General features: G+C 38.9%; 1 protein-coding gene across 1 annotated transcript; it reads left to right on the top strand.

Annotated features, from left to right (window-relative positions):
* Window positions 1–5439: 5439 nt before the first annotated feature.
* Window positions 5440–49945, top strand: Mttp (microsomal triglyceride transfer protein). Its single transcript, XM_013023768.1, has 18 exons — window positions 5440–5531; window positions 12530–12717; window positions 14600–14743; window positions 20931–21038; window positions 23334–23450; window positions 23883–24022; window positions 25676–25826; window positions 27615–27772; window positions 28368–28536; window positions 29389–29496; window positions 31468–31680; window positions 33662–33873; window positions 35523–35620; window positions 35712–35833; window positions 37534–37761; window positions 44000–44124; window positions 47518–47688; window positions 49557–49945. The coding sequence occupies exons 1-18, from the start codon at window positions 5471–5473 to the stop codon at window positions 49726–49728; spliced, it is 2685 nt and encodes an 894-aa protein (XP_012879222.1). The 5' UTR covers window positions 5440–5470; the 3' UTR covers window positions 49729–49945.
* The last annotated feature ends 15989 nt before the right edge of the window (window positions 49946–65934 follow it).

Genomic DNA, 65934 nt, shown 5'->3' with positions numbered 1-65934 from the left:
TTGCCCATGTAATTTTAACCCCTCTGTACAGTATTTTCACAATAAAAAAAGAGAAAAAAAACAAAAAAAATACACCAAGACAAAAAAAATACAGTTAAAAGGGCTGGGATGTAGCTCAGTGGCAAAGTGCTTGCCTAGCAAGCGCAACGTCCTGGGTTCGATCCCCAGTACCAAAAAAGAAAAGACAAAAAAAAATACACCACAGAATATGGTCAAAGAACATAAAATGTATGCATGGAAGTATCACTGAGCCCCTCATTTTGTACAATTAATATATTCTTAATAAAAATGCACTTCAGGAAAGGATTACTGGATGATTGAAATTCATTTAAGCTTGCTAAAAAAGGTTGAAGCTGGAAAAAGTAGGTTAAACTATCACCTACTATTTCAACACAAATTTGGAAACATTTTTTAATGATAGAAAATATGAAAATAAAATAGCACTCAGAAATAGCATGATTCAAGAAAAGAAAAATTTTAAAGGTATAACAAACATATACACTCACACACATAGATAATACTGAAAGTCCTATTTTGTATAACATGAATAAAGGAAAGAAAAAAAGTAACAACACTTGGCAGAGCACATGACAATCTAGGTAATCCCCCAAATCTTCATGAAACTAGAAAGCAAGTATTGCAAATTTAATAGATACAAATTAACATGCACCAGTCAATTTGCTTCTTAATACCATCCATGTTCAAGCAGGACTTGAAAAGTAACATTTAAAATGAAAGATTAAAAGAATTGCTATATTTAAGGAAACCTGAGGAAAATCTTAAATCGGCAAGACCTAAGTAAATTAAGTGGTACACTTTGTTCATGGATTTAAAATGTGATGAGAACAGCATGGATACATACCTAGAGCACAAATAGTACCCAGACCTTGGTTTCGAATGCCATTTTTACTAGTGGACTCCAAAATCCGTGGAGAAATGACTGAATTTAGGATTGGAGTACACAAGAAAAATTGGTAGTACAGGAATACTAGGGGGGAAAAAAGAAATAAAAATCTAAACCCAAACTACTACAAACTCACTGATAATGGGATATGTCAAAGCAACACAAGAGCCACACTGAAAGAATTCTCAATGTGTTTTTTTTTTAAAGTATGTACCCTGCCAATTTGTGAGACAATTGACTTCTGAGTGCCCTGACATTTTTTCTAAATAATTTAATTGTTATTATTAAGCTGTTGTTTAGATGGGTTACCATTTCATAAATCACTGACTTCTTTTAAAACAAGTAATGTTTTTAGTACGTTGTTATGACAACTGCAGAGTAGTTGAGCCACACCCCTAATCTTTTGCTTTGATGATTTTTCAGGGAAGGCCTGCACTGTTTATTCTCAGTGGGCCTGGACTACTATCCTCCTACTTAGACCTACTTTATACGGAATGACAGGCTCAAAGCATCATGTCTACCTTTTTTAAAGATAGGGTCTTGCTAGCTTTTTACTTGAGCTGGCCTCCAACATGATTCTCCTCACCTTTGGTTATAATTTCAGTCTCTCATTTCAAATGTGAGCCACTGGTCTCTGCTTTTGGAGAAATTCTTCAAAGAGTCTCCTCAAATATTAACTTTTGCTCACTTATACCCTAACCATCAAATCTTTTGATATCTCTTAAATATCTTATGTTTTCTTATTTGGCTTATGATTCTATTTCTATTTGAACTCTATGTTCATATCTGAACCCATATTTCAGTAATTAGTCTGTAAGTGTAATTAGGTTACATTTAAAATAAAATTTTAATACTCAGTATTTTACATTAAGCTCTGATTTTAATAACCTCAAACTTATTTTGATAAAAATTTTACTTTATTTCCTTTGGAGTAATCAACTGAATGGTCTAGCAATTCTCTTGTTTAAATACTACTCAGTTTTGAGTGGCCAAAGATAATATTAGGTTAGAATCCTCTTAGGTTGACTAGATGTCTAAGGATGTTTTGGTTGTTTCTGTGAGGGGGTAAAGTTTTCCTAATTCTATTTTGAAAAAATGGCTGTCTTTTATCTTTGATTCTAAATGTCTCAGACCTAAGTCTCAAATTTACTTTTGTTAAGAGAAGGATTTTAGAGTGTCTTTACTTTCTCAGAGAAATTCTTAATACCTGTTTAAAGGTCATCAAGTTATAAGGTTTATTTTTTTATTTTTTTTATTTTTATTTTTGGTCCGGTCATGGGGCCTGAACTCTGGGCCTGGGCACTGTCCCTCAGCTCTTCAGCTCAAGGCTAGCGCTCTACCACTTGAGCCACAGCACCACTTCCGGCTTTTTTTGCTTATGTGGTGCTGAGGAATCGAACCCAGGGCCTCACGCATGCAAGGCAAGCACTCTACCACTGAGCCACCTTCCCAGCCCAAAGTTATAAGGTTTATTAACCAAACAAAAAATATTTTTCAGAGTTCCTTCAAAATGTGAAGCCCATTATTAAATTGAAAATACCATTAGACTGATCTTTCAGGGATAACTTGAAATGTGCTAGAATTTAAAAAAAACAATTTCACACTTCTTTGTAAAAACAGACAAATGTCTTTGATGTTACAAATTGACTTTTTTCTTCTCATATAGCTATCATACATCTCACTTAATGTATCTATATCTAAGAGGGTAATACATTTCCTTTCGACCTTTAGTGGGGTAAAGTTCATTTATCTTCTAATCTCAGAAAATAAGTTAACTGCTAACAACCTATGATACTCAACAGAAACACAAAGTACTTTGGAATTAGTCATCTACCCTTGTTTCAGAGTGTCTTAAGACAAAGTGATAGTAAAAAATAATATTTCATTATCGTGACCACTAAAAGAGCACCCTGGCCATAGTATTGTTTGGAAATATACCATTTAATTTTGTCCTGATTATAGCACAAATCAATTTCCCCTCTGTATTTTCATCCTGGAATATCTACTATAAAAACCAAACGCTTTACTAGCTTCCATATCCAATTGGAATGCCATTACTAAAAATAGACACTCCCAACTATTAACAGTTTTGTGTCATGTATAAGAATCAGTTTTTTCCCATTTCTCACCTTTAATATTCTTAAACAGAGAGGCATAATGAATATAAGCTTTATACATACCTTAAAGCAGTTTGCAAAGTTAATCTGAACCTAGTTTTTCTAATATATAAAATGATCATTGTGATGATATACTTCAAAAAATGTTAGTCACTTACCGCAGAACGCTGCGCGTAATGTTTCATCTGTGGGAGCCCTTGACATATGTTGCATATGCCATGTGAAGCATCTGGTGAGTTTAGGAGGAATCTCCCACACATGTAGTCTTTGCTGTGTTTGGTCAAAAGAGCAACAAAGGAGAATACTTCTGTACTACATGGAGTTCTGTGAATATGGAGAATGTCATTCTTACTTCATCTCAGTGAAACAATCCTAATAAGTCTTTCCTCAAATGCTAAAAGAAAACGTCAAGTGCAAAATATAAAAGAATGTTATTTATAACTACTCCAAACAGCCTTCCTTGAACATTCTATGTTGAAATGACTACGTAGTACAGTGACTCATAAGAGCTTTCTAGGGGAAATCAAATGTTCAAATAAAACAGCACTTTATTAGGCAATAGTGATATGCCTTTTATTGGTTGGACTCTGGAAAACACCTGACAACGAACAGTACTTTACCCAAAGAGACACGTATCATGTACCACATAGCCTACACCACAAACTTGAAAATCTATGGAACTGTGAGTCTCAAATGAAAATTCAAGGCAGTTCTTATACACTCAAATAAGATGCAAACCAGTTCCCTTAAGTAAGAATCCATGTAAAGTTTAAGTGACTCCAATGGCCTCTTAACCCTAGGTATGTAGTATTGAATGGAATAGAAGCTCATTCAAATGGAAAGGCAAGAGCACTTTCATGTAGCTTTGCCTGTAGTTATAATCTGCATTACTCATAAATCTTCAAAAAAATTTAAAGTTAATTTTCCTAAGAGTGGTCTTTTTTTGTTTACTCCAGGAAAACTAATGAAGTTCTACTTTGAATAAGAATGCAGTCATAATATTCAATGCACATCCTGTGAAACTGGGAGAATTGAGGGGATGGGTGTAGTTAGGAGGGAAAGTGGAGAATGATGAAAGGAACAATATTGATCAAGACAACTGTACAACTGCTTAAAGATAATGAAAAGGACAAGAAAGAAAAAGGAAACCATTTTCATCTTTCAATTGTTGATATGAAAATATACTTCAAGAGAAAACAAACTTGATACTGGAGATTTTTTTTCCATGTTGTATTTCATTTTGTGACCGTAGTCTGTTGCCTTTTTACTTGAGTTGTCTACAAGATAAAAGCTCAATGTTAGGGATGTAAACAGGTTTTGAGAGGAACCGGGGCAAAGTTAAATACACATTTTATACTAAAGTATGGTCTATGTCAAGTACATTCCAATAAATCCTCACCAGCACTTTTCCTCTGCTTGACAAAACTTTTCTGCCATTCACCTCCCCACCCCACCCCCACCAGGGCCACCCCATTTGTGTAGGCTTTTTTCCAAGGTTCTTGGACAAGGGTTCACTCAGCATGGTATTAGCTATACTAAGTTGTTCCCTTATGTCTAGAGAAGTTTCCTAATTAATATTTGTACCAAAAGTGGTGAGAACTGAAATGGACTCTCTGACTCTTCCTAGAAATGGAACTCAGAAAGCACAGGACTCCAGCTAGCCCATCTGAGAACTCAGACTGCTTCCTGTCACAGACACAAATACAGCTCTACTGTGATCTGCTCAATTGGCCTTCTCTACACTACTAGCACATTAATTAATGATGGACCAGGCTGGTTTACTTCAGCTCACTATAGTTTCACACCCAGAAAGAGTCATCCACATTTCAGGAATTAAAGTTCTAAGTAATATTATTGTGAAGTAGTAAGTTAGTGGTAGGGATTGAGATGTATATTCTGAAATGCAGAGTGATTGTTGCAATTCCATATGAAAATGCAAAAAAGAGATTATAGAAGACATAAAATTCAACCAGATTTAGCAGAATTTGACAGGCCTGCCCACCTGTCACGTAAAGTGGTGCAATGCAAAGAAACATTGGCATGGTGAGAACTATGGGCATGGTGAATATTACATATTGAGCAGAGAAGGATCATTTCCAACTTCCTTAGAATCTTCCTCCATTCACCTATATTGAAAGAAAGGAAGGCAAGATGGATTTGGTTTAGCTGTCCAAAGTGAAACCTTTCTTGATTTTTCTTTCTTACAGAGTGAAGAAATATTAAAAAGAATAGGAAACTGAAAACTAGAGCCCACCGATGTTTAATCATTAATAATGAGCCCTTTGGTGAACTTAGGTCCTGATTTTGGAGTTTGGAATCTGACCTCTTCCCCAGAGATAAACATTATTGTCGCAGGTTCTGAGGAGGGTCACTTCCTAGCTGGCTGCCATCAGAAGAGTCCACATCTCAGAGGCTCGGAGCTGGATGCAGCAGAGGGCAGCTAGTCAGGATGATTCTTCTTGCTGTGCTTTTTCTCTGTTTCATTTCCTCGTATTCTGCTTCTGTTAGAGGTAAGTGTTGTCCTTTCTGAGTGACAGAGAGAGAAATGGAGAAGCTCTTAACTAAACCATCTTCAAAACTGTGCAACTTTGGAATGTTTGTGAAAGTATCAGTAGGTGGAAATGAAAACCTAAATTTTAATCTCTATCTCATGAAAATAGAAAACCCTCTTTAGTTCAGCCCTTCAGATCAATGTTTTTTTTTTTTTGCTTCAATTTCTCATTCAGGGTGGATTTTCAAAGGGAAGGAAGGTGCAGCTAGTGTTACCTGCTGCTGTTGGCCGTGCTGAATGCAACGCCTTCCCTTGCATTATAAAAAAATAAAACAAAATGAGAAATCCCAGTTCTTCAATTTCTTTCTAGTTGCTAGCAATGTGATATCAAGAAGGATTACACCCAATGAAAAAAGGCATTTGATTTGTCACAGAATTAGGAGTGAAATGGTAAAGTACATACATTATTCAATTACCACTCAAAAGTGGTAGAATCTGTGCTAAATTAAAGAAAATATAAAAATGATGTAGATTAAAAATAAGAATTTATTATCATTGGAAAACTAGCATCGATACACTAGCATCGATACAACTACTTAAAATAATTTTAAAAATTAAAAAATATCGTTGGTAGTTTCTATTTTAAGAGAAAATAGATTTTTTTAACAAACATACAAATTGATATCTTCAGAAAAAGACAAAAGAAAAATGTGTTCCATAAAGAATAGTATGGGCTATATGTAATGTATTAATATAGAATCTAATTTTAAATTAGCTAGATATGAACTCCCTGTGTTTCATAAAATCCAGATTTGTAAGACTGTAGATCTAATAAACAACTTCACCTGATTGGGGTTGATCTTTAGAACTATATACTTTTCTTAATATATGATGACTCATTCATAAACTTTCAAGACCTATTTGGGATAAACATGATTTTTTATCATAAAGTAGAAAATTTTCAAGAATTTTTGCATTGAAAATTCCCACATAAAGAAAAAGGGCAAACTTTTAAAAAATCAGAGCAATAAGTAGAGGGCTAAATTTAAATTATTTCACCTAAGCCAATCACACTTTAGGTTCTTGAATTAAGGATCATTATTTCACTAGTTTTTAAAAATGGTTAGTATTTAAGGATATAGACATTAGTTAGTTGGAAAACAAATAATGAGAAAGAAGTCCGGATTTATATAACTCATGTCTACCAGAGAATTGTTATACTATGATATACTATTTTGTAACTGTCAAATAGATTGTGGAATATTTGAAATCTTGGCGATGTACATACCATAATATCAAATCTAATACCATGATTATTTTTCCAAAAATAGCTGAGACACAGAAGTCCCTCTCCCCCCTCCCCCGCATTTGATCAACCAGAAAATTACCAATGTACTTATGAAGTATTTCAATGCACACACCCACTTGGGCACTAATACAAGCAATTGCACATAGGAGAAATGTGGCTGAGAACATGACAGGGCTGTGTACAAGGTCAGTGGCAAATTCAGATTTTAGAACCTGAAGCTTATGCAATTTAGAGGCTGTCTTTGAGAAAAGATTACAGAAATATCTTACACTTACAAAGGTTACTGGGAAAAGATAAGGTATGTGTCCACATTGCTAGGAGCCCCTTCCAAGGTCTTAGAAGGAACCCAGTCAAGTAAGACAGCTTGAAGCTGAAGCTTCTTTAGCTTCACAGGATTAATTTCTTCTGCCAAATATTATAAATAAAAGACTTAGCTTTCCCCCTCCAGAGGGGGTAGCCTTCAATATTAAGCACAAGGATTGGATGATAGATTCTTTGCCGTCCTAATGATTAACATTAAAACATCAAAAGCCACATGTAGGAACTATCCAGTGTCAGTCGCTTCTAAATCTTGGGACCCGTACATCATCTCAAACTCAACTCTAATTTAAATTACTGATGCAACTGTGTAGTGAATTCTAAGAACTGCTGGATAGCTAGAGAAGGGAAAATTGGATGGGAGTAAGATTAGGACAGACTAGGGTCTCTGATTTTCTGAGTGTAAGCTTTCTGAAGTCTCAAATTTCCCAACTTTTTCTTAGCTTTGATATAATAGTGGGGCTATTTTTAGTGCTGAAGAGTTTTCTTTATATAGTGCTTTTGCTCTCTAATTTGTCAACTCTAATGGTCTCTTCACTTCTAATCTTCTTAATTATCATTCTCTTCTGTTCTCTTCTCTTCCTTTTGATTCCTTCCCTCCTCTTCCTTCCCTTCCCTCTCCTCTCCACCCCTCTCCTGTCCTTCCTTCCCCTCCCCTCCCATCTCTTTCCTTCCTTCCTTCCTTCCTTCCTTCCTTCCTTCCTTCCTTCCTTCCTTCCTTCTTTCCTTCCTTCCTTCCTTCCTCCTCTCTCTCTTTCTCTGTACCTGCTAACTGTGTAGCTCTCTCTTGGATTGTTACACTCCCTTATCATTACTGTACATTTTCAGGCTTTACTTTGACTTCCCTCTGGCTTGTCTCCCTGACATTTAGCAGGTTCACTACGCTCAACTGATATTTTGTAAATGAGTACAGTATTTAAAACTTAAATAATTTCAGTTACTTAGACATTCTAGATATACTTGAAGGAAGAAAATGAAGTAGTGTGTGTGTGTGTGTGTGAAGGAAGAAAATGAAGTAGTGTGTGTGTGTGTGTGTGTGTGTGTGTTTATGCTGGTCCTGGGGTTTGAAATCAGGGCCTAGGTGCTGCCCTGAGCTTTTGTATTCACATCTAGTGCTCTCACTTGAGCCACAACTCAATTTCTGGCCTTCTGGTGGTTAATTGGAGATAAGAGTCTTATGGACTTCCCTTCCTGGGCTGGCTTTGACTTGCGATCCTCAGATCTCAGCCTTCTGAGTAGCTAGGATTACAGGTGTGAGCCACTGGTACCCAGATGACTCTTTTTTTCCAACTAAAGTTAATTTTTCTTTCTTATTTCTTAATATGTGTAAATATATATCCCAAAACATAAATACTATTATGTACACTTTGAAGAGCAATAGCCTAAAATAGAAATAACGTGAGGAATATAAATATGACTCCTGTTGCCCAGGCGCTGTGTTTGCCAGATCTCTGGATAACAAATAGAAACATGCTTATTGAACAGGAAAAAGGGTAGTAAGTAGCATAGTAGTAAATGTAGGATAGTCTATTTATTTGAACCATTTTAGACTCTTACAGCATTGGTTAAAAGAGCAGCTATTTTAGGTCTATTGAGCAAGGTAGGAAAGCTTTAGGAGAACAAAACCCTTTCTTTCCTGATCTTCATTCTCTCTAAGTTATCGTCAAAACTCATCTACGGTATTTCTTTTTCACGTTCTCTTTGCCAATAAAGTAAAAGTAAGATCAAAGGAAAAGTAACAGCTTGGTAATATTGAAAACTTTGGACATTAAAAAATAGGATACCTGCCTACAAAATCATTATAGCTATTTTAATCAGAATACTTCTTTAGCTGGGTATCATAGTAAACAGCTATAATCCAAGCATTCAGGAAAATAGAGCTACAAAGTGAGACTGTGTTCTGAAAAGGCAAAAACAAATAACAATCAAATTGTGCATCCCACCTGGGCACTGGTGGCTCACACCTGTAATCTTAGCTACTCAGGAGGCTGAGATCTGAGAATCCAGGTTCAAAGCGTGCCCCAGGCAGGGGGTTAATCTCCAATTAACCACCAGAAAAATGGCGGTGGGGCTCAAGGACTAGAGTGCTCGCCTTGAGCTGATGAGCTCAGGGACAGCAACCAGGCCCAGAGTTCAAGCCCAAGACTTTATGTAGTCCACAAACTTGGATTCCAATCGACTTAAATATCAAATTCTGTATTGTACCAATTCTGTTGAGTTGAACCTGGAGTTGGCTTATGTCAGCTCTCCTATCATGCTTATCTTTCAGAATTGCTATGAGGATTAAATAAGACAACATGGATCTCTTTGGGGACCTATGTGGAATTGAATAGAGGTCGTAAAAAAGGCCTTCCTGAACAAAATACTTTTCCTGGCAGAATGCCCCATCAGAACAAAGGATGCCTGGGTATGGAGGAGGCTGGAGAGAGTCAGGGCCTTCATCTCCACGTAGGGCTCTCTGGATTCCACCTCCTGCACCTTCCACCCCGCCCAGCTCTACCTAACTTCATGTCTGGACAGTCACTTGCACTAAGAACCTGATCCTGGCACTTCCTTCAACTGCCTCTTGTCCATTCCTAAGTAAATTCCTTTCCTTTCCATTTGAAGCTTGTTAGAGCATGGAACAGCAACACACCTAAAACTAGGTCACACCCTGAGCTCTCTAGCAGTATCTATCTGTCTTTGAGTCAAACTCCAAAGTCTCTAAGTGTCACCCCAAACACCTAGACCCTCAGAGGCATGCATTAGATTTACTCTTTCTGCCATGTCTTTTACTTACTGTTTCAACCCCTTTGGCCTCCCTACTTATACGTGCATGAGCCCTTCACAGGGCCTTTCTACTTACTACATCATCTATGAGGAGTAAGGGGAGTAGGGACCGCGGGTGTAGGAGAGTACCAATTCTACATGGCTTGCCTAAAGCCTTCACATTTTCTCAGGGGTCTTTCCCTCTGTGTCCCTATTTCCTTTCTTGTTTTCATTTTCCTTTCCTTTCTTTTTTTTTGCGGGGGGGAGGCAGGGTTGGCTGGGCCCTGAGATTGAACTGAGGGCCTAGCCACTGCCCCTGAGCTTTTTTTGCACAAGGTTAACACTCTACCACTTGAGCCACAGCTCCATTTCTGGCTTTTTGGTGGTTAATTGGAGGTAGGAATCTCATGGACTTTCCTGCCTGGGTTGGCTTTGAGCCATAATCCTCAGATCTCGGCCTCCTGGATAGCCAAGCTTATAGGTGTGAGCCACCAGTGCCCAGCCTTGTTTGTTTGTTTGTTTTCCCTTAGCAGTTCTACCATGTTACATGATTTGCGTGTATGTTTTTATTTCTATTACTCATCTACCCTCAGTTAAATATAAACTCCATTTGGACAAAGCATCAGTGTCTGAAGAGTGCCGACCACACAACAGTAGTTCAATATATCCTTGTCGAACAAATAAATCAATTCCTAGATCACTCCCTGGGAATGTTAAAGAATTTAACATTTTAAGGTATATAGCATAAGGAAGTATATGGTCCCTAGGACTACAGGATCTGGGTTCAAAGTACAGCTCCAACATTAATTACCTGAATGCCCTAGGGTAAATTGTACACTCTCTATGTCTCTCCATTTCTTTATCAACTTTAAATAGGTGTGTCTACCTCAGAGCTGAATATGGTGGTGCATGCTTGTAATCTCAGCACTCAGGAGGCTGAGGTAGGAGGATCATTTTTCAGGCTGGCCTTGAGTCACTTTAGGCTAGCCTTAGCTACATAGAAAGACCATGGAAAGACCGGTGAAGACTAGGGAAGACCAGGGAAACAAAATGTCACACCCATAATAGATTTTTGTGAATAACAGCACACATGAACTAATGTAATATATTTTGACACTTGTTTCCTTTGGAAAGCAGATGTTAAGGTTGACATAGCCAGTGGAGCAGTTTGTTACTGAGGAGATAGTAACAATTTTTCAAAGGATTACTAAGGTTTTTTTGTTTTTTGTTTTGTCAGTCATGGGATTTGAACTCAGGGCCTGGGTGCTGTCTCTGAGCTTTCTTGCTCAAGGCTAGTGAGCTACTACTTTGAGCCACAGCTCTACTTTCAGTTTTCTGGTGGCTAATTGCAGATAAGAGTCTCATGTGACTTTCCTACCCAGGCTGGTTTTGAACCTCAATGCTCAGATCTCAGCCTCCTGAGTAACTAGGATTACAGGTGTGAGCTACTAGCGCCGAGGCAGGAGGTTGTTTTGTAAAGGTAGTTTTGTTTCCTGTTTCAGTTGCTCGACTTCTGGTATAAGCTCTCCCTTTTCTATGTCTCTCCAAGAACACACTTCTTGATGGAAAAATGTTATGATTGCCTATTGCAGTGAACGAGGCAGTTAGTGGCATTATATCTGAGGAAAAACATACACAATGAATTTTTCTTGCGTATCTCCTGAGAGCCATTCAGAGAACATCTATAAAAAGACTTTATGTAATAAAAAAATACCAAGTTCTCACTATGAAAGTCTTGATCCTACCTATTTATGTTGAGGGAAAATATGCTAAGTTGAATTGGAAATTGTATGAATTTTCTTAGTGCACAATATTGAGTTGAATAATATTTACTGTTAAACTAACCCTGGCCAAATGTAACCTATGTTAATATTTTATGTATTTAACACATCATTTTACTCACTGAGCTTCTTTTGCTCAAAGTAAAACTCTACCACTTGAACCACTACCCCACTTCTGGTTTTCTGGTAGTTAACTGGAGATAAGAGACTCATGGAGTTTCTTGCCTGGGCTAGCTTTGAATCATGATCCTCAGATCTCAGCCTCCTGAGTAGCTAAGATTGCAGATGTGAACCACCAGTGCTTGGCTGAAATGTTCTTTCGTACTAAACATTTACTAATTAAATTAGTATAATAACACTGGAAGGATGTTTCTTAAATATAAAAAATCAAACAAAGGAACTGCTCTTCTAACTACTATTTTTGCATTCAACTGCTGCAATTAAAATATGCTCATTATAAATGATTCTTGTTAAGTGTATAAGTGGTTTATTGTTAATTACATGATTGCTCATAAGGCAATTCTTATGAAAACCTGTACTTAACTCATATTCACACAATTAAAAGCAATACAATGGAATTACTTTAAAAATGCCATATTGCTGAATTTTATTAATTAGAGATTATTATTAATTAGAAATACAAACTAAAGTTTTCTGAAATGAAATCTTATTTGTTTAATGGTTACCTGCTTGGTTAATGTACGTTTTTCAGCCACAGGTGAAGGGTACAAACCCTTCTCTTTCAGTGGACACTTGCTAAGTCCCCACCAGCTAAGGCTGGTCTAGTGGGCAGACAGCATATGTCCCCGCCTGGCAGGTGTCTTATGATTAAACCCGAACTTTTGCCACCCTTTCCTGCAGGTCACACAACTGGTCTCTCATTAAATAACGACAGGCTTTACAAGCTGACATACACCACCGAAGTGTTGGTTGATGGAGGCAAAGGAAAACTTCAAGACAGCGTGGGCTACCGGATTTCATCCAGTGTGGATGTTGTCTTACTGTGGAGGAATCCTGACGGTGATGACGATCAACTGATCCAAATTACGGTGGGCATTTTCTACCAGACACACACAAGCCCCGCCCCCCAACACAAGGAGATTAGATGACTCCGAAGTCTTGAGAAATACGCCATTCGACAATACATGTTCTGTGCTCTTGGTTCTATAAGTTGTGTTATCTTTCACTAAAATAAGTACTCCACAGTTTTTCATTGGTCAAAACGATTTAGTTTTGTCACATTGTTGAAGCAGGCAACTGGAAGATTTATGCTGATAAGTAGCTGTAGTCTGATGCCCCTATTAATGTCCCTATTAATATGATAATTCTATAAATCATATCATATAGTATTAATATAATAATTCCACATATCATATTAATGGGAACTTAAACTGGAATTCGTTCAAAATGTCCTAAGAATGAAGGATCTGCAGTCCATGTCATGTGAAAAGCAACTGAAAATAACTGGAAAGGGAGATAAATTACAAGGTGCCTGAGTGCCTAATTTAATGGGTAGACTACCAATGAGAGGGTAAACCCAACTTTGAATAAATCAAGGACTCCCACGAATGGCAATGTTTGTACAGTTATGATGATATAGATCCATGCAATGAAAACAGAGGCCAAATTAAATGACCCAGCTGTCTGTTTCCAGTTTTATCATGTGGTGATTCTGTATTTGTTTTTCAGGAACTTAGAGGCAATGTGTTCTATTTACAGTCCTTCTCCTCCATGTTAGCGTGAAATAGGGACACAGAATCAAACACTGGGAACAATAGTTTAAGGAGATTTTTTTGGGGGGGTCTGGTCATGGGGCCTGAACTCTGGGCCTGGGCGCTGTCCCTCAGCTCTGCAGCTCAAGGCGAGCGCTCTACCACTTGAGCCACAGCACCACTTCCGGCTTTTTTTTTTTTTTGCTTATGTGGTGCTGAGGAATGGAACCCAGGGCCTCACGCATGTAAGGCAAGCACTCTACCACTGAGCCACCTTCCCGGCCCTAAGGAGACTTTTATAATAAAGCTCATTGCAGTGCATTTACCAAGTGATCTATTTCTTTGGTTATATTGTTTGTTGGATATATCTATATATACTTAACAACCATTATATCCAATATATAATACAATATATGTACATATCTATGTATAATAATTTATAATATGTTATATATACATATATAATATATATGCACATATGTATATACAATATATGCATGTTATATATGCTATATATATGTATATATAATATATTGGATGTAATGGTTGTTAGATTTTCCAGATTGGAGCAAAGCATCATAATCCACATCCTTGAGTTATTTTTCAGTAGAATGGCACAGCATTCTGCACAAAATATTATATAGATCTGTGTCCAGCAGTTAGGCTGTTTATCTTTAATTTTATTTATTCAGATGAGGCAAAGTAGAAGAGCCCTGTCGGATAAATACTACAGAAAGTGAAGTGATGAGGCAGACAGCAAGAGAAGTGATTGATGGTGACATGGAAGAACCAGATGCATGTCAGTTTTTTGTGTATATTTTTATTGTATTATAAAGGTGTACAGAGGGGTTACCATTTCACAGTAGTCAAGTAATGATTGTGTATGCATCACCCTGTCCTCCTCTCTCTCCCAGTTTTTGCCTCCCATCCCCTCCCACAAGTTGCATGTCACTTACTATAACCTAAAATATGGTGTTCTTGAGGTATTGATATTTTTCCTAATTCAAAAGATTTATTATTTCAGTACTTTATTAATTTCAAATGAGTGACAAAGATATATACATACATATATACATACATACATGCATGCATATATATGTAAAATATATGTATATACATACACTGGAAAATGGTTGATTCCTTTACCTCTTTACTTTCTAAGAAACTGGTGAAGAAAGACAGAGAAAGTTGTTCTAGTAGTGTCTTTATTTGACTCTAGATAACGGATGTAAATGTGCAGAATGTGAATCCACAGAGAGGAGAGAAGAGCATCTTCAAAGGAAAAAGCCAACCCAAAGTCATAGGAAAGGAAAACTTGGAAGCTCTGAAAAGACCGATGCTCCTTCATCTAATCCATGGAAAGGTAAGGGGGCTAGGTGGTTCCACATCTTTGTCCCCCCCCAACTTCCCTTTTTTTTCTTATCTTAAATAGGGAGCATTTTGAGGTAATTGTGTTGTCACTATTTTTATGGTGAGTACAATTGTTTCAAGAAATAAAGAACTAAACAGAAGTTGCAAATTAAATATTTTGAGAATAAGTCAATACCCCAAATTTGCATATTTTCTGATTAGTTTATTCAGTTTCTATGGAACTCTTTATAGTAGAATCAAGTATTTGTTTTTTTATGAGAGGTGTACATTTTAAAAGTGCATTCCTTATTACATTACCAGAATTGCAAATCATCAGAGCATGCTTGTATAAAACTCAGAAAATTAAACAAATTAGACTGAAAAGCTTAGATAAGTGGTATTAAGTTGTTACAAAGATATCAATATCTGGCCCAAATCATGAAGCTGAAGTATTGAAAAGACATGACATGTCTAAGGTACAGCTTGTTTACGAAAAATGTTTAGACAATATTGAAAACCTGTGACTTGGAAAAGCATTAGATATATTACAATGATGAATACTAAGTATTTAGAAATTCCATAAGTGTGCATTCTGTATGGTTTGAATTTAACCTATTTAAAATGGTCTTACTATATTTGGAATTGAAAGCAATTGTGACTAATGGATTAGTAGGCATTGCCTGTGGGAGTTTATGAAAATTACAGATATTTTACTGATATATGAAAAATATGTCAGTGAAGATGAGATTAACCTCAGTCACTAAAAAAGACATAAAGGAAATGCTATACTTTTAACTTCACACAACTTTAAAGTTAATAATTTTAGATTCAAAATAAAGATAAAAACAAATGCTTTATCATAGAAATTTCACACATCTATTTTTTAATCAAGATGTGTATGAAAAAGGGAGTTATGAGAAAGAATCTCTCTCTCTCTCTCTCTCTCTCTCTCTCAGTCATGGGGCTTGAACTCAGCACCTGGGCATTGTCCCTGAGCTTCATTTTGCTCAAGGCTAGCACTCTACCATTTGACTGACAGTTCCACTTCCAGTCTTTTGGTGGTTAATTGGAGATAAGAATCTCATGGACTTTCCTACCCTGGCTGGCTGGGAACCATGTTCCTTAAATCTCAGCCTCCTGAATAACTAGGATTATAGGTGTGAGCCAACAGTGCTTGTTTTAAATCATCACTCTCTCATGCAACCAAACATGAATCATTGTCTTCAGCAATATTTTCTTTTCCTTCTTGTCAAAATACTTTTCATAACTCATGTTTGCTTATAGATCCTCTTAAGTTCATACCCTTCTAGCTCGCTGAGGATAGCCATTCCATTTAGAATGCTCTTGGCACTTTGGACTCCGTTTATGCCCCTTATCACTTTCCTTTTGGCTTTGTATATTCATTACTAGATTGTGGTTTCCAGTCTCCACGACCCTTTTGCTCCCTTCCCTCCCCAAATTGTCTTGTACTCATTGACTTGGTATTCCATCAAGTTTTTCTCAATATCCTCCCAAAATGTATGATGCCTCAAAGAGATTTCTATCCCAGCACTTCATACAGTGGGTTGCAATCCTTTCTTCTTATCCCTATTCTGAGTACAGCTTCTTGCGGGTACGTACTTTATCTCTGTGTATTCAGCACCTTACTCAATGTAGGAACTCAGTAGGTACTTACAAAATAAAGGAATAATCTATAAGGTTATGTGGAGCCAAGTAAGTCATACTTTGAGAAATGTCTTAGCCCAGTGCTGGCTGTAATCCTAGCTACTCAGGAGGCTGAGTTCTAAGGCAGGAAAGTCCATGAGATTCTTATCTTCAATCATCCAAAAAGCTAGGAGTGGAGCTGTGACTTGAGTGGTAGGAAAAAAGTGAACTGACAGTGCCAAGCCCCAGTGCTGGCAAGCAAGTAAGGAAGGAAAGAAGGAAGGAAGGAAGAAGGAAGGAATCACATGTCTGGCAAATTGTTTAGTTAATTGATAAAAGGTACTTACAGTTAATGTGTTTGAAGGCTGTGTTTTAAGACATTACATTTATTGTCTCTTAGGCCAATGACAGCCCAGGAAGCAGGTGCTGTCGTATCAATCCTCATGTGGCATGCAAGTCCAAGTTAAGAGGAGTTAAAGAGACTTGCACTAAGATTCTATGACTGGAAAGTCGTGGAGTTGGAATTTGAGACAGGGTCTGTGATCACGTTCTCATACTCTATGCCTTGTCATTGAAATACTCAGGGGCGATGGCCCCCTTTCTGGCTGGTGTGTCATATTCTGTATTCCATTCTTTACCATCTGTGTGAGGAATAATTTGAACCTGGCTCATTTTTGTGATAGGTAGGATATACTAGTCTTTTCTTCTCAGAACCTCCAGTGTGGCAAGACACTTGAGTTCATAACATATTAATTGCTCTTATAATCTTAATGTCAGTCAATCATTTTATAACTCCTTCACTGGCACCTGAGTGCAAAGTCTTTTGTTACACACAGGAGTGCACTTGGTGCTCTCACTGTTCAAAGGCTGACCTGGAGCTGCCACATCATTATTTCGATGACACTCACAGGCCATTTCTAGAAGAGCTATGATTTGTGCAGCCACAGGGTAAAGTACATTATCATATCTCTCAGCTATATGATAAAGTACTCACTGGGAGGGGAAGGGAAGTAACTTGTCCCTAGAGACCAAGCTGTCAAGTGGAAGATTTGCTCACATTACTGTGAGATCATTCACTGTCATTACAGATTATTATAAAAGAACTTATGCAAAAACAGGGGAAAGTGCTGAGGAGAAATTTTCCAGGGAGTGTGTTTTTCTACCCCAGTTTGATATTCGGTTTTACTAGAAATGTCTGTGATTTCAAAGATATTCATAGGCATGTTTTTTTGTCTTTCCAGAGAACCCCTTTTCTCCCCTCCCTTAATTGAAACTTCCATGTTTACATGATAAAAGAACTAATACTTAAATACATATTCTTGGCACATTTTCTCTTTTCCATGACCCTCCTTTTCCTTACATAAATATTTAAGCATGACTCTAGTTTTGTTTACAAATCATAAACTAGCATGGAAATGGTACAGTTATCTGGCTAAGGTTAATTAATACTGTCAATCAAAAAGTATATCCAGTTAAAGCACAAATTCTTTCTTGGCCTGATATGCTAATGTAATTAGGTAGATAATTTCTAGATTTCTGTTTCTGGTTTTGGCCATCCATATTGATTAAATCAACCACAGGGTTGCTGAGCTGGCCTATTATTTTGTGCTGTTTCTAGGCACAGATCTTCTTTCTGAATCTGGTACCATGGTGATACATGCCAACCTCCCAGAAGAGCTGTAATTCCTTTCAAATTCACCTTGAAAACTTTTCAAATTGGCCATATATTTCTTCATTAATTTGTTTTCTAGTTTGCCATTTCCCAGCTATGCTCTGTCATAGACAACAAAGATAATATGACTCATCCCTGTGTGCCAGGATCTTTCCAGTTTATTTTTACTCTTTTATCTTTCCTTATTCTTGAAGACTATATAAGTGAAGACTATGTAAGTGACTATATTCAAAGAGTTATCTCCTTCCTAAGGAAAAAATATGATGGATGCCTACTGATTCCAATGGACTTCTCCCTCCCTCCCACCCAGAATTTAACCAGGAGAGATTCTGCCTTTCTTGCTTAACAACCTGTTCAGTTGCACTCTAGATTTAGTGCTAATGCTCACTGGAATATCTGGCGCCTATGAATTTAGATAAGAGCCTATGTTCTAGCATGTTCAGAATTCATTTCCGTGCTGAAGTAATCAGCTTTATGGCTTGAATATAATAAAACTTATTCAGTTCCTGTTGTGAAATAATGAATTTTAAATTATTGCTGTGGCAGCACATGGATTGCCCTGTAAGAATCTGAGTTATCGTGATGATTCGTAAATAATTTTGACATTTGGCTAATATAGATAACTATCTTCTGTTTGTATCTCACTGGTTTGCCCTAAAGGAATAAAGTTTTGGCTTCAGAGATAGTAGTCACACAAAAGAAAAAATGTAACTTTCTCAACTTTTTCTCCGCTAGTTCTATGGAAACAATCAAAAGTAATAGAAGGAATTTCCAATTTTTTCTTCATGTTTGCTAGTTTATGTTCTTCAGCCTGAGAGGAAAAAAGAACTCTATAAATTTATTTTCTTAGGGGTCTAGACACCAAAACCAAAACTTGATCCATAGAAGTGCATCAGTAATCAAAGAGCACTTGACCTTATTCATAGACCAAAGATTAAGTCTTGAACTGGTAGATAAAACTTTCTAAATAATTCTATAAATAGGCACACTTTGTATCCTGGAAGCATATCAAAAATGATGATAGTGTAAGATTTTCCCCCACTTAATGGATCCCTTTGCTTTCTAAAGTATTTCAGCGTTACCAGCCACAGTCTCATGCACTTGGCCACTAGATCAGCACTTCTGACTGCCTTGGGCCCAAGCTATGTGGTTATAAGCCTCTAAGAAGATGGCATCTGAAAGTACCACATCCCAATGTATTCACAAAGCCAAGTATGCTATCACTACTAAAGGAAACAAGACCCAGCTTATACCACAGAATGTCAGAAATTCAGCATGGGGCTGAGAAATTGCCAGTGATTTGTTTGAGAATATGATAGCATGGATTTTCAGACACTGAGGTCATTATTCCGGTTCCTTTTTAACTGGGACAAACAACTCTATTCTGACCTTCGTGGGGACAAACTCTTTTTTAACATTTATAGGATTGTACTGTACAATGACTGAAATTGATTTTCAGATAAAGTATCTAGTAAATCTATTTCTAGGAATAGTATGTGTAAGAGGTAAACAGACATATTTGAGACACTTGTGTGGATATTTCAAGTACAATATTCCTTATCATGAGAGTTTTTGATTTGTGCTGAATTATTCAGGTGGGACATTAACTGAATCATTACATAACTATTGAATTTTCTATATTATTTTATTTGAAAAACTATGCTTGTTTCTAAAAAGAAATAGAAGATACTCAGCATATTTTTGACATAAATACTGAGCTATAATTATCATAAACCCTGGGGAAATTTATAGAGAAGAAATATCTATCCTTGAACTCCAAACCATGTGAGGCTTTTGGAGTAAAATCAGGATGAAAACAACACAGGTTTCTCTCCAGATAATTACCCTGTTTCTTTTCTTTTCCTTTTTTGGTTTTTGTTTTTTGTTGGTCATGGGGCTTAATCTAGCGCTCTACCATTTTGAGCCACAGCACCACTCCTGATTTTCTGGTGGTTAATTGGGGATAAGAGTCTCAGGGGGACTTTTCTGCCTGGACTGGCTTTGAACCATGATCCTCAGATGTCAGCCTCCTGAGTAGGTAGGATTACAGGCGTGAGCCACTGGCACCTGGCTAACCCTGTTGCTTTTGTATGAATCAATTTAGCAGAATGATGAAAGACACCAGGCCCATAAATGTAAGGGTTAAAAATATAAGTAGTAAAAAAAAATCACTTACTACTACTGCCAATCACAGGGACCTTTCCCATTTCAGCCCCTTCCCTATCTTCTAAAGGAAACCCCAAAGCAGAAGGCAAGTTGTACAAATGTACAGTCTTAACTTCACATCTTCCAACCATCTACATTGCTTTTACCGTGATCAACATGAATGCCCTGAAAATCATCACTATGGATTTTGTCTGTGATCATTATGGCCACACTTGAATCCCTGTCATCCAAGGTTGTGCCAGGCTTAGGTATATTGGATGTGGTAATGATCATTCTCCTCAACAACCTCGTCATTCGCTGATTTTGTTTAAAGCCCTGGTTAGTTTTTGTTTCAGTCAGGTTTATAGGTTAAGGTCATAGTGATTTGTTCAGAGAGAGTTCCTAAGTTTTCTTCCTTGGATAAGTTTCCATCACAGAAATTTTAGTGTATGTACACTGATGTTCTTTCCTTTGTTTCCTTCCTTATGTAATGCCCACCATGTTCAGAATCTTCATAATCAGCCACTCTAAATTTTGTACCCAAATGATCTGGTTTCATAGAAATGTAAATGGCTTCTTTAGGAAACAAAGAAGTTGAAGCTTCATAACAGATTGATTTCTGTTAATATGAGTGAGGATTAGTATGGGTGAGAAGCTGAGCTGTTCGGCCATTTATTTAACCAAATCTGATTAATGGTGCATCTTTGCTTCATTTGTATTGCCCTTATTCTCTCCACAGGTCAAAGAGTTCTACTCATATCCAAATGAGCCAGAAGCCATTGAGAATCTCAAGAGAGGCTTGGCCAGTTTGTTTCAGATGCAGTTAAGCTCTGGAACCGTCAATGAGGTACTTACTAACAGTACTAAGGATTCAGCATCTTATTTGACAATAAGGTAATTAGATAAGAACTTGCACTTGTAGAAGAAGAGTTACTACTATGATAGTGTTCAGAAAAGGTGAGTTAGTCACATCTCCTTTATATATGACACAATTGCCAGAAATCCAGCATTTATTACTTAATAAGGAAATTAGAATCCATTATACTAAGGAGAGTTAGGGTGATGGTTAGACATGGAGAAAGCATTGGGGATTAACATCCCAGATGCCTCTGCCATCCACTATCCAATGGGTAGTTCATTAAAAATACAGACTATCTGTATTTACCCCTACAAATTCTGATCTTGTAGATAAAAGAGGTCAGAAGATTAATATTTTAACAACCTTGGTAATTGGGATGCATTGTAAGTATGGGAATAACTGCTCCAACTCCTTACAAATGATGAAAGCAAGTTTAATGAGAAAAATGAAGTGTGTTTTCCAGGATCACACGTGGAGTGATGGCTGAAGTCCAACTTTCCTAATCTGAGCTCAGCCAGACTATGAGTGAACAAATGAATGAGTGTAAAATGTCATATCATGATCGGGTTTAAGGAAAGGTAGAATAGAAGCAAATATACAATGCTGGCAGAGGCCTGCAGAAAAGCTCAGAGAAGCCAAATAAAGTCTATATAGATATACAGGTTTTGAAAACAAAAATCATTAATGTGACTAATAATTAGTTAAACCAATATTTTTCTCATACACATACACACACAGTCCAGATACAGCTTTAGAAATCACTTCTGTCCAGACAATCAATTAGCTGAGGCTTAAGCTATTCAGCTAGATTTTAAAAAACTTATTAGCATATATGTGATATATAAGGATAGTTTCACTGTGACATTCCTATACATATATATATACAATGCACCCTGATCAAATTCACTCCTTTTAGCTCTTTCCCTCAGCCTCTCTCCCTATTTCTTAAAACAATCTCTGTTTTCATACATGCATAAAAAGCACTTTGATCATATTCACCCTCATCTACTCTTTTTTTGTTATTGTTGTGCTGGTCCTGAGGCTTGAACTCCAGGGCCTAGGTGCTGTCCCTTGAGTTTCTTTTGCTCAAGGTTAGCACTCTACCACATGACCCATAACTCCACTTCCAGCTTTTTGGGGGTAGCTTATTGGAGATAACAGTCTCACATACTTTCTGTCTGGGTCAGCTGTCACCCTCAGATCTTACCCTCTTAAGTAGTTAGAATTACAGGCATGTGCCACCGGTGTCCAGCTGCATCTACCCTCTTTTTTTTTTTTTTGCTGTTGTTGTTGGTCTTGGGGTTTGAACTCTGGGCCTGGGCACTGTCCCTGAGCTCTTCAGCTCAAGGCTAGTGCTCTACCACTTGAGCCACAGCACCACTTCTGGTTTTCTGGTGGTTTATTGGAGATAACAGTCTCATGGACTTTCCTGCCTGGTCTGGCTTTGAACTGCGATCCTCAGATCTCAGCCTTCTGAGTAGCTAGGATTACAGGTATGAGCCACAGCCCCTGACCCCTCCCACCAATCTTTATTGTACAAAGGGTTTTCACCAGGACAATTCACATGTGAGTACACTACAATTCACAGAAGAAATACAAATGGCTAATAGATACATGAAGAAAGAACATTCAGTGCCTTTAGCCATAAGCAAAATGCTAATCAAAACTATAGAGAGTCTATCCTACTCCAAGAAAACAAAGAAGAAATGCTAGTGAGGAAAAAGGAACCCTCACAGTATTGGTGGAAATATACACTAATGTAACCACTATGAATATAACTATGGAGGTCCATCAATAAACTAAAAGTAGATCTACGGTATGACCCCAGCATACCACTCCTAGACATACATCCAAAGGAGTCCAAATAAATATACAAGAGCTACACCCGCATAGTCATTTTTATTTGCAGTTTTGTTAACAATACCCAAGCTGTGCTATCAGCCCAAGTACCAAACAACCAGTTAGTGGAGAAAGAAAATTTGGTACATATGTACTAGTTTTTCCAATGCTTATTGGGATCAAAGAGAAGTAGGATATCTTGTGTCACTGCTGAGCAATTGAGAAGGAGCTGCAAGACTAAACCCATGGAAGAGAGAGACTATTGGAGACTCAGAGTTCTTTCAATCTTTTTCTCTTGTCATTCTTGGAGGTGGGTGGTGGGAGTTGAGGGGGAGCCATTCTTAATGGCATGATTAGAGACCTTAATTTTCATGGCACTTTCCATTAAAATTCAATGGGTCCACAGCAAATTAAAAGCCGTTATGTTCTTGCTTTTCTATTCAGGAAGATATCTCTGGAAATTGTCAAGTGACCTACCAGGCTCAGCAAGACAAAGTGGTCAAAATTAAAGCCTTGGATTCATGCAAAATAGAGAGGTCTGGGTTTACAACTGCAAATCAGGTATAATCAATATTAATTTTTTTCTTTGAGAACTTCAAATAATTACACTTTGTAGATTTATATCAAAATAGAAAATAAGGAAACAATATAATTTGGAAGTATTTATAATTAGGTAACAGTTCTACACGTGTCAAATGAGTAGACTTTTTATTTATTTATTTTATTTATATTTGTTGGTCCTGGGGCTTGAACTCTGGGCCTTGGTGCTGTCTCTGAGCTCTTCAGCTCAAAGCAAGCACTCTGCCACTTGAGCCATAGCTCCACTGAATTTTTTTTAACAAGTGTTGTCATTGTGAGTGTGGCAAGTAAAGGATGGACATCTTTATAAAGTTAAAAGAGAGTCTGTTGTTTGACTTAGTTCGAAAGCTGATTACTTGTGAGTTAACAGATATTAATGGGCTGATGAATTGATTCACTTACTTATTTACTTAGGTCTTGGGTGTCAGTGTGAAAGCCACATCTGTCACTACCTATAAGATAGAAGACAGTTTTGTCACAGCGGTGCAAGCAGAAGAGAGTCATGCTTTCAGGCTGAATTTCTTACAAACAATTACGGGGAAAATAACCTCAAAGTAAGACAATGTTGAAACTTTACATTCATTGTGTTTCTCTGATTTATTATTGTAGTTGATCTGTTAATAGAGGTGTATATGTGTGTGTAGTATACATATAGTGTGTATGTGTTATCTGTGTGATGTGTATATGTTTGTGTGTAGTGTGTGTATGTGTGTATATACATGTGTGTAGGGGGTGTGTGCATGTGTGTAGTAGTGTTCAGTGTGTGTATACTGCTTTCTCCTTGAAAGCATCAACAACATCTTGTTCTTTATTTTCCACATTATCCATAATAATAGATAACAAATCCTATTTGAATGAAATTTAACTATTATCAATTGTTACTTGAGCAGAATTTAAAACATAATTGACAATCTACTTGATTTGTTTTTATTCTAGTTGTTTTTCTAATTCCTTGGTCAAATTTTTTTTATTTTTTATATTTTTTGCATCCAGTCGTGGGGCCTGAACTCTGGGCCTGGGTGCTGTCCCTCAGCTCTTCAGCTCAAGGCTAGCGCTCTACCACTTGAGCCACAGTCCACTTCCGGCTTTTTTCTTTTTGCTTATGTGGGGCTGAGGAATCGAACCAGGGCCTCAGGCATGCAAGGCAAGCACTCTACCCTGAGCCATCTTCCCAGCCCCTTGGTCAAATTTTTAAATAGGAAAATTAAAAAGTTGTTGCATTCAGATTTTCTCTTCCAGTTTTTTTTTAATTATCATCGTTTAAATACGAAGTTCCATAGTAAACTGACATGAAAAGGTTTTTCATGAGACTTACATTTTAGCATGTACCTATTACATGAATTGAGACCATTCTACCTGGTCAGAGTAGTTGTATCAGGATGAAGAACTAGATTTCAAATCTAAAAGTTTGTTTTATTATCAGATTTTATTTCAAAACGAACATATTTCCAGCAATAAATCAATTGTACCTTATGTCCTTACGTCTCAAAAAATTTCCTCTGAAGTTGCCCTGGTGTTAGACCCAGCAGATGAAATTATTGGAGAAATGGATGTCTTGCATCATAAAATCTTGAAAGTTTATTGAAGTCCCATCTGAAGTAGAATATTGCATTTTTCTTTGTATATATTATTTTCACATATTCTCAAAGAAAACAGGTACTTAAATTAATAACTAGCTCTGTAAGTTCTTTTAGATCCAATACTGGGATTCGAACCTGGTCCTTGACACTTTCACTCATTGGCTAGTGCTCTACCCACTGAGCTATGCCTCCAACCCGAAAGGATTGCTTCTTTCTTTCTTTTTAAAATTGTTTTTCCAAATAGATTGTTGAGACCATTTCTGGAAGATAAGCATTCCAAACTGTTTTGGTTAATAACTGATGTGATTGTATTCAAATCTCATTTTAAGAAAACTGGGCTTAGGTCAAAAAAGTTGACATCCCATATCTAGAAAAATTTTCTTTCTTGTATTTTCTTATCATCATATTTAAAAGACTTAAGATGTCAAATCTTGGAATAAAGTTGTCCTCACCCCCTCCCGAATGACTGTATAACTATCTTGAGGTTTCTACGGCTCTGAAGATAGCAACGTTTGAACTTCTTTGACTTGAACCATGGGTATACATCTTTGCCAAAGAATAGCAATTAATATCTTGTTCACACAGAACATTGCTTAGAATGTGATGTTCCTCTGTGATGTTGTGCAGGCAGAAACTGGAGCTGAAGACAACAGAAGCAGGCCCAAGACTGAAGCCTGGAAAGCAGCTGGCCTCTGTAATTAAAGCCATTGATTCAAAGTACACAGCCATCCCCATTGTGGGACAGGTCTTCCAGAGCGCATGTAAAGGATGCCTTTCTGTAAGTGTGAGCAAAGGTGGGGCCAGCAGTGGCTTACGTGCTGTTTTTCTGTCTCCAGTGAAAGCGTCAACTACAGAAAGTTACTAAAGGATTACCAGCCACCATACAGTTAGAGTGACTAAGCCTAGCAACCCATACTCAAGATGAAAGCATAAAACAAAAGTAGTTAAGAAAACATATTGCTTTCATGTCTTATAAAGAGAAAACAAGATGCTAGCCAGGTGCCAGTGGCTCATGCCTATAATCCCAGCTACTCAGGCTAAGATCTAAGGATTGTGCTTCAAAGTCAGCCTGTATGACTCAACCCCAATTAACCACCAAAAACCTGTATAGAGAACTATGACTCAAGTGGTAGAGTGCAAGCCTTGAGCACAAAAGTTCAGGGACAGCACTCGGGCCCTGAGTTCAAGGCCCAGGACTAGCACACACACAAATATTCACACACACACACACACACACACACACACACACAAATCAATAAGTAAATAAATAATCTGTGACTTACATGAAGTCTTTTATAACTCATTCCATGCTTGGCCCCTGTGATTTTTTAAATAATTTTTTCTTAATTATTGAATGCAGGTTTTATGTCATTGCGGCTTTCCCAGTGTCACTATATTTTCATAATGGGAACTCTTTTAATGACAGAAAGCCTGAATTCATATTGACACACTCTTCCCTCAGAAATGACCTAGAAAATAGTGAGCTAAATAAATCTGAGATTTTATATTCTTAAGATTGGGTAGATAAAAAGAGGGTTTTTGGTTTTTTTGTTTTTGTTTTTGTTTTGCCAGTCCTAGGGGTTGAACTCAGGGCCTGGACACTGTCCCTGAGCTTAGTTTCTACTCAGAGCTAGCACTTTACCACTTGAGCCACAGCATTACTTCCAGCTTTTTCTGCTTATGTGGTACTGAGGAATTGAACCCAGAGCTTCATGCATGCTAGGCAAGCACTCCACCACTAAGCCCCCTTCCTAGCCTTCAATAAAAGAGATTTTCAAAAGAGAAAAATAGTGTCTATTGCTTAGAAGGAGTCAATAATTTAAAAGCTGCAGCATGTTGCCACTAGTTAGTGTGAGAAAACTGGAGGCCACCATGAGATTGTAACATATTCTGTATAACTAGGGGGAAAGTAGCAAAGAATAAAAAAATAAATCATTTGGTTGTTTCAAAGCCAAGTGATATCATCAATTAGATTAGCTATTTTTAAAACCATAGTTCAATAACCACACTGCTATATCTAACTACTGCTCTATTTGATGTAGATAGGAGCAATGAACAAGTCCTACCTCAATAATAGTAAAGCATTGAATTTCATGCAAAATGGTAAAGAGAAGCTAAGAAACTCAGCCTGTCATAAAAATTGATTTTCAGTACATTGTGGTAATCTGGAAATGGGATACAGTTCTCTAGTAGTTCTGATTTTTAGTCCTCTCAGATTCCCTGCTGTTAATTAAAATTCTGCACAGTTTCTGCAGGGTAGTTAAACTTGGCCTCAGATATGATTTCCTTGGGGTAGTCATGGAATGATCTATATGCCTAGATGGCAGTAAATTGTTGCTCAAGGGCCTTCAAGGTCAATAGTAATAGACCACCATGGACCTCCACTGAGGACTGGCATGCACGGTCATTAGGCCTCTATTTGCTTCTGGATTTCCGGTGGGTTATGAAAGAGGCAGGGAGATAGGTGGTATATAAGAGACAGAAGGGCTTCTAATTGGCAGATACGCCAGTAGCTTTGAGCCTTGGTCAGTGGGGATGCTCATGAGCCCGTGGCCGTGTCTTGCAGCTCTCCGAGCATTGGCAGTCCATCAGGAAGCAGCTGGAACCCGACAACCTCTCCAGAGCCGATTCCGTCCGAAGCTTCCTGGCCTTCATTCAGCACCTCAGGACCGCCAAGAGAGAAGAGATCCTCCAGATCCTCAAGGCAGAGAAAAAGGAAGTCCTGTAAGTTCCCCAGACTTTGGGTGGGGTTGTCTGTCCCCCAAATCTTTTTCAGGTTATTTCTTATTAAACCAACTGCCCCACTTTCGAATCAATTGTTCTGCATTTCCATATTTATACCTAACCATTATGCCACAATGCAGTAACTCAAGGGACACCTGTCCAGAAATACAATGGTAAGTGATTTGTCCTTACAACTTGGTGATAATCTAGTACACTGTATATGCTAGTATTGGAGAGTTAGTTGGTATATTCTGAATAAAAGTTTCTTATGAGAGAAAGAGAAAAGTGAAGTGAGAGGTTTAGATAAAATGGAGAAAGGATTTTATTTATTTATTTTTATAAGTTTTTTTATTGTGAAAATACTGTACAGAAGGGTTACAGTTACATGAGCAAGGTAATGAGTCCATTTCTTATCAAGCATTGTTGCCTCCTCCGGAGAAAGGATTTTTTTTTAAGAAAGTTATATATTTGTTGCCTTTGCTTTAAAAAGATCACTTCTGTAGGAAACTGAAATGGATGAAGAGTCTGGGAGTGACGGAAGTAAGTGTTCAATAACAGCTTGCTCACACTGATGTCTTTTTTTTTTTTTTTACAGACCACAGCTGGTCGATGCTGTCACTTCTGCTCAGACCTCAGACTCATTGGAAGCCATCCTGGACTTTCTGGACTTCAAAAGTGACAGTAGCATTATCCTTCAGGAGAGGTTTCTGTATGCCTGTGGATTTGCCTCTCACCCGGATGAAGATCTCCTGAGAACCCTTGTGGTAAGCCGAAAGGACACCGGGAAAATAACTCTCAGGGGCTAAAAGACAAAAATAAAAACCTATGAAGAATATAAGCAGTAATTAAACAATGTGTAGAACACCTGTATGTGGAACAAAAACTACAAAAGAGTTTCAAAGTCTATTGGATTATGTTATGTCCATTAATTACTAACCATATAGTAAAACCTCCATTTAGTGTTTGCCCCCACAGTCCCGCTAATTAGCCTAAACAAGACTTTGCAGAAACTTAAAGCTTGAGTTTGTCCATCATACCTCATGACATCGGATAGATGTCAAGAGGGAGAGGTCATCTGGATTATACTGCAAAAAGCAATTTTTGAAAAAAAATGTTTTGACATCAAAACTATGGTATTATATATACATTGAACAGATACAATCATTGCATCATAAAATATATATTGGAAACAAATCTAGACTGTTTTGACTCCAAGATTTTTTCCTAGTATGCATACCTACTTATGATCTAGTGGAATAGTTGATAATCTTTTTGGAAAAAAAGCATATTTGAGAATCTAATCAAAGCAGTGTCCGCCTCGGCTTTCACATATAAAAGTTAACAAACATTTTCCTTTGTGGCTTTCTGAAAGCCCAAAGAACCCAATCCCTTAAATCTTTAAAGAGTTCATAGACCATGATTAGGAAGGTCTTCCCTTAGCTCTCCGTTCAAAACCAGACAGCGAATTTCTGAGTATCTCAAAGCAAAATATTGAGTTTGTTTGCTAGGACCATAAAAACAGTTCCATCAGATATTGGTTACTTGTTTCCCATAACTAAAATTGTCCCTTGGGAATTATGTCTTGGTAACCTATTTTATCCCTGTATGGTTGATAGGGTAAGTTCAAAGGTTCCTTTGGAAGCAACGACATCAGAGAGACTGTTATGATCATCATCGGAGCCCTAGTCAGGAAGCTGTGTCAGAATGAAGGCTGTAAACTCAAGGTAAGTCAGATCAAATCTCAGGCTGGCTACAGTTCCAGTCCATCTCCTTAATCCTCGACTTACTGCCCTCTGCTGGCTCCCAGTCCCCGACCTACTGTTTGTTTATTATAGTTCCTTCTTCCTTGCCTTTCCAAGGCTTGTCCCATAAAAAGGATGCTGAGTGATGATCCAATTAAAGTTCTTCTGATGACAGGACAGCTTAGTTCTTATCACACCTTTAAAGGTGTCTTTTAAGTAGTGAAAACATCTATTATGTCATTCTCATTCAGTTTTGTTAATGTTTTTGGACAATCTTAATTTTAAAGAATCTTTTAAAAAAATAATGAGCTTTGGCTACCAGATATTCTGTGGTAAGGGTTCAAATTTTCTGCCTTCTGTGAAACACTCATTTACCTCTTCTCCAAATCAAATATATGAAAGAAGGTAAATGAGGTTTTTTAAGTACAAATTTAATGTATTTGCTGGGCTTTTGTTCAGCCAGCATTGGACAGTGATCTCCTGTGTACTGAGATTACAGATGTGTGTCACTATGCCCAGTTTAGTTTTTAGAAAAAGCCTTATTAACTTTTACCTGAGCTGGTTTTAAACCAACCTCTTTCCACCTCTCATCTTCTTCCTATATTTCTTTTTTTCAACATTAAGAAAATTTCTACCATATTTATTTACATTATTGTATTGTATTGTAAAATATAGCCTCTTCCATGTAATCTCTTTCAAAGGTTATCTTTTCTGTTTGATATGTTTTAGAAATATTCCATATTACTAAAGAGAGATCTTCTTCATTCCCTTGTACAATTGCTTAGTACTCCACCGAGTCAACAAGCTACAGTTTATCCCATATCTACTAAGTACCATCATGTCAGTGGTTCCACTATTTAATGGTCCTAGACACTTGGTTTTCTTCTTGGATATATAATTTCAGGACTAGGACTACAGGGTCAAAATGGAGTTTTATTAGCTTCGGTCAACATATCTTCCACAATAGTGTACTATTTTATACTAATATCAGCAAAATATAAGCATACTTATTTCCCTATAGCCTGGTCAACAAATTATTCCATCAAGCTAGAAATTTTTACAAATCTAGTGGACAAATGTCACTTCTTGGAGTCTGTGTGAAATTCAGGATCATTCCTTTTATTTGGACTTTTCCTGTTTTCTTCCCCACTCCTACTCTTCCCCTTGTAGGGTGTGTGTGTGTGTGTGTGTGTGTGTGTGTGTGTGTGTATGTGTGTGTGTGTACATAGAACTTAAGTGCAGAGTTCACAAATCCTGAAGCTAGATCAAGAATCTTTATTTTATTTATTTTTTGCCAGTCCTGGGCTTGAACTCTGGGCTTGGGCACTGTCCCTGAGCTTCTTTTGCTCAAGGCTAGCACTCTACCACTTGAGCCACAATGCCACTTCCAGCTTTTTCTGAGTAGTTTATTGGAGATAAGAGACTCATGGACTCTTCTGCCCAGGCTGGCTTCGAACTATGATCCTCAGATCTCTGCCTCCTATGTAGCTAGGATTATAAGCAGCACTAACTGAACTCAGGGTCAAGTAAAAGAAGACATTCCAAAGCAAGCTCTAGAGATCAAGCTCTAAGCACTTTTACTAAAATCAGCTCTTCAGAAAAGTGACATTAGGAGCGTGGTGACAATGTGGGCTCCATCTCATTGTGGTTGTATGAATTCAATAAATAGATTTTTAAAAAGTCACAAGGGAATTAAAAATGGCTTTATGCCTTCAGAATGTGTCCAGAACTACATATACCCATATTTTATCATACTTCACTGCTTATTAAAGGTCTATATAGATTTTTTTTTCGAAAGAAACTTTCTCAAGCTTTCCTTGCTTGCATCCCTTGAGTGTCTCAGTCAGGCAGCCAAGGTGAATATTTCTAAAAGTTCAGATTGTTTAATTGGCCATGTTTCGGGCATATGTCTGAGTGTGTGTGTGTGTTTGCTTTTGTTTTTGCTGTTTTTAGGCAGTAGTAGAAGCCAAGAAGTTAATCCTGGGAGGACTTGAGAAGCCAGAGAAGAAAGAGGACACAATGATGTACCTGCTGGCCCTGAAGAACGCCCTTCTTCCAGAAGCCATTCCGCTCCTGCTGAAGTTTGCAGAATCAGGAGAAGGGCCTATCAGCCACCTCGCCATTACCACTCTGCAGAGATATGATGTCCCCCTCATCACACAGGAGGTAAAGACTTGAGAATACTCACAACGTGACAGAAGGAGAAAAAATATTCCACGTCTCAATATAAATCAAATGCAAACTTCTCTTAAAGCATCTCTGTTTTTCCAAATGGTCTCTTTCTTCTGCTTAGGAACAATTCCTTAAGTTTCATTTAAGAGAGCACAATAGAGTCAAATACATTTTCTTATTTAAGAAACAGACTCTTCAGAAATGTCTTTACCCTTGCATGCTTTTAAATGCTCTTCAATCTTTCTACACTGAAATATCCTGGTGTAAATTATGTAGTTATAACTACATTTTCAAGAAGTTACCTAAATTAAAATTTTGTTAGATGGCAATGGTTTAGAAACTTCAATAGAAACTTCCTGTGAGAGATATTTAACACCAAACATTGTATTTGGAGATTGCAGGAAAGTACCTTCCAAACAGTTTTGTATGAAAGCTGACTATCTAAGCATGATAGTTAGCAGTATGTGCCTTAGACAGAAAGAGGTATAAACTTTGCCTTCATCTTTTCCTGCTTGTTCGTTTGGGAGTGAGTTGTTGAACTCCTCCATATCTGAGAGCACGGTGAAGATCTGAAGGAAATAGAAAAAGTCAGGGGAAAGTAGAACTGAGAAAAGAGGTCTGGGATAGAACCCACATATTACACCTTGTCAAGCAACATTTGTTACCAGAAAATTAGTTCCTGGCACAGGGTGCCATTATTATGGCGAAATAGTGTTGATTTAAATGTTCTGTTTAGGATAAAAAGATCACAATGTACCCTAGGTTCATCAAATATACCAATTTTGTAAGTCAGTTTGCAGTTGCTATAACAAAATATCCAAGGCTGAAGACTTACTAAAGAAGTTTTTTAGTTCACAGTTTTGAAGGTCCAAGAGCATGACCCTGAAATTTACCAGCTCCCTTGAGAGAGAGCAGATGTGCAGATGTGCAGAAGTACATTCAAAAATGGTCAGTGATTCATATGGCTTCAAAGAGGTTCCATGCTCCCAAAAGGATTTCATGTAGGCCATTAAAAAAAAAAGTGTGCTAGTCCTAGGGCCTGAACTCAGGGCCTGGGTACACTGTCCCTGAGCGTGTGTGTGTGTGTGTGTGTGTTTTGTGAATCCTGGGGCTTGAACTCAGGGCCTGAGCATGGTCACTGAGCTTCTTTTGCTCAAGGCTAGCACTCTACCACTTAAGCCACTGGCTTTTTCTGTTCATGTGGTTCTGAGAAATTGAACCCGGGGCTTCATGTATGCTAGGCAAGGACTTTACTACTAAGCCACATTCCCAGTCCTCCCTAAGCTTTTTTTACTCAGGCTAGCATTCTGCCACTTGAACCACAGCTCCACCTCTAACGTTTTGGTGGTTAATTGGAGTATAGTTCATTTTTAACATAGTGTCTAGTGAGTACCACTGCTACATTTGTTCATTCTCTGTCTCCCCATTTCTGTGCCCTTCCTTACCTTCCTAAAGACAGATAAACAGACAAGACAAAAAGAAAAGAAAACAAAAACAGCAACAAAGGAAAAGCCTCTTGTTTCCATTTCCTGGAGTTCATGTCAATAAATATTACTTTATATGGTCAGAGGTACATAGGCATTGTGATACCTTTGGATTCCTATCCCAAGCATACCCTCCTTTGGTCTCACTGTGTGAATGTCCAGAGTCCTGTATAATTCACCAGGAGGTTCCAGTGTATATTGGATCTAGCTTCCGCATATTATAATATCATTTTGTTTTGGGTCCGGTCGTGGGGCCTGAACTCTGGGCCTGGGCGCTGTCCCTCAGCTCTTCAGCTCAAGGCTAGCGCTCTACCACTTGAGCCACAGTGCCACTTCCGGCTTTTTTCTTTTTGCTTATGTGGTGCTGAGGAATCGAACCCAGGGCCTCATGCATGCAAGGCAAGCGCTCTACCACTGAGCCACCTTCCCAGCCCTATAATATCATTTTTTAAAATCGAGATGTGTGCTAAATTTGAGTGTCTTTTGTACAGGTGAAGAAGACCTTGAACAGGATATACCACCAGAATCGTAAAGTTCACGAGAAGACGGTGCGCACTGCTGCTGCTGCTGTCATTTTAAATAGCAATCCATCCTACATGGAGGTGAAAAACATCCTGCTATCTATTGGGGAACTTCCCAAAGAAATGAATAAATACATGCTCTCCGTTGTTCAAGACATTCTACGTTTTGAAATGCCTTCCAGGTATGATCCTTCTCTTGTGTCTATGTATTCAAACTTATTTCTATATTGATACAGTACACATGCAGCTAGTAACAATGGTATGGCTACTACCTTGGGCTATGTAATACAAACTCAGTTTTCCCAAAGAGGGCTGTTTAGTGAGGCTGGTAAGTCAGCTGCAATGTGGCCATTTACAATTTGGAATGCTTGCCCTGTCTGGTAAATATGCATATCGTTGAATGTTTTAAAAATCAAATTGTACTTTCAATAGCACTATTTTTAGAAATGGCACAACATGAGGATGTACATTCTTACCAAACAGTCTTTTATTTTAATTTTCCAAATGTTAGGAATCGTTAAAGCCTGATTTATCACAGCTAAAGTTAGTGAGTTTACCATCTAAGTTTACAAACCTTAGGCATGGCCTCCATTTTAGGAGAAGTCAAGACTAAATAGTGGTAACAATAGACATCTTTGCTCCCAGTGACTCCAGGTGAGCTCATACCTTCCAGTTCTTCATTGCTTTCATGAAACTCCCTGAGGAGGCCCTGGCTGCATTTCCTACCTTTGCCTTGTGAAACTGGGGCTTTGGAAAGAGGGCAAAGACCAGCCTAGGACATGAGAGGAAGTCAGCACCAATATTACAGGGCCAGATTCTCATATCCAACTACTTTAGAGTTGGCAGAAACACTAAATGCCAACTTGCTTGTCCCTTTCCAGTAGAAGGGACTTGCCTCCTTGTGGATGGTATCTAGGCTTCATTTGCTCCTTTCTGATGGCACTGCCATCTGAGGAAACACATACTATTGTTTCACCATTATATCTTCATATAAACTGAAATCTTATTGACCCTAGTCTAATCTAGGGTGCAAAAAAGTGACTAATTACTCATACGCATGAATATCCTTTAAATATTTGAGGATATCTGTCATGACCTGTCTCTAGGAGATACTCTCTTCTTCTCTAAGTCTTACAACTTCGTGGTATTGGATGGCACTCCTCTCACAAATTTTATACCTCATGTAGGTCCAGTTTACTATGATTGATTGTTGTGATAATTTGCTGTGTTGTAGTAATTTTATTATGATCTATAGGATTACATACCAAGAAACACAAATCTCTCAATGCTAATTACAAGTCACAGGCATGGAGTAAGAATTCAAACCAACTTTAGAGGAGATAATTGTTTATGGGTTTTATAGGGTTGTTTCTTTAATTATGTTTCTTTAATTCGAACCTATATGGATATAGAAGAAATCTTGGAAATGTATTGTTATGTATCGTTTGCTGATGATTAGCAGAAGAGGTGTTAGAAAGAAATGTTTAAAGAAAAATGGTTCCATCTCCTCAGTTGAATATAGCTTCCCTTAAGCATGCACAGAATTCCAAGACTGGGTGCTTTTCTGCTCCAGAGTTGTGTCTCATCAGTCAGCTGATGCTATTTCCAAGCTGGGCATCCTTGCCTTGCTATCATGTTGATATCAAATTTAATTTCAATTATCTGAGGAATGGAGGGGGAACCTTCATCTCCATGCTGGCATTTAGCTGATACCTCCTTCAGTCCTGGCATGAGAAAAACTTGGCCCCTTCTTTCTCCACTGAGGATTTTGTTTCCTAATTTTCTTCAGGGAAAAAAGTGATTTGCAGTATTTTCTTTTTTTATGTTGCAGCAAAGTGGTCCGCCAAGTTCTCAAGGAAATGGTAGCTCACAATTACGATCGTTTCTCCAAGACTGGCTCCTCTTCTGCATACACTGGCTACATAGAACGTAGGTAACGCCCACACGGGCTTCTCCTCCACACCCCACCCCAACTGCATTGCTGGAAATATTCCTAAGTTACGTGGTGTTTTGTCATTAGGTAGTCCACATGCGTCGTCCACTTACAGTCTTGACATTCTTTACTCGGGCTCTGGCATTCTGAGGAGAAGTAACCTGAACATCTTCCAGTATGTTGGGAAGGCTCATCTGCATGGTAGTCAGGTAACTTATTTCCCAGTCATTTTTGCTTAACACAGTATATAAGAAACTGGTCCACCACACAGTGTGTAAGCCAGTGGCGTTCTCTGCCGTATGCTGCCTGAGACTCCATCACCTGCAAGAGGCCACGTGGTATAAATTGAAAAGTAAGTTTAAATGGAGCTCAAAACTGATGGAATCTGATTTGCTTGATTCATCAAGTATCCATGCATCTTTTGGATTTTCTGAGAAACAGAAGAGGGTTAATCTGAATAATCTTTGAGTTTCAAAGATGGATAGTCACAAAATTAAAATTGTGCCTGCATTTTCCACTTAAATCTTTTTTTGGGGGGGGGTGGTCATGGGACCTGAACTCCGGGCTGGGCACTGTCCCTCAGCTCTTCAGCTCAAGGCTAGCACTCTATCACATGAGCCATAGTGCCACTTCCAGCTTTTTTCTTCTTATGTGGTGCTGAGGAATTGAACCCAGGGCCTCATGCATGCGAGGCAAGCACGCTACCACTGAGCCACCGTCCCAGCCCCTCCACTTAAGAAAAAAAATAACTTAAAAAAATAACTTAAAAATATATTCCTTTCATTATCTTGCCAATGTATTTGTAAACCCTCTGTACAGTATCTTCACAATAAAAAAAGAAAATATATATATATTCCTTAGGCTCTCCTCCTAAGTTTTAAAATTTATAATTACCTCATTATAGTATCACTACATAGGGATGAATTCCCTATAATAGAATATGATTCTTTAAGGACTCAACCTACATTTCTCCAATCTTAGTGGGCAATAAAAGTATAAAGTATGGGCATTTGACCACAGGTTGGTTTTTTCTCTGTTACTGTTACCCAAATTAGGTGACAATCCATAAAGCCTTCCTCGTTATGAAATATACTTCATTTTAGTCGTTATGAATAACAAACTATAATCTTCAAACTGAAGTCATTTAAGCACTAAAAAGTGATCTAGTGCTACAGACACATGAGCTCTTGTCAATATGACACTGCCACACCCTGGGACAGTGCCACAGTCACAGTACTGTGCCTGGTCCCGAGGCATTGCCATCTGTTTCCTGCTGTACAGTCTGAAATGCCAAATGCCAAATGGCGAAGGGGCTGGGAATGTGGGAGAGAAAATACCTAGAATTCCTATGTGTGCTAGAAATCAGGACATGGCTTTCCTCATCTTTTCTGGTGAGGGAGCAACGTTTGATATGGAAAAATATGAGTCTGGCTGAGAGAGTTCTATGCCCTGTCACAGTAGGAACCTAGGGACAATTGTGCCAGCATGGCTCCATTTCCTTTCATATTTTATCCAAGATGGCGGATCCGTTCAATGTGATAGCCTGGGAGAAGCACATTCTTTAGGATGAGATCATGAAGTGGAAAGTTCATGGCCTTTGTAGTCATCCAGGGTGGGTTCAAATCCTTCCCCTATCCTGTACCAGCTGGTGAACTTGAACCTTTTTTGTTTTGGCCTTATCTACAAAATGGATAAAAATCATCCATTACATGGAGAGAATGAATTCACTTTCTATCCAGGCACAATGTTTTGTGTGTTTTGAGTTTTCTTGGGTTTTTCTTTCCCTAGTTACCATTTGCAGTTGAGGTTTTGACCCCTATCATAATTTTAGGTGAATCTCAGACGCCTTCCAGAGCAGGAGAGAATTCTGCCACAAAAGGTGTATTTGTTTTGTTTTGTTTTTCTCTAGGTGGTCCTTGAAGCCCAAGGGATGGAAGGCTTAATTGCAGCCACTCCTGATGAGGGAGAAGAGAACCTGGACTCCTATGCTGGCATGTCACCCATCCTCTTCGATGTTCAGCTCAGGCCTGTCACCTTTTTCAATGGATACAGTGACCTGATGGCCAAGATGCTGTCAGCATCTAGCGACCCTGTCAGTGTGGTGAAAGGACTTATTCTGCTAATAGACCATTCCCAGGTAATTCCTTCAATCTGCAAGTATCCAGCAAGTCTCTAAACTTGCCTGACACAGTTTAACTGCTTTCTGTGCCTGATATATCCAAGACAAAGTTTTGCTCTCTTGGTGTTCACCTGCTAAGCATTTGGTCCTGTAGATATTGTTGCTGTTTCTCCTTTGCTGTAGATAAGTAGCATTTTCTTTTGCGTTTATTGGCTGCTTAAAGATTCTCCTTACTTTGAAGCAAATAGACAGTGAGGCAAAAAAAAAAAAAAAGCCAGGCACCAGGTGGCTCACACCTGTAATCCTAGCTACTCAGAAGGCTGAGATCTGAAGATCTCACTTCAAAGCCAACCCAGACAGCAAAAGCTGTGAAACTCTTATCTCCAAAAAGCCACCAGAAAATGGGAAGTGGTGTTGTGGCTCAAGTGGTAGAGCACTCGCCTTGAGCTGAAAAGCTGAGAGACTGCTCTCAGGCCCTGAGTTCAAGCCCTATGACAGACAGAAAGAAAGGAAGGAAGGAAGGAAGAAAGAAAGAGAGAGAGAGAAAGAAAGAAAGAAAGAAAGAGAAAGAAAGAAAGAAAGAAAGAAAGAAAGAAAGAAAGAAAGAAAGAAAGAAAGAAAGAAAGAAAGAAAGAAAGAAGAAAGAAAGAAAGTAAGTGAGGGAAAAGATACTAACAAACACAGAGAAACTACTGTTTGGGGTCCAGCTAGGATGCAAAAGGGCCAGGCCTTCATTGCCTTCTCACTTGTTTTCTTAAACACAGGGGCTTAGATGATGCTTATCCAAGATGCAGGAGCTCCACTGCTGGAGTGCTGAGTTACTGGTTACATTTGCACTGACAGAGATGATGAAAATCCAATTAACGTGTCATTTTCACCACTGACACCAACCACATGTTCATAGGTACTCTGTCCCCAACTAGCATGTTGGTAGACTCTTAGAAAAGTTTGCTCACTCCTTAGGAACAGAAGGTCAACTTTCATTCACTTGAACCTCAGTCTTCAGAATGTTGTCCGGTTTTCCTTGACCACAAACCTTATCATACCATACCAAAGTCTGATAGTAATATCTTCCATTCAGTAAGACTCATGGGACCAGCTTACCAAGATGTGTGCCCAATTACATTTCCTGAGAAACAGAAGAGGATTAATATGCATCTTAATTCATTTTTGAGTTTGAATGTTTGGTACTTAAAATTGTTTTGAATGGCCTGCTTCATGTCCAGTTTCAGGAAATAAGGTGCTACTTTAAAAGGAAAGTGTTTCCTAAACAAGGATCCTATAGGGGATCATTATGTACTCTAAGACTTATTCTATTGGAGATACATAAGAATTTAAAGTTTACAGACTGTAGGATTCACCCAAAGTTTGCTTTAGTAAATTCACAGGTCACAGCCTAAATTTAAGTATTGTCTCCATGACTTCCTGGTTGTGTGGTCTTGGGAACTGACTTGATAACTTGAAACCATGATTTCCTGATAACCAATGGAAACATTTGGACAGTTGCTCAGCTTTATTGTTCTTTAGATCAAATAATTTTGGAATGCAGCTCTGTGAAGTTTTGGTTACTCAGTAATAGGTTTTAAGAGCTGGAGTGTCTTTAGGTATTAGATTCTATACAACTCTTACAAAGCCAGGCATTAGTGACTATGGCTGAGATCTGAGGATCACTGTTCAAATTAGCTCTGGCAAGAAAGTCTGTGAGGCTCCTATCCCCAATTAAATACCAGAAAGCCAGAAGTAGACCTGTCTCTCAAGTGGTAGAGAACTAACCTTGAGCAAAAATTCCCACAAACAAAAACAAAAAAACTAAGGGATAGCACCCAAACTCTAAATTCAAGTCTCAGTACTGGTACACAACAACAAAACCTCTTCCAAAGCATCAATATCTAGAATTAATATTAATTTTTTAGATTTATCACGCCCGATGATGGTCATATATAATAAAAACAAAGGAAAAATTTAGATTTTTGTTAAAACTATGTAATACACTTGAAAGTAGGTAGTCTAGGATTATCATGGAAACCTTATAGCGTTAGAATACAAACTATTCTTCAGTTTAGCCATCCTTATATGTAAGGTGATTTTTTTCCCCCACTAATACTGGGGTTTGAAGCTCAGGGCTTTGAGCTTGCTTGGCTTGCCTGGTCAGTTGATACACACCTCCAGCCAAGCTTTTTGCTGATTACTTTGGAGACAGATTCTGTTCTGGCTAGCTTTGAACCTTGAACCTCTAGACCTTAGGCTCCTAATTAGCTAGGATTACAGGTATGAGTCATCAGCCCCCTGTTTATTTATGGCTTTTGCATGTCACCAGTTTGCATGATTACCAGTTGGCCACTACATTTCCAGCTCTACCTCTTCGTTCCAAGGAGAGAATCCTGGTGTGTGTGTGTGTGTGGGAGAGAGAGAGAGAGAGAGACAGAGAGAGAGAGAGAGACTTGAAACTTGAACTCGGGGCCCTGGTACATTCCTTGAGCTTCTTTTGCTCAAGGCTAGCACTCTACCACTTGAGCCACAGTTCCACTTCCAGCCTTCTGGGTAATTATTTGGAGATAAAAGTCTCACAGGCTTTATTAGGCCCTCAGATCTCAACCTCCAGAGTAGTTAGGAATACAAGTGTGAGCTACCAGTTCCCAGTTTTCTTTTAAAGAGTTTTCTTGGTAGTAAGAGTGGTGATGCATGAAGGAGGCTCAGGCAAGACAATCAAAAGTATGAGACCTAGGCTATAGACTCCACCTTTAAAAAAAAGTTTTTTGTCTAAAATGCTGTCGACAAAAACTATGGCTATGCCATATCTTAACTACAACAAAAACTTCAAGTCACACATGGAAAACACTTATTAAACCATATCAAAGTTGTACATTGCACAATTCCATCATGCTTCAAAATACAGATCAGAAAATCAAGGATACAGGACGACACACACCTTTTCAAGACACAGGATCAAAAAAAAAAAAGACACAGGATCACATCCTAACACAGTTTCATGTGCTCAATTAGCCACTAACAATGTCTGATCCTATGAATCAGAAGGACAAAACTTGATGTCAATATAAGAAGCAATCTAGATCTAGGTTGGCCAACTTGTCTAATGAAGAACAGGAAGTGAATAGTTTGTGCCTGGAGGGCCAGATAGCGTAGGGCATTGCTTCTTGGCTCTGTTGTTGTAGTGTGAAAACAGCCATGAGCAATATAGTAACAAATGAGTAGGGCTCTGTTCCAATAAAATTTTATTTATGAGAACAGCTAGTGGTGCAGACCTGCCTACAGGTCATACACGTTGGATTGCATGTCTTGTATGATTTTTCTATTCATTAGGCCAGGGTAACTTAGGCAAAATATAGTCCCCTAGCTATGAAGCATAACTTTGTGTGTGTGTGTGTTTGTCTGTGTGTCTCTGTGCGTGTCTGTGTCTGTGTGTGTCACGCTAGAGTGTTTGGCAGATCTGGGGTTATCCAAATAAGCTGTCTGAGGCCCTCTGGCTCTGTAAAGCACTCCAGTAACAGCATCCTCGCTTCAGAGCACGTACCGCTCTAGGTCAAGTGCTGACATTGAAGGAAATTTTGGCAGAGTGGCCTCTCCTAGCCACAGGGACCGATGGAATTACTCAGTACCATGCTTTCTCTCCTTCCTCTCTTTCTCTCTCTCTCTCTCTCTCTAACTGGGCACTTCAGAAAAGGATTTCTGATAAAGTCAGTTTAATGAGGGAATTTTCTTAAGCCAGGAAAGAATATAGTTCCTTGGGGCAAGTTGTCAAAGTGTCGGTATGTGAGCCATTAGAAACTCCTTTGGGACCAGAGAGAACAGGAGTCACATGAACTACAAATGCAAAAATCTATTCTCCTGTTTCTTGTTCTTCTAATTCATAGACAAATACAGAAATGTGCATTGGGGGCCAATCAAGGACATAAACCTAAGTTTGTGGCAGATGGGTCTCAGGATTGAGTGAGTTACCAAATATAGAACTCTGGGTACACTGTGAGTGCTCACAGACTGATATGCCATTTACTCCAGACCCCTCAGTAATTAGAATCACGACACCATGTGCTTAGTCCCTTTCACAGAATGCTGTTTTTCTGTGGTGGTAAGTGGTCTGTCTTCATAAGGGGGTCCACAAAAAGTCTTGGTAATTTCATGGAAGAGTTCTTCCCTGGTCCCCTAGTATGAAACAAAAGAACAGCAAAGGCAAATACGCTACCTTGCTTGTGTGAAAATGTTACAATATAATCCCTTTATATAACGAGTACATGTTAATACGGAGAGAGAGAGAGCAAGTCTCCCTTGTGATACAGCTGTTCTTTCCTCACTAATGATGGGTTGTTTGAAATACACCATGAAACACTTGTCTGATGTAACTTGCATCCATCTGCTTACCGTATAGTTATTGAGAAGGTCAAGGCCCATATCACAAGCCTCTGTTGACTGAATGGATTAACAAGAACATGAATTTCCCATTGGGAATGGAGAAGAAGATAGAAGGAAAAGACTACGTCTAGAGCAGGGGATGTAATAGGGTTTGTTTGACAACAGTGACAATTATAGTGCCTGTAGCAAACATGGAAATTGTCTTCCCTCACACTAGTTACAATGTGTTATATGGCCCCCTGTGTCCTATGATAACCAAATTTCTGTTCTAGACTGAATATAGCTTTGTGTATCTCTAATCACTCTGGCATCCCATGCTTTCATAAGGAGCGGCCTTCAGAATGAAAGTTATTTTCCTGTCATGACCATACATTCATAGTAGAGCTGGTCATCAACCAATACTTTGAGCCTCCCTGCCATGATTTTTGTAATTCAAGGAGCTCAACGTGATCCTTGCTAGAAAGTGAAAGCATTGCATTTAGAGTTGGCCAATGCTGGCTTGTTTGGTCTGAGTAGAGCAGTTGCATAAAGAGTTCAGTCATATTGCTGCTTGCTAAGTACTTAAGATCTTTAAATCAAAATTAAGCTCTTTTCTTCTCAAAATCATTATTACATTTAACCCTGTCTTCAGGAGATTTGATCCCTATCTAGTGAAACCATTCTCACAATATCACTCCATATAATGTACATGGGAAATGAAAAACTTAAAGCCTACATATAGGTAAACAGCACAAAACAGGTTTGAGACAACAATACAATTACTCAGGATGGAGTGTTTGTAAATAATTACCATGTCTCTGAAAAATACCCTTGAATTCATGTTGGACTTACCTATGAGTTTGGGATAAGGCTTACTTAAATTGCCTTGTCTTCCTTCTTCATTTTTGAGTGTTTTTTTCTTTTTTTTAAGTAATTTAGGTAATTCCTAGCACTTGAATGATGCACTAGGAATTTTTAATCCTATTTTTTTATTTGTCAGAAGTATGCCTTTGCCTTTATTTAACACAGCGTGTCCCCAGAGAATTGCTTAAAAGACCCCAAGAAGTCATCTTGTTTACCTTTCCCATCTCCCTAAAAGCTTCCTCTGGATATCTGATGCAAGTTCCTCCATTTGCCCATTCTTCAGTGCTTCTCAAAACAACTTTTTTAGGTCTGTAGTGGGGCTAGAACTCAGGGCCTAGGAGCTCTCCCTTGAGTTTTTTTGGCTCAAGGCCAGTGCTCTACTACTTTGAGCCACAGCTCCACTTCTGGTTTGGGGGTGGTTAATGGGAAGTAAGAATCTCGCAGACTTTCATGTCTGGGCGGGCTTCAAACTGTGGCTCTCAGATCTCAGCCTCTTGACTGGCGAGGATTATGGGCCACCACCCAGCTGATGTGCAGATTTTAGTGTGTCAGAATCACGTGGGGCTTATTACACATCGATTGCTGGAGCCTTCCTTCAGAGTTCTAATTTAGAAAGTTGGGGACCTGAGAACCTGCATTGTTTGAACAAATTCAGAGGTGTTGCTGGAGCTGTTCCGGAGAGCTCCATGGTGAGAAACATTTGCCACTCCTCAGTAGGTCAGTGAGTGAAAGCCAACACCCTCCTCATTGGTATACCACTTCTCCTGTATTTTAACTGACTACTTAATTTTGTAAATCACCCAGTGACCTTTGTGTGAGCAATAGGCTTCCAGGCCTAGAGAAACACTCCTCCACTGGGGCCTACCTCCCCTCAGTGGCAGAGTGCTTGCCCAGCACACATCCTCAGCACTGAGCCAGATAAACAGAAGGCCTTGATGAGAAAGACTCTTCCACAAAGACAAGTCAAACAGCACTATCTACCTTGGAAGGGGTTAACTACATTTTGCTTATTATTATGTCTCTTTCTTTTCTTTTTCCTCACTAGGAGCTTCAGTTGCAATCTGGACTAAAGGCCAACATGGAGGTGCAGGGTGGTCTTGCTATTGATATTTCAGGTGCCATGGAGTTTAGTCTGTGGTATCGCGAGTCTAAAACCCGAGTGACAAATAGGTAAGCATAATATATTTAATGCTTTATGCAAAGGACTACACATATCTTTGTGAATTGGTAGCCCTCAGACTTTTCAAAAGCTGTGCTTCCCGCTTACAATTAATTGTTAAATCATAGATTTGGAAGGGATTATGGGAAGTTACTCTGTCTGTAGCATTTTAGAAGCTGGTTAGTACTTACTACAGCAGTGCCCTCGTAGATAAAGAGCATTGTCTTTTCTTATTATTTCATTTTAATAGTTAATGATACTGTTAGGAAGTTTTACTTGGAACAGTTGTTCAAAGTAAAGATGAATGTTTAAACATCTCTCTCTTCCTCTGTCATCTGTGGATTGTAGTAAGAAGTTGTTCCCTTCTACACAGGATCTATTGGTGCAGGTTGAGACAGGATCTCACCATGTAGCCCAGAGGTGACAAACATGAACTACTACACCCAATATTTAAGACTCAAAGGCTTAAATACTAGCCGGGTGCTGGTGGCTCATGCCTGTAATCCTAGCTATTCAGGAGGCTGAGATCTGAGGATCTCGGTTCAAAACCATCCCAGGAGGAAAGTCCGTGAGACTCTCACCTCCATTAAACCACTAGAAAATCAGAAGTGGTGCTGTGGCTCAAGCGGTAGGTAGAGTGCTCGCCTTGAGCTGAAGAGCGCAAGGACGGCGCCCAAGCCCAGAGTTCAAGCCCTACAACCAACAACAACAACAAAAAGTTTTAAGCACTGTCATTCCTTAGTTTGCTCAGCAATATTTGTTGTTCTAATAAATCTGTGAGCTCCCATGAAAATGTCCCGAAAAGAGTGATAATAGCCAACATAATTATTCTTTTGTTTGCTATCAAATTGCAGAAAACAAAATAGAAATAGGATTTGCTTTTACTCTTTTGGATATTTAAAAATAGGGTAAGGTGTGGTAACAGAAGTGATTTAGGTTTTTCATTCATTTTGAACTAACTGTGGGTGATGCACCCGAGGAAATCTGACAGGTGGCATAGTAGAGTCCAGCGATCCAATCTGAGGCTCCCAAATGCATCATTCATCTCCTTTTTCCTTTCAAAGTAGTTTTTTTGTCCGTTGTGGGCTTGAACATTGGGCCTGGACACTGTTGCTGAGCTCTTCAATTCAAGGCTAGCGCTCTACCACTTGAGCCACAGCACCATTTCCGGTTTTCTAGTGGTTTATTGCAGATAAGAGTCTCACAGAATTTCCTGCCCAGGCTGGCTTTGAACCATGATTCCAGATCACAGCCTCCTGAGTAGGTAGGATTACAAGCATGAGTCACTGGCACCTGGCTTTTTCAAAGTATTTTTTAAAAATTTATTTTATTGTGAAAATGCCGTACAGAGGGCTTACAGTTACTTGAGTAAGGTAATGACTGGATTTCTTGTCAAACATTGTTACCTCTTCCTTTGTGTTTCTCCTACTATTCCTTCCTTCCTCCACCTCCCTTACTACTCCCCCAACCAGAAGTTGTGAAGTTCATTTCCAACATAGTGTCTTGTGAGAATCAGTGTTGTAATGGGTCATCCTGTGTTCTTGTTTCAGCATTTTGTTATTTCCTTTCCCCTCCCCAAATTAGATAAATGTATATACAAGATGCAGAGTACCAAAATCAAATACAATGACAACAGGGGATATACCATGGGGGAAGAACATACAAAAGAAAAATCACATAGTACATTGACAACAACTTTGACAAAGAAAAACCACCTCTGTGTCCATATCTTGGGGTTCATTTTATTCAGCATCATCTTATATGGTCATATGTACATAGCTTTTGAGCTTTTCTGTTCATCTGATAAGATTATCCTAGACGTGTACTAATTATTGCAAATAAGGGAAACCATGGGACCTATGTTTCTTTGGGCCTGGCTTACTTCACTTAATATGATTTTTTCCAAGTCTTTCCATTTCCTAACAAATGGGGCAATGTCATTCTTTCTGATGGAGGCATAGTATTCCATTGTGTATATAGCACATTTTCTTGATCCATTCATCTACTGAGGGGCATCTGGGTTGGTTCCATATCTTAGCTATGGTGACTAATGCTGTCATATACATATTAAAGTATTTTTAAGATAGACATTTCTCCAGATTAAACTGAATTAGATTCCTTGCAGAGAGAAATCAACCACCACCAACCAAAAAAAAATCTAGATTTTTTTTAATAGGATGCAATCTCCTTAAGTAGTGCCAGCATCCACATCGTAACTAATCTTTCTTCTTTCATTTGCTAATTCATTCATCCATTAAAAAAATCTCTTAATCCTTTGCTCAGTATAAGACATTCGAAAGTCCTTCAAAGGATTCAAGCATTAAAACCACCTCTGACCTACTTTTATGCTGACAACAGAAGCAGGAGTTTTCATTTGCCTACCCAAAAATTAGTACTTTTTTTTAAGTGTGGATTTGTGACTCTGATTTAATTATGGAAGTAATTTCCTAAGTTTGATTGAGGACTATTGTAATTTATAGTAACCTTAACCTGTCCAACCGTCCATCACTGATGACTGTTGTACCTGCCCTACCTAGTCCCTCCACACACTACACTGTTGGAATAGTTCTTCCTCCCCCTCTTCTTCCTCCTCCTCCTCCTCCTCCTCCTCTCCCTCCTCCTTCTTTTCTTCCTCCTCCCTTCTTGTCAGTCATGGTGCTTGAACTCAGGGCCTGGACACTGTCCTTGAGCTCTTCATCAAGGCTAGGGCTCTACCACTTTGACCCACAACACCACTTATAGTTTTCTGGTGATTAATTGGAGATAAGAGTCTCACAGATTTTCTTGCTTGGGTGGGCTTCAAACCAAAATCTTCAGATTTCAGCCTCCTGAGTAGCTAGGATTAAAGGTGGAGCCACCGATGCCTGGCTAAGAATGGCTGTTTGGAACAGAGCATTCTTTTAAATATCTTGGTAACTGTAGACCTATGTCTTTTGAGACACTTTGGAGAGAGTAATGAAATGGAATTGAAGTAGCTGTCTCAGAGACAACAGAGATGGTAGCAAGAAAACCACTACAAACCACCAGCTGTCCTCTTGGTGAGCTTATAGCTCTTTCTAAGATAACTTAGGTAATTATGTCCTTCTGATAAGACTGGATTCCGGCATTCTTTTATCTTGGTCCTTGGTGTACCAGCAGTATCATACCTGATTACTCTTAGTTCCCATGTCTAGAATGAGAAGCCAAGGAAGTTGAGATGTAGAGCAAACCTTCCATAGCCAATCTCCGGCACCAAATAGGCCTTTATTCCAACAGGGTTCTAAGTGTATTGGGGTCCATTGGGGTTAATTTCTAAGTGTTTTCTTCTAGTTTTCCATGCCATGAGTTCAGACCCTGTGAAATTCTTAGTTCAACTTAGTTCAATGTGATGTGAACAAGTTCTTTTTTTCTTTTCTCCATTTTAGGGTGGCTGTGGTCCTGACTGGTGAGCTCACCGTGGACTCCTCTTTTGTGAAAGCTGGCTTGGAAACCAGGGCTGAGACAGAGGCAGGCCTGGAGTTCATCTCCACAGTGCAGTTTTCTCAGTACCCATTCTTAATCTGCATGCAGATGGACAAGTCTGAAGCTCCCTTTAGGTAAGATGAGTATTCCTGGAATGTTCTAGAACCACCTCCAGTTCACCAGAAACTTGCATGCAGCTCCAGGATGAAAAATTAAAAAAAACCCTTAGAAACCAAGTAAAAAGTTAGTTTTCACTGGGCCAGGTGGCTCACACCTGTAATCCTAGCTACTCAGAAGGCTGAGATCTGAGGATCGTGGTTCAAAGCCAGCCCAGGCAGGAAAGTCCGTGAGACTCTTATCTCCAATAAACCACTAGAAAACTAGAAGTGGCACTGTGGCTCAAGCGGCAGAGCGCTCACCTTGAGCTGAAGAGCTCAAGGACAGCACCCAAGCCCAGAGTTCAAGCCCCATGACTGACCCAAAAAAAGGTTAGTTTTCTTTCAAGGACTTAAAGAACAATTGATAAAACTAAGAAAACACAGCTCGGAGGAGGCTGAGCAATTCTAATGATTACTTTTTCTGACATTAAGTCAAATCATATTTGATCCAACAACAACTTTTCAAGGAAACCACCTTGGCATTTAATTTGTCACAGGAGTTGTCTCAGAATTTCAACAGAAATACCAGATGTCTTCCTACTTGTCTCCCAGGTAGAGAGTTCAAAATAGGGAAATTCACTTCCCATGAGTTAAGGGCCCAAATAAGTACACAAGTAACTCTATACAGCAGCAATGTGGCGTTAAATTTGGACCCAAATTTGAGAGTCAGGATCCTGCATGTTTGAAAAAAAAATCTATTAGTAGAATGCCTACTGCCCTTCAAATCAAATATATAGTTGCCCATGAACTGCCTAGTATTTCTTCCATTAACACCATGTCCTTACATCTTATAGCCATGGTGCTGTATAGTAGTCCCCTGCGGTCAAGCTGGAGTCCTTTGAGCTTAAATAGCACTGACTCTTCTGTAGTTGTTTTCAAGGTCTCCTTGACATATTCTCTGACCATAAGGCAATTTGTACACTCAAAATATCAAGTCACGGGCTGGGAAAGTGGCTCAGTGGTAGAGTGCTTGCCTTGCATGCATGAGACCCTGGGTTTGATTCCTCAACACTACAGAAGCAGAAAAAGCTGGAAGTGGCCATGTAGCTCAAGTGGTAGAGTGTTAGCCTTGAGCTGAAGAGCTGAGGGACAGCGCCCAGGCCCAGAGTACAGGCCCCATGACTGGCTATAGATATCAAGTCACCATTTCCATTATCTTCTTTGATAACCAAATAAAAATAGAGCCCCTTATTTTCTGACATTTCCCAACCCGTATAAGGAATCCATCAATAATTTAAGTGCAAATATGAATAGATTACATTTTCACAGCATACATGATAGTGACTTACACTCAGACTATCAAGCTGTTGCTGCTTACATTAACTTATGTCTAGAATAGTCCTCCATAAGTGCACTAAAATTTTTTTTTTAAAAATCAGCCTTCTAGTGGTAAGAACGTAATGACCACCCACTCAGCCAGCCACATGGATGTTTGGCTTGACATTTCACTTGCACCAGAGCTGGGGGAAAGTTTTTCAGTCTGTGTTCTCATCTTACAGTTTATTCTTAAGGGGAGAGGCCCCCAGGTTGGGGCTCTGGAATGAAGGATGGGAGACATAGCTAGATCTGGGAAACTTCACATCCTCCAAACTATGAAAAGAATTCAGTCCTTCATTACAGAACAATAGATGGCAGGATTCCCACATCCCGGGCATTTTCAATGCGTCTGAAGGGGAAGACATATCCTCTGTACTTAGGAGAGTACAGTTACTCAACTCCTTTCTCACACTGCTTTGGGTTGAGAAACTCCAAGTGCAACCAGAATGTGGTTGCATATGCGATTGGATGTGGACAGGTGTGATGTTGAGGTGTGTAATTCTGTGGTTGCTCCCTTTGTTCTACAGGCAATCTGAGATAAAATATGAAAGGCTGTCCACAGGCAGAGGCTACGTCTCTCGGAGAAGCAAAGAAAGGCTCCTCGCAGGCTGTGAATTTCCACTCCATCAAGAGAACTCTGAGATGTGTAAGGTGGTATTCGCCCCTCCAGCAGAGAGTTCTTCCAGTGGATGGTTTTAAGAACTAATCGGTGATATTTCACGTGAATTTGTCTTCCGGGAAGGGATACGACGAGACGTGGGCTGCCGGATGAAGTACTTGCTCTCTGAGAGCAGTGTTTACATATTTACATATATTTAAGATTTTTGTAAAAAGCAATGGGAAAACTTCAGTTGATTAAATTTAGGCCTACTCAGTACACCTACCCATAGTGTCCCATTCTCTCTCAAGTCTCATGTTGCACACAGAGTAGGACTAGTTTCTGCTCTAAGAAGAAATTACTATTTGTTAAAAATAAAATCTCCAAATATTCAAGGAAATCCAATTTCGTTTCAACAGTTTTCACCCAGGGTATCTGAAGGGAAAGCTCTAAGCCAGGCTCCCTTTCTGTGAACCACACTGCCTAATCAGAAAATGAGGATAAGTTATGTTCTTTTTCTTTTATCTCTTGGTGGGGTACAGGTTTCAATGACAGAGTAGGTACAAGACTTTTAAAGGAATTTTGTTAGTCAACTATAAGAATGACTGTTTATGCCTTCTAGGGTGCTAAGCATTAGGGTTGAAGACCCATAGAATTCAAGCAAACCATTTCTGTTGACCATCCAGTGAGCTGGCTGATATCCATCAGACCTCTGCCTTCAGCCCTCAACTATCTAGAATGAGCATTTAGGAATAAGAAATAAAATTGTTTCAGAAATACCATTTGAACTCAAGAGGCTAAGATCTGAGGATTATAGCTCAAAGCCAGACAAGGCAGGAAAGCCCATGGGACTCTTATCTCCAATAAACTACCAAAAAGCCAGAAGGGGAGCTATGGCTCAAGTTAGAGTGCTAGTCTTAGTTAAAAAACAAACAAACAAACTCAGGTACAGTGCCCAGGCCCTGAGTTCAAAGCCCCAGGATCTGCACATACAAAAAACAAAAACAAAAATGAATAACCTTATGTGTGTTTTTCTGAGGCTGTCATGTAGAATTCTATTCTTTGTAAGACAGACTGGTATAGCCATCTCTTAACCTCTTCCTCTCTTATGTGGTGTGACACAGTGCATTCTATACAACTGCAAGGTACACAGTAGCCACAATGACAGAGAGAACATTACTTCAAGAAACTGATGGATTTGAATTTCAACATGAAGAGATCAAATACAGTCTTTATTTGTATGCATTATACAAGTCATGTCAAATCATTTTAAATATTTATTAGCAAAATAGGTAAGTTTTATTGCAATAAACTCTCCCCAGAACTTTAGGGTCATTTATCCATGAAACACACACACACACACACACACACACACACACACACACAGATGAAAGTTTCACTAGCCCTCTAATAGCTGTCAACTGAAAATGAAACATGATGAAATAAATATGTGGACATCTTCTTGAGTTATTTTGTCTTTCATTGCTCTGACGTCCATACTTCCTTTCTTCCTGAGCATTATTCACAGAGCAGAACCTTCAAAGCAAAACACATCAGTCTTGGTATCTAGATGGGAGTTCAGTCTTTTGGAAAATAAGCCACTGAAAACCATCACAGCCAAACCTCCTCACGACCTGGGAGTTCCAAAGCAAGACTAACCCCGGTTTTTATACCAATTCCCATTAGCACCTAGAATTGCCTTCTTGTTTTGGACATTTATCAGCCTCCTTTGCTGTCTATGAGTTTGAGACCCCCAGAGTGGGGTCAGATCCCCTGTCCTCAGCCTTGAATGGACAACCAACTTGTACGTTCAGAGAAACCAACTCTGTAGTCGCAAAGTACTACTTAGTGAGGTAAGAGAAGAATATTCAACTTTAGATTCATAAAAATTCTACCATTGAGAGTACATTGGCTAATATTGACCTTCCATCACGGGGATTAGAGTTAGTCTAGAATGACAGCACTAATCCTTTGCTACCCTCCTATTAATAAAAATGTAATTTATTCACAGTTGACTTGGAACATCACCTACACCTATAAACTATTTTCACCCTTCTATTTTTACTAGAAAGATTCCTGCCATAATCTTCTAGGATTACATGGAAAAGTGTGGATGTTCTCTTTCCAGAGCACGCTTATGGTTTAAATTACCTGATTCCTTTTGTTAGTGGAAGTCAGTAAGCTCCATTCTGCTTTGGGGTACTTCTCCCCACTCTTTTTCTTACCATCTCCCACTGTGTTTGTCTGGAGATTAACCATGTCAACAGAGTTTCTGAGCAAGAGGTCAGTGTGAGAAGTATTGAGGTATACAGATACGCATGCTTAAAGCCAGACATGTTCTCTTATATTCTCCAACTAGAAAAGAAAATGGGTGCTCTAAGCATGCTAAATACAAAGCACTTGGATAATCAAACAAGTCCCAGACATGAAAATGACCTATGCCTAACAAAAGCTTCCTTCTACCTCTACCTCTGTTACTTAGCAAACCGGTGTACTATGCTGGGCACTTGATAGGTCTCTTGTCTCTACTGCATAAGCACGATTCTCCTGAATAACACCTCCTCCTGCCCTTGTCCCATGCCCCAGTGGATTTTACATGCCTAATTCCTACCACATTTCCTCACTTAGTCCCGCTGGTTTCCACTTGGCAACTAACCACACCAACTTAGATGCCTGGCCTACTCTATTGTCTCCTGTCATTGTCCTTTTTCTTAAAAAAAAATAATGTGAAGATCTTCCCAAGTACACGGTCAGTTTCTCAAGCTAGGACCATGCATATAGCCTGTAGTGTCCTCTGGCAACATGGCGCGCACGTTCACTGGATACTAAGCTTACTCCCTGAGGCTGCCTGGGCATTCTAACTTGCTTTACCCTTCAGGATGGCCAAGATGCTATGTGAGGAGGGCAAATTTCTGACATACCTATCTCCAAGGTTAAGGGACGTACTCTGCCCTCACATCAGAAGGAATTGTTTGTTCGTGTCCTACAAAAGAAACAACAAAAAGGCCAAGAAGAGAAACCATGTGAAAGGAAGCGCTTGTAGCTTTTGTGATGAGCTTTTGCAATGTGCATTGTGCAAGGAGACCTCATTTCCAGGACAACTGAAATGTTAAGGGAGATGTTTTTAGCTGGGATATTTTCAGGACAGCTCTTCATTCAAATAGAATGTTTCTAAAGAATAAGATGCCTGGTGTAGTGGGGCATGACTATAATCCCAGCACTGGGGAAGCTGAAGTAGGAGGACATTGAGTTTAGTGCCAGCCTGGGCTACACAGCAAACCCCTGCCTGTCTCAAATAACAACAAAGAACTGATAGTTTAGGTATGTTGAGGTTAGTGGCATTAGGACATGGAAAGAGAGAGAGGTCTCAAAGTCTTGTGTGTTGAAAGTTTTAAAAATGTGCCAGGCACCAGTGGCTCACGTCTGGAATTCTAGCTACGCAGGAGGCTGAGATCTGAGGAACGTGGTTCAAAGCCAGCCCAGGCAGGAAGCTCTTATCTCCAATTAACCACCAGAAAGCCAGAAGTGGCACTGTGGCTCAAGTGGCAGAGTGCTAGCCTTGAGCTGAAGAGCTGAGGGACAGTGCCCAGGCCCAGAGTTCAAGCCCCACAACTGACCAAAAAAAAAAAAAAGCTGGTATATTTTTTACTCAGTAATTCTAATTAGGGGGTTTGTTGCATGGAAATAAGGGGAAAGAGATGTATGCAAAGACTGATGTTTAAAGATATTTGTTGAAGCTTATTTTCATAGCCTCAAATTATATAAATGAAACACTTCAAATGAGAGCTTAATCATACCAGGATATAGCCATACCAAGAAAAAAGATATCACCATTAAAAGTCATTCCTCCAAGGGTACCGAAAAATAGAGGTAGATTTATTTTTATTTTGTTTCTCTTAGAATATTGGGGTCTGAATTCAGAGCCTTACACTTGCGAGGCAGGTTAGCCCTAAGAGATGGGTTTTCAAAGTTACAAAACCGTGTGTGTGTGTGTGTGTGTGTGTGTGTGTGTATACTTATATATATAGGGAGAGTAGAAAAAAAAGAACATGAAAGTATCAACTATACTTACAATATATATTTTCTAGAAGCTAATTATGAGTCTCTCTAGATTACAAATTTTTCCCCAGCCTAAATATGCTTATGTACAACTATAATTCCAGACTGAGTCAGGAAGATCATAGTCTCAAAAACATTTCTGTCTCAGAAAATAGTTCTCCCTATTTTTCAACTTTTAGATGGTATTTTCCATATTTCCTTCAATAAATTTATATAGCTTTTGTAAATAGAAGAAGCCACCCAAAAGTTTCACGTGTTTTGAATCAGTCTATGTAATAGCAGATTTGAATTTTTCACAGGCAGGAGTGCAAAACCAGAGCAGTAAGTCATAGCTGCTGATATTCCCTTAATGATAAGTACAGAGTGAAGGCAATATGCATGCGCTCTTAATTTACAGCATAATTATTTCTAATATGTCACATATTACACACAATAAATATGCAGTACTTTGCTGTGTATGCATATATGTTATCCTGCAATTTCTATGATTATGCTAGTATCATAGGAATATGCTAGAAGCTTAGGAATCAAAGTAACTTGATAGTAAGCAGTAAAATTAAATTTTGAAGGCATTTCTGATTTGAAGAAGCCTGTTTTTACCCTCTCTCCAGCTGAACTAAAAGCATACACATCTGCAAGAAAGCCTATACTCAGGGACTGGTCTGTTGATTAGGTTGTAGATTCAAGGATTAGAGAAAAAAATATTAGTTTCTGCTATGCCTATCTGCTATGACTATCTCTTCACACCTCTTCTGTTGGATAGAGTGCTGTCTAAGGCCTTGAACATGCTACTTTTTCACACCCTGCTCTCTTACTGTCCTTCAGTAGCTACTTCACCCCTGAACAACTGAATAGCCTTTTTGCCTTCGGTCTCTTGCCTTGATCTGTTTTTCTTGGTCCTGATCAAGCAGAGTGCTGTCTTTTCCCCTTGCTGCCCCATGCTCCATCATTGGTCATTGACATGGTCTCTCTCTCTGTAGCTGTTGGCCAGCTTCCTCTTTCAAACTCAACATCTTTGACAAGACTTTGACTAGAAGCTTTATCAACATATCAAGCATTCTCTCCATATTTAAAGACTTCCTGAAATCCTAACCTCTTCATGAATCAGAGCATTTGGTATGTAGTAACATTTATTTTTTTTTAAATCAAAGAAAGCTGGTGTCTGCCCTTCCAGATTCTAGCATATTTCCAACACACACAAAGAAACACATGCCCACAAAACCTTTTCTAGACTGCTCTTGGTTCTAGCTTTTTCCCCTAGAGGGTTTTGAGCCTACATGGACTTCAGAACAGAATCCAGAACTCTTTTTATATATATGTTTTTTAAAATACCCTAGAGTGAAAATTGTGGCTCTAAAATATTTTACCAAAATTCTTTGGCTCTCTTCCCACTAAGAAGTGGAATTTATGTCCCAGAATATTAAATCTTGGCTCTCTCATTGCTTGTCAGAGATAAAGAAGGGATGTTATATTCATTTCTAGGATAGGCCTTAAGCAACTGGCAGCATCTGTTTCTTGCTTCTTGGGATGCTCAAAGTTGGAATATGTTTTTCAGGAAGCCATGTTTTCAGGGAGCCCAAGCAGCAAGGGGTTCAAATGAAGAGATGTTAACCACTGACTCTCAGGCTCAGCTTTGCTGGTGACAGCTGACATTAACTTGGCTGACGTGTCACTGATCTGTGATGGAATTGCATCCTCCTTTTCCTTGCTGCCTTTGGGTGAAGCAGAAACTAACCTCCCATGTCCAGCCCAATTTCAACTGCAGATATGTGAATCAAACAAATGATTTTTTTGTTGTTTTTAAGCCACTACCGTTTTAGGTAGACAGTTGCTCAGCAAAATATAACTAGAACAATGGGTGTGCTTGGTTCTGAAGGTCAAATCTTCTGGACATAAGGTATTGATGGGAAGCATTTAAATACAAGTGATGGGGATATGCAAATGGAACGATAAAATGGAGAAATATGGAGATTCCTTCAGTGCCATGTCCTCCCCCACATACCCTTCCCAGCTTATTTTCTTACACATTTCAATCTAAACTGTTCTTCTGTGTGTGTGTTGTTTATTTATTTATACTACCACTAAGTCATCATACAAAGGGGTTTCAATTCCATGTATCAATTTGTGAGTACAACATATCTTGATCAGTGTTACCCTTTTATCATTCTCCCCCATTTTTTCCAATTCTACCCATCCCCTCAATTTCTCTGGTTTTATTTTTGCATATTATTATTGCATATTATTATGCATATTATTGCATATTATTATTGCAATCACCCTTGCTCTATTTGCCCTCTGCATAGTGATTCCTGAGACATCCTAGAATTCCCTCACAACTTTTATGTCAATCACTCCATGTGGACTGGTTTGGGGGCAGGACTTGATGCTGCAAGACCCTAAAACCTCAACAAAGGTCTGTACCTGGGAGAATGTAATGTTGTTATCTACCTCTGTAAGAGGACTCAAATTTATTTATTTATTTTTTTTGCTGGTCCTGGTACTTGAACTCAGTGCCTGTCCTTGTCCCTGAGCCTTTCTGTACTCAAGGCTAGTGCTCTACTAGTTGAGTCATAGTACCACTTCTAGATTTTTCTGTTTATGTTGTAATAGAGTCAAACCCACGGCTTCACGCATGCTAGGCAAGCACTCTACCACTAAGCCACATTCCTAACCCCTCACACTTACTTCTAACCTAATAACAATCAACTAGATTTTTACTCCATTTCCCTGTAATCTTCTCTTGTTGGATGCATGAATCAAGATAGCTGCATGAACACTTAGGTCACAGCATGACCCACCTACGTAGGGCAGTGGCTTTGCAGTAGTAGAGCTTCATTTAGGTGGCTAAATTGTTCTTGTGAAGAAATGGCAAAGAATTGGAGGGTGAAGAGAAAATGGGAAAGAATTGGAGGGTGAAGAGCCACAAGCTGGGGGTCAGTGGTATCAGAGGGTAAAATGAGAGAGAAGGCTCTCGTAATAAGGACAGTGGCTAGAACACAAATGAACTCAACAACCAGTGAACTTACCTCATGCCAATGATGGCCTGAGGTTGTTTAAGCATAGGAATGCAGTGCCTGAGGTGTCCGCCATACAGCTGTTGTCATGGGATAGGCTATTTGCTCATCTCCATCCAGTTTGTCTAAACTTTCAGGAAAATCCTGCCATATATATAGCCCTTGATTCTGGAGCACCTAGTGTTGGGTGTTATTCTGCAATGAAGGTTAGCAAGGTAATGCAATGCTGAGAAAAACAATGAGACAACATGGCAAACATGGTGTGGAAATGCATTGGAAACAAGGACTGAAAATCAAGGATGACTAGAAAAGAGGACTGGAAGTACTCTCAGTTTTCTGTTTTGTTTTGTTTTGTTTTGGGGTCCGGTTGTGGGGCCTGAACTCTGGGCCTGGGTGGTGTCCCTCAACTCTTCAGCTCAAGGCTAGTGCTCTACCACTTGAGCCACAGCGCCACTTCCGGCTTTTTTCTTTTTGCTTATTTGGTGCTGAGGAATCGAACCCAGGGCCTCATGCATGCAAAGCAAGCATTCTACCGCTAAGCCACCTTCCCAGCCCCTGTCAGTTTTCTTTAGTGCTCTTTACTCTCCAGCCCCTGGGTATAAGTGAGGCATCCAGAATGTTCTTCTTATGGCACCAATTGTCTTGGGGTTTCAGTTGACCAGTGGGGTGATTTAAGGAAAATGTTTCCCTATTGAGCCATGTCTGAGCAGGTGTCTGAAGTGATTTGTATACTCTTCTGACTTGTAGGTTTTAAGAGGTATAGGTACCACTACTTCCTTGGGCTTCTGGGTAGACTCTTGTTGTCTTGGTAGCTCTTTGGTGTGAATAAGACATCTCACACACTTAGATAAGCGCTCTTTACAGTGTTACTTCATAGGAGGCATGTAGGCCACACTTAGATTGACCAGCTGGGCCACTGGGAAAAAAAAATCAATACCAGCCTTCCAACCTCCAGAACTGTAGGATGAGAATTAAGTGTTAAACTAAATCAACAAATTTTTAGACATTTATTCTCACAGCAAAAAAAAAAATCTGGATATGTAATGTTAATAGATTAAGTTCAGTGAATGATTTTAGCCAGAAACCAGGAGAAAATGACAATGTCCAAAGCATATTTTGTGAGTTAAAATAAAGAACAATGATATATTTTATAGTGCTTTTACTGGAAAATAAATCCCATTTTTCCAAAACAGTCAAAATTTGAACACACACACACACACACACACACACACACACACACACACAAGATTGCACAATCATTTACAAATGCTGGCAATTTAGCAGGCTTTTCTCACAGAGTCCATGCCCAAGTCATCTTCTCCATATGCAATGTACTGAAAAGGTCATTCTTGTCATACTTGGGCTGGATTCAAAGTTTCCTTCGCCAGACTCACAACATTCTACCATCCAATCACATCAAGCCTCTGGTAGGAAGTTTTCCATCAAGATCTTTAGATTTGATTGAAGTTTGAAATTTCACATTCTTTCCACAAACCACTGGCTTTGTCCAATATCAGGAGTACAATCCTACATTATCAACGTCCTTTCTTTTTTATTACCCGTGAATTTTTTTCAATTCATACATAACTTCTACAGCCTTCACATTCTTTTCAACCACCACTGTCCGTACTAGACAAGAATATGGCTTATATGCAAATAGAGAAACACACATCTTCATTATGGGGAGAGAAAGAGAGTCCCATCTGCTTGAAAATGGTTGCAGATCTGATATATAACTCAGGATACCCTAGGAAGGACTTTATGCCATAAACCCTAAAAAAAAAATCTGAAACTTAAAAAAAAATCAAACTGGAGATGAGTGTGTTTGATTCTGCACCATTATGAATTAGACAGGAATAAATATATAATAAACTCCAGTTGTGATATGAGACACTGGTTGTTAATAGCTTATAAATGATACTTTGAACATTCAGTTCTGTTCTGAGACACAGCATATACAAAAGAGTCCAACTGCCAGAATTCTCCTCTGGACTAAGTGTCCACACATGTCATAGACAGACATGGTTTCTTTCCAGAGGACCAAAGTCTGTAGCTGTGATTAGATTCAAATACAAGGCACCATTCAGCAAATGTTACATGTTTTGTTAATGATTTTATGCACCTGTGAGGTCTACTTAGGACCTAGAATTTAAAGAATATATAAGCAGTCTCTTGAAAAAAATCTTATTCATGTATATATCTCCTTAGAAATTATGTAAAAACCTAAGCATAGTTTATGGATTCAATTTTTATAAGCAGTTTTATCAAACAAACTCACACAATTTTTCCCCTCAACAGTACAGATAAAATACAGGGCACCTTTTTTCTTTCAAGTATTTGGGTAAAATAACATACCCTGAGAACTTAGGGTGCAAACCTACACCTTGTAAACTGTAGAATAAAACTCCTCAAGCACCACATAGGAAAATGTATACTATGATAGTTTTAAATACAAAGACTATTATTGAATGTTGGCTTCCCATATACATCAACATATGTATCGTGAGATCATAGTCAATCTATAGGAATCAATACTGTCCTGCAGTTCAAAGCATTATTTCAGGTCATATGAGCAGTCCAATAGGTAGCAGACACAGACTTTCATTTCTACAAAGGAGGAAGACAATAAAATGCATTCAACCTTTTAGAGAAGCAAGGATGATAAAATCAAATCTGAAATTAAGAAAAAGTAGCTTTATCTCTCTAGCCATAACATAGTGATATCGAAATAAAATTGAAATGCATGATAATATTTGAGATTTATCATAAAGTTGTCCAAATGGACTTTGTGTTAGATTATTTATTCAATGATAGACATACAGTGAGCTTATATACGAAGTTATTTTAATCCTAGGATTTGTTTAATCCTGAGAACGAATTTTAGTGATTGTTCTCAAAAAGCCTTGCAAATTGAAAATTCAATTTGAAAACAACTCACGCTGTTTACAAATATATTCATTTTTCCAGAAACAAATCAAAGGTGGCCTTGTTCAATATGCCCTTTTTACCAAGAGAGAAAAAAAGAAAATGGGTCACAATCTCTCCACATTTTTTTGTGGCTCACCTGGAAAGCTAAGCTACATGTATAACACTGGGAAGAAATTGCAAAAGCCAGACTCCACAATTCTGATTAGAGTCAAGATTAGAGATCTATTTGGGAAATACATAGCTAATGACTATATGAACATAAAGCATAAAAGAGTAGTTCAGTAGTGAAAGACATTGCTTAGGGTAATAAATTGGGGCTCATAAGCTATCTGGTAATAGTTCTAAGGGTTGGAAGACTTCATAGATCCTTACTTTATTTTGGTTGAGAAAGGAAGGGTATAGAAGTAGAGCTGTGGCTCAAGTGGTAGAGCACTAGCCTTGAGCAAAAAAGCCCAGGGACAATGCCCAAGCCCTGATCTCAAGCTTCAGATCCAGCACATACACACACACACACAAAATTAGCAGAATGTTTTAGATTTATATAAAGAAGGAAATGGAAGGAGATTCCTTAAAGTCTGAGAGAATGTTCAAGCTTTTACAGGGACATTGCTTTAGAAAGTAATGACTATTTCACTGTAATACTTGCTGAGTGTCTCCTGACACAGTTTTAGCTATGGCAAGTTGAATATGTATCTGATCTGTCAACCCTTCCAGACTCACTGTGAACACACACTCCAACAGCCTTCCCAGTGGGTTACTATCCAGACTGCCTGGAATATGAATGCAAGTACATACATCTCTTCAAACCCACCTCAGGAGAAAACGCTGCTGTTCAAGGTTATGGCTCTGGGGATGATTAGGGATAGACGAATCAGAGTTCATCTTCTTCCGGTGACAGAGAGCTCCTCAGACTCTAAACAATGTTTGTGAGCAGGAAGACACAACTGTAAGGGATCACTGAAGAAGCAAATGCTGTCTGTTCCTAGCAGAAGTTGACTGCTTCAAGAGAAGTGGATATTGTATACCCCTCAGAGACTTAGAACTCATGTTAAATGCACCCACTCTATTTCCAGCTCTTCTGTTTTAAGGCAACGAAGTGTCATGCATTGCACAAATGGCAAACAAAAGTACTAAAACAAAAGACATAAACACTTTTTTTTACAATCCCATTTGATATTATGCCAGACCCAATAAAAGAACCTAGAGAACCCAACCCAAAGAATGATGAGGTTTAGCTTATCTAGAACTCAAAATGCAGACACGTCTATTGAAAACCTAAATACACACTACTGCTCTGCTAGCTACCTTGGATAGAATATGAGAACCTATAAAGTAATGTGTCATCCAAATTATTGACTTGTTGACTTGATTTACACAACACCAATCCCATTCTATTGTATGTTTTGAATGAACCATGCCGAGCTTGATGGATTGTTTGCCTGGTCACAAGTGCTGGAGGGTAGGAGGTGAATAGAAAACATATATCCTGTATTAAGTATAAACAATTGTTTTGTTTTTCAAGGGGTGGGGGGGAAATGCAACCATTCAATCATCTTAGTAAAGCTGAAATAACAAAACTGCCTTGAAAGAGTTGTTCAGGAAAATATAGAAACTTGCACACGTGGCTTATAAGAAGCAAAACTGAATAGGAACACATGTGGAAAGGCTTTTCAGATGAACTTTTAGCACTAGAATACAACTTTCAGATTGAAGAAATACAGTCCATATTTCTGTCTTGCTCCTGCAAAAGAAAAAGAAGGAAAAAAATAGTCAAAGTACAGGTTGTTAGTTTTGAAGGAACATTCATTGTTTAGAGAAGCAAAAGAAAAATTAACAAAAAACATATACTATTTAGCTAGCTGGCTAATTTCATTAAGACTAATTTGAAGTTCATAATTTAAAATGTCTTCTGTGAACGTGTTTGTGAACCTACAAGAGATTTTATGGGCTGCAGGAAATTATTCAGAAATGGTTTAAATATTGAAATCATTGAAAGCAAGGGAAAACAATGTATGTGCTCCTAAAGTTGGCATGCAGAACTCATATTTGTTTACTTTTTTGTGTTGTAGGTATTTTTAATGTTTTCTTAATTTTATTTTTCTCTGTAAGTACTCATGCAAAGGAGTTGCTGTTCTACAAAGTAGTATATGAATTCAATTAATCTAAATCATGCCATTTCATCATTTTTTCCCCATCCCTCCTAACCTCACTCCTTCTTTCAATTTTTAAAATTTTGTAGACTATGCATCCGTTTGTTTTTTGGGGGGTGGGGATGTCAGTCATGGGGCTTGAACTCTGGGGCTGTGCGCTGTCTCTGAGCTCAGCTCAAGGCTAGTGCTCTATCACTTGAACCACAGGCCACTTCCAGCTTTTTCTGCTTATGTGGTGTTAATGAATCGAACCCAGGGCCTCATGTATGAAAGGCAAGCACTCAACCACTGAACTACCTTCCCAGCACTGCATTGGTTTTTTTTATAATGGCATTTCCTTCCTTCCTCTCTTCATTCATCTACTTTGCTCCCCCAAACTGATATTTGAACTAAATGACATTTGAAACCTACCATGGGTCAGTAATCTAATTAGGTGAAGGAATAAACTCAACAGTAAAGATTCTTAGTAAAGATTCATTAAGTAGATTTTGTGGAATTTCACAGTGTGTTTTCCTTTAAATGAGATACATTGCTTAGAATCTATAACTTCATTAAATTCATTCTAAGACAAAACTGACATAATCAAAAATGTATTGAAAATTAGCCCTTTCTTTTATTGCCATGTTTTAGTGTATCTTCTAGAATTTTCCCTAAGGAATGTTCGTTAACGCTAGCAAGTTGATATTCGATCACAATATTATCAAGACAGAAATAGAGTGGACTACAGGTAATACATTCTAAAGATTAAGAAGACTTCATGGTGTGAAAAAAATAACCTCCTAGCAGTATTAAATAACAGCTGTCTAACCAGTTATATGCAATCAGAGAAGCAAGGCAACGGATATTTCAATCCTGACATCCAGAAAAAGAACTGTACAAACACACATCTCAGAAAAACAAAGTCTAGAAGAATAACAATAGCCTGAGAGCTGAAATGAACGTACTTCATTTATCTCGTATTTGAGAGATTATCTTCAGGATGAAAGAAACCAATGCTTATTTGGAGCATGCAACACCCTGGCTCAGCAGCTCTTGCAGCTGGCTGCTCTTTCACTTGCTTAACTTCTCTTTCCATCTTAGGATATGGAGGATGGCAGAAGGGAAAGAAAATATAATTATGAGGGAGAAGAAACGATGAGGCTGAGAAAAACTAATGTCTACATGAGTCAGAGATTTGATGATAACTCTAGCTGGGTCCTATCACAAGGCAAAGCTAGCAAAGACATCCAAATAAACAGAATAAAAACACACCAGAGAGAGAGAGAGAGAGAGAGAGAGAGAGAAGAGACAAACAGGGCACCTACTGGATGGTGATCGCTATCTGAGCTAGGAAAGCCATATTTGTTTATACAATCAACTACACTCATATTTAGGAATCAACAGTGCAGACTTTCCCTCTTTGAATGTTTGTGAGATATTTTTTCTGTGTCCATTAACTTCAAAGAATTGTGTTTGAAATCTTGAAAGTAATAAAAATCCCTCCAATTCCTATTAAATATCAAATAATAACAATTGCCAGTAAAGCTTAGTAAGGCCTAGCAAACCCGCTCTGTGATATCATATATCATGAAGAAGTCAGTAGTGATGAAGGATGAGTACATTTGGTTTCCAGCGAGTGTGACTGGGTGACTTTTAGAACCAGGGCAGTGACGGGGTTCAGCGGGCATGCTGGGTCAGAGTTTCCCTTGCTTCACACAGTCCTGTGTCCAGTCAAAGAGGAAAATCACTACCCGCAGCTGGCAAGCGAGGTCAAGAGTTGTATAACATTCAGGAAAGCCACGAGAGATAGTAGCGTACCTTGACTCTTGGCCAATTGGCCTTCCCAGAGGACAGCCAACACCCAGGGGACTGTGGAGCCATGGGCACTGTCTCTAATTTGAGGAAATGCAGAGCAATCCTGGGCATGGACCCCTACCACTGTCCTGTGAATCTGCAAAAGTAGGGCTGGTTGTCAACTCTGAGGGTGAGCCCTAAGATGCTGGAGGTACTTTTTGGTGTTCATGAGGTTCTAGTCTTTAAGTGAGACGGAACACTTACTGCACGCCATGCACTGTGCTGTGCTTTTGTAATTGAATTTTCACAACTCTCCTGAACGGAATCCTCACTTCACAGGAAAGTGCAAACTCTTTTCCTCGGCTAGTGAGTCACAGAGACTGAGTCAGGGCTGGCTGACTTCAAGGCGCATGGACTAGCATGTCAGGAAAAGGCACACAGGCCCATCTCCTAAAAAGCTTCAACTCATTGGCCTCCAGGCACCTCCTACACCCACCCCTGCATTCTAGTACTTCCTTTCCTCACATGTGCATGGAATTACTGCATCACTAGGCCATGCCGGCTCTAGGAATTCTGAAACTGCCTCTAATTTCTCTTTGGGGCTCACAATGTTCTGACTAAAGGATGGCCCATTTTTTAATCAAAAGGAAAATACATATAGAAGCATAGTATATACTGGACATTGTCCAATTCCGAGCCAGATTCTTTACAAATGTATTCCCTTCCCCTCCTTTCCTGCTTCTTCTCCCAAGTGTCACACACGCACACACACACACACACACTCACACACACACAACCAGCAAGGACTAAGAAACTACACATACACACACACACTCATACACTCACACACACACAACCAGCAGGGACTAAGAGACTATTTCCTCTTGGGTAGAAATTTTATTCTCCCTTGAATAAAACTAAAGTTAGGAAACTAGCAGCAGCCAATCCCACAAGACTTAAATATATCATATAATTAGTTTTACTCCTTTATCAGGCTGATTGGCCAAGAGGCAATGGCTGAAAACTTTAGAGAAGTTAGAATGGCTACAGAAAAGGAGAGGTAGAGGAGCAAGGGCAGTTTACAACAAGGAGAAAGGAAAACAGAGAGTAAGAGAAATGAACTGGAAGTACTTAAAGATCCTGGACCACAGAGCTCTAAGGGCCTGGACTGCAACAACTGTTGGTGAAGATGAGTTTTAGTCATTTGTCTAATAGGAATTAAAAGTAGTACTTACTTGTTTAAAGCATCCAATGGAATGGCATTGTGCCTTAGTATGCAATCAATAATACATAATATCTATACTTTTCATTTTGATTTATCTTAAGATAAAGAAGAAAGGATAAAGGCCGTAGTATGTGGAGAAAGGCACACCAGATAAGCTAGAAGGTAGAGTCAACCTCCTAATAAAAGGGGGAGGAAAGAAAGAAAAGGCCAAAACATAGGACATTAAAAATATAATAGCAGCTACATATAAAAGTAAAGAGAGGAGGCCATCGTCAAGTTAGAGGGGAAAATAGAAATAAACTATTGATTCTAGAGTGAAATTCTGGGTTGAACTGAAAATGAAATGTGCCTTTTCTTGAAATGAAATGGGTGGAAAAAGTGGCTTTTGCAGCCTGCAGCTCAGCTATCTCATCCCTGCCCGGCAGGCCAGAAAGAGAGGCCAGATTTCTGTCCCTCTGATGACCCATCAGAACAGCTCATAGCTTCAAAAGGTGTCCAGATGAGGGAACGGCATGGCCTATTCCGCCCTGCCCGGTAACAGAGACAACTATAAAAAGTGAGGAAAAGGAAAACACAAAGTATAACATGGAAGCTAGTCAAGTTGAAGAAAGAGAGATAATAAGAGAGATAATGCAGATCCGTCCATCAGAAAGCTAAAACTAATTTCTCAAACTATTAGTTTGAGGGAAAAATCAGGAAGGGCCACTAATGGGACAGAAATAAGAAATAAGACCCTTAAAGAAGAGCAGCCTTAGAATGAGAAGCAGAGAGAAACACACCGAACCCCTGGTTTGGAATATTCCTATTTGAGTCCCAGTTCTACCTGTAAAGGGACACTATAAAGAAGGATAACTTAACTTCTTTGAAACTCAATTTCTTCCTGCAAATTTAACACAAAGAGACTGGGTTTGACATCTAAAGACTTGTCTAAGACCTCTCAGAACCCTAGACAAAACAGCTTTCCCTGACTCCAGCTTTCTCCACCACTTCCATTGCTGACCTGTAAGGCTCTATTGACCAGGTAGAAATAACTCAAGAAATAAGAAGAAAAGAAAGATCAGAAATGTAGGCGCAACATTAAACAAAACAAACAAACAAAAAGCCAAGAAACACTCAAATACACAAAATGACTGCAGTTCTCTTCTGTGGGTTCCATTA

The sequence above is a fragment of the Dipodomys ordii genome, unplaced genomic scaffold, assembly GCF_000151885.1.
Source record: "Dipodomys ordii isolate 6190 unplaced genomic scaffold, Dord_2.0 Scaffold70, whole genome shotgun sequence".
Lineage (NCBI taxonomy): Eukaryota > Metazoa > Chordata > Mammalia > Rodentia > Heteromyidae > Dipodomys > Dipodomys ordii.
This window is presented reverse-complemented; position numbering and strand designations above follow the sequence as displayed.

What these genes read in the sequence shown, in the direction of transcription:
- Mttp (XM_013023768.1), top strand. Translation starts at nt 5,471, where the DNA reads ATGATTCTTCTTGCTGTGCTTTTTCTCTGTTTCATTTCCTCGTATTCT. An exon ending in CATGTAAAGGATGCCTTTCT is followed by an intron (nt 25,827 to 27,614) that starts GTAAGTGTGAGC and finishes CGTGTCTTGCAG; the next exon opens with CTCTCCGAGCATTGGCAGTC. An exon ending in AAAACCCGAGTGACAAATAG is followed by an intron (nt 44,125 to 47,517) that starts GTAAGCATAATA and finishes TCTCCATTTTAG; the next exon opens with GGTGGCTGTGGTCCTGACTG.